Genomic DNA, 72,089 nt, shown 5'->3' with positions numbered 1-72,089 from the left:
ACAACTCCAAATGAAATGGTAAAATGAGGGGTAAAAAACTATTTTTAAGTTACCTTTCATGTAATTTAAGTAGGGAATTGGTTTTATAACTCATTTTTCAAGCACATGTCCTCATTTCTAATGAGTTTGATGGAGCACTTGAACAGGTAGTACGACCATCAAAAGAACCTAGTGTCAACAGTGAATCGAATATCAATGACCATTATCACGAGCAATTTTACACGAATTTCGAGCTCGTTAAAAATTAAACCTAGCAATGAGCATATGTTCCACCAAAGTTTAAGCTCATTATAAAATGAACTCACCTCCAGTAAATAACCATTGAGATCGAATTATTATTAGCTTTTGAGCCTTGGTCTTGTTCTTACCATCACCTCCACTCTGTTTTAGCCGATCATTCGCCTCCTTTTGATTGTTTACCCCTTTTGAGGAACAACTACGACAAGTGATCCTATTAGCCACCTTCTTTACACTGTTGTGATTGAAAAGTTCCAAACCTTACCTGGAACCAGCTGCTATCTGAAAATGTCACTCGTTCCTCAAAAAACGAGTCTCCTTTAAGCTCTTTTCATCTAACTCGTAAAATATGAAAATATTCTCAAGCAATTGGCATCTCTAGCTCGTTAAAATGATTGGAAGTGCTATCCCTCCTCTAGATTTTAAACTTTTTTGGACCTGAGGGATTATTACACAAAAAGATCGAGTGTTTGTCTTGTTCGGCCGTTAAAACTATCGAAAAGTCATCCCTTTCGTATTTTTTTATACTTTTTCGGACTTAAGGGATTATATTATGAAAAAGGAATATTGGAGTTCCCTTTTTGTCTCTTTTCAAACTCTCTAAAATTGGAAAGAAATGACTTATCCTTGTCGTTAAAGTCATTAAAAAAATAGTCACAAACTTGTCCATTCAGACAAGAGTGAGTTTCACTATCGCTAGGCTCGTTAAATTATAGCGACGGGTTTGCCCAAAGGGCAAATTATAGAACAAGCATATGTTATCCTCCTCAAGATTGACAAAAATAAAGAGGTACTGGTCAGAAATGACTGGGGAAAATTGGGAAGAAAACTTGAAGAAACTTTATTGGTAGCAGGTCGCTCCTGAACATGACACTTTCACTCCATCACCATGATTGAGTCGGGTTGGGTTATTCCTTTGACCGGTCATATTACCATTGGTCCACCGTACCATCAACTTTTGGGGTTAACACTACCAAGCCATTTTAGTGTCACTGATATGTTCAAGAGAAGTCACTAAGAGAATTCACCTACCGAACTTGTGTCTCATCCACTGCAATACCTTCACGCTTCATTCTTTCATGACCGCCACCTTGAACCTTGTATCTTCAGATCGTTTTCACCTCCACAAGTTCATTTTCTCCATTCTGTGTCGTAGATGTGGGATTCATTAATGCCCTCCTACAACGGGTCACTTCTTGTCGACATGAGGTCATTATCAAAGAAGCTGACCTAAGGACGACCCTTCCAGTACTTTGAAGCTTGCATGCCTCAATCGCAAGTTTCTCACTTCCAGCAATAGGTTTACATTAATGGCCTTCGACTGAAAGACTTTGTGTGGTGTTTGACATCAACTCATGTATTCACACCATGTGAATTGTACTGTAGTACCTTGAGGGTCATCATCATCATTGGTGACTCCTCTCGCACTTTTTAACATCTTACATCATTGGATGGTAATCAGGCCATGTCTTTCCATGTTCAACATCAGAAAATCTATTCACATGGATCGACTTGTACTTTGGGCGAAGATTGAACGAGTTTTGAAGACCCTGGATCTAGTTTCATCCATCCGTGCTGCGATATATTCAAGAGAATAAAGACATCAAATGTACATCATTGTTGCACAGATAATCATCCAAACTAAGGGATGATGACTCTACCAGAATCATCAGTCTGCACATAGACGGTTGTCTGTCCTATATACATGAAAATGAATTTATCAAAGCTAAGAATGGGAATTCCCGCCTCAGCTAGATCATGAAAAATATTCTGAAGATAGTGTAATGTATTGTATCTTATTACAGGTCACCCACTAGTTCGAAAAGCCTCGGATCCTCATTATAAAGCATTTCACTCGACATCAAAAAGATTTATGACCTCATGCTTTAGGGGGCAACTGTTATAGACATATTTGGGCACTGCAACCCCAATCATACATGTCCATAAAGCAAGGGCTTCTAAGTTCGCAAAAGTTTTGTTTCATACCCTAAAGGAGCAAGGTCAGTTGATTACATCATCTCCTAGAAGTTCTCCATGAAAAAATACTCATAACTAGTCAAAGCACGACCATATAGACTGCCCAGTGCTAAAGGTTCGATGCATCTCACCTGCCACATGAAAAAGGTGTGATGCATACTGGAAAGCCCTTCTATAGGGTGCGATGAATGAGAGCAGACAAATGGCACAAGCAGTTTGCTAGGTGGAAACCCAGAGAATCTTCTAGAAATTGCTCATTTGACACTTGCCTCTCTGAGTTCGCCCAGGGATTAGTAAGAGATCTAAAATATCCATGTGGAACCAAGAACTATGAATGAAATGACACTTATCAAAATCCCAAAAGATGACTCACTCTCCTGTAAACATCTATATATGGATATGTCATCCAAGAGATCCAAAGGCTGGAATTTGGTAATTTGCAAGGAAGTGTTGTTGGTTTCTATTTGAAGAGATTGTTGGGTGATCTTGCTTTGTATGAGGTGAAGAGGGCTTTCAGGCTGGGATGATGGCGCTAGGTCAGACCAAGTGGTTGTAATTCTCTCTTCTACTACTTTTACTAATAAATCTATTTCAGTTTTCCTCCATATTCTTGTGCATCTCTGAATATTGTGTTGATATATGCATTTGTATGGTCAATATATATCCGACCCTATATTGTTTACGGTGAAAGATCTCTATGCTTTGATGGTATTATGCTGCTGTGAATGTACATGTCTTCTTTGAAGCGGGAAAAGTAAGGAAGTAGTGGCGAAATTTTGTCAAAGGGGAAAGGAAACAATCAAGGAACCATGCAGAAGACTGAGGTTGGTACTCTCTACTTCTTTCTCATCTCTCTCTCGTAAAGGAAAAGCAAGTGACTTTAATTTGTTTGTTTCTAAGATAACTATCCGTCTTAGTGGGACTAGCATCTCTGAATAGACACTAGATTTCCCGATAACATGACCATGATTGATATTATAAACCCAAGGGAATAATAAACCCAAGCGATTGATATTATAAACCCAAAGGAATAATAAAACCAAGGGATTAATGCTAAAACCCCAGGGGATTATGATGCAAAGAGAATAATATTAAACCCAAGGGACTAATGTTATAAACCCAACATATACAAACCCTAAGATAAATATTATAAACACTAAAATAAATATTATTGACCATCGTTGATTTTCATATTGAGATAATCATTATCACAATTCCTTGTTGGACCATGGCTGACATCATAATAAACCATGATTGACTCGGGAATAATAAACCCAAGTGATTGATATTATAAACCCAAAGGAACAATAAACCCAAGAGATTAATACTAAAACCCCAACGGATTATGAATGTAAGGGAATAATATTAAACCTAAGGGATTAATATTTTAAACCCAAGGTATAAAATCCCTAACATAAATATTAAAAATACTAAAATAAACATGGTTGAATTAATAAACCCTAAGAATTAATATTTCAATCTCAAGGGATTAATAAACCCTAAGAATTAATATTTTAAACTCAAGGGATTAACAAACCAAAGGGATTATTAATATAATAAACCCATGGAACCGATACACCCAACCATTTAATATTAGAAGAGATTATAAACCCTAAGATTGATATTATAAATTGTATGATTACAATCCTTAAGACTATAAACCCTAAATCCAACATTATAAACCCTATATCCCAAACTAAATATTATAAAAAAATATTAAACCATAGTTTATTCAATGTCGCAATAAGACATTTAATCAATTGCAATGTTATCTATCATTTTGACAATAATTGTCATGTTGCTTGATGCTTGTCACATGACAACCTTGCTTGTCACACTACAATGTTGTTTGTCCCATGGTTGATGATGGTTGATCATGGTTGAACATGGTTGATCGTGTTTGACATTGATTAACCATACTTGACCATGACTAACCATGTCCAACCATGGTTGACCATCTTCAACCAAGGTACACCTTGGAATGTTCTAGGTTTTCTTTGGTTGACCAAGGATGACCATGGTTATGACTATGGTTGACCAAATATGACTACATGATTGTGACCATGGTTGTGACTATGGTTGACCATAGATGACCATGAATGCCCATAGTGGACGAAGGTTTTCCATGGTAAAAAATGATTGGATGTTGTTTGATATATTTGGGCATGTTTGACCATAATTTTCTATGGTAGAATATGGTTGTCCATTTCTACAATGGTTGACCACGTTCAACCATATAGAGTTTGGTTTACCATATTTGACCATTGGGGATGGGTAAAGAAATATGTTTCTTCGGTTAAAAGGGATGAACATGGTTGACTAAGGTTAACCATGGTTGACTATAGCTAACTAAGCTTGTACATCATTGAGCATGGGCGACAATGAGGGATAATGATATTAAAAATGTTAATGTTAATATCATTAATATATTTTTAAATATCATAATCAAAATTTAATAATATAATTGTTCGTATAGAATTTTTATATTTAAATTTTTATGAATTACTTTATTATTTATTTATTAATATTAATATTAAATCTATTTATATCAACAATGTTAATGTGCTTAGTAATATTGATATTGTTAATTAAATATTATTAATATTGATATTATAATTTAAATGTTATTAATAATATTAATGTTATTAAGTTAATAAAATTAAATGCTAACCATTTTAAAAGTTTATTATGATTAATAATATTATTTTTCTAGACAAACAATATTAATGATATGACTAATAATATTATTTTTGTATTCAAGATTCTATGATCCATAACGAATTAAGAAAAGTCTTTTGGTAGAAATCACATAAGGTAAATTTTTGGCCGACACATTTCCAACCAAAATGTAATTGTTTGGATAAGACTCTAGGTTTGGATAATATTGTTTGTTCTAATTTTCTTTCCTCTTATAGTAATAGGGTTGTCAATCTCTCTAGCTTTTCTTTTGATCCCCCTGTCTTTAGTCTTTTGGAGAAAGGTTTAAATTTTACTCTTGCTCCTAGAAAGATCTTAGTCGACGATATCCTCTGTGACATTGATTATGGTATTAGAGTCTTACCGGATGTCACTAAAGATATCATTCGTCAAGACTGTGCAGTGGTCCATAGAAAGGAAAAGCCCCCCAAGATGAACATCAACAAACCTAAGTTTGATGCTCTCAAATAGTTAACCAATAATATTATTATTGTAGTTCTCAAAGCCGACAAAGGTGGTGTTGTTATTATTCTTGATAAAGATGATTACTATCGGAAGATGTTGGACCACCTCCATAATAGCAAGAGCTACAGCAAACTCAACAAGGATCCCTTGGAGAAGATTTCCAAAATTGTGGCTCTTTCTATAAAGGCTAGTAGCTCGATCAACTCGTTTAGTCATAAGCTTATTGAAAGTTGCCCTAGAATCTATGATTTTCCAAAGATTCATAAGGAAGGGGATCCTATGAGACCCATTGTCAACATGATAGGAAGGCCAACTTATCTTTTTGCTAAATATTTATCCTAGAGACTTAAGCCCGTTGTTGGCCATACAAAATCCTTCGCGAAGGACTCTGCATATTTTTTTAATGAGTTAAATAGTTTCAATCTTGATCTAGATGACAAGCTTGTTAGCTTCGATGTTGTCTCCCTCTACACTAATATCCCTAAAAACGAGGCCATCGAAGTCATCAAGCACATCACAAATCCTGGTACGGCGTATTTACTTGGTATTTGTCTTACTTCTACTTTCTTTTCATTCGATGGGGAATTCTATGAGCAAACTTGTGGTTTTGCCATGGCTTCCCCCCTCTCCCATCCAGTAGCTAATCTATTCATGGAGGGTTTTGAATATAAGGCCTTAGCTTCCTCTCGTCTTCTACCGAAGATGTGGAAGAGGTTTGTGGATGACACTTGTGTCATCTTGTCCCATGATAAGGAAAAGTTGGAACTACTTTTCCTCCATCTTAACAATCAATATAGTTCTATAAAGTTCACCATGGAATTTGAATGTACTAGTCTTCTACCCTTCCTTGACGTCCTCCTCTCAAGGAATGATGATGGCTCTTTTCCTCATAAGGTATTTTGTAAGAAACCTCATACGCAACAATATCTTCATGCTAATTCTCATCATTTCCCAGCTTAAAATCTTGGTGTTCTCAACACCTTAGTGACCAGGGCTTTAAGAGTTTCTCATGACAACCATCTCAATGAAGAGAAAGAACATCTCCTAAGTGTTTTCTTTAATAATGGGTATAGTAGACCCCAATGTTATAAGGCTTTCATGAGAGTTGAAAAAGGTCCTAGTACTAAGAAAACTAACAAGGATCAATTTTCTAATGTTCATCCTCCTTTTATCGAAGGGACCACTCACAAGATTGTGAGGATCCTAAGGAGGCATAAGGTGGATTCAACCTTTAGGCCTTTAAATACCATTCAGAGCTCCCTTAGATATGTAAAATACCTAGTGGACCCCAATAATATGAAGGGTATTTGCTTTATCCGACGATCTAATGGGACTCCGTACATTGATGGGACTCGTCGCTCAATTAATCAAAGGATTTGTGAGCATGTTGTTAGGTAAAATTGGCTCGGGGTTTGAGTCAATGTTGACCTAGTTAAACAGTAGTGGTTTTTGGGCACATGGTATAGTGTACCCATGGTATTATGGTTCATGGTATTACATGTAATGGAGCCTATAAAAGACTGGGAATACTTCATCGTAATGTACGCCTGGAGGTAAGAGGTGAACGCTCACTTGGCCATCCTGGCCAGGTTGTTGGCCAAGGATAATGCGATCTCATTGGGTTGGGTTTTTCCCCAGAAATAGGGTTTTCCAAGATAAATTTTTGTGTTTATGTGTTTATGATTGTTGTTGGTTATTGTTCCTCTCTGTAAATCTCAGTAATAAATTTATGTGCTCCACTAAATATTAACAACTGGTATCAGAGCTAAGTTTGGCTTTAGAGGGATTCTTCTATGGCCAAGGGTTTCTATTGGCCTAATGGACGAAGAGACCTGACTGCTATAAAAAGCCATGATGTTTGATCATTTCCTTTACAGTAGATCGATCTGGTTTCAAAGGTTCAATAGATTGAGTTGGTTTCAAAGGTTTTGTGATTGTTGCCCACATGTCGACATGAGTTTTATGTTCTCTGTGTGGATACATTAGATAGTGGATGCAATGGATCAATGAGTTATAGAGTGAAAAAGTGTGCTGATCTGGATGCAATGCGACAAATAGTCAATACGGCCATGATTTGCAACAGGATGTCGCAGGGGCTATAGTCTTACCTTCTTGACGAGGTTCATCTAGAGTTCTAGAATGTGGCCATGGCTAGGCACTGCTGTAGCAGCAAGGTAACAATCGAGCTGGTCCTAGATGTGATGATCATATGCGTGGTGGTTGAAGGATTTAGCGTGTGAGATAGTGGAAGCATGGCACGAGCCTGAGCAACCAGAATAGAGAATTGGGTATAGAATTTTGCAAACTATCGTTGTGAGCTTCGAGAAAGTGTTTCAATCTCCAAGATGGTTCTTGTGTTGTCACGTGAACCCACAAACTTCCCAAGAGGCTTTCCCACAAAGCGTACTTGCCTCTCTAAAAAGAACTTGGCTCATAGTGGCGGCGCTGGAAGAAGGTTGGCTGATAAGGTTTTTGACACAAAAGACAACCAGGAAACTAAGAAATGGGATGCTTTATTCCACAAAATTTTAGCAAAGAAAGCTTTTCGGAATCATGAGAAGCGCCAATGCTTCTCCCTCTGAATTTTCTTCGGATTTCATGTAGTTGGTGAAAAAGGAACAAGCAAAGGAAGTCTTTTCGCTATGTAGGGATGTCTTAGTTGAATGATGGATCTACTGTGATGTTAGACCAATAGTTCGTCAAATATTGAATATCACACTAATGTGTGAGAAATTGGTTCGCAATTCACATCATTTTGGTATGGAAAACTTGGATGCAAGGTGAGTTCTGCAAATTGGCCTGGAAAATTTAAGAGTCTGTGAACTAGACAAATGGCCAAGGGGGAACGTGTTGTTCGAGAAATCTTTTCGTAGGTTGAGAATTGGGTGATGTTAGAGTCCCTATTGTTACAGGAAATGAAAGAAATACATTTTGTTGTAAATGGCCCAAGCAACAGTCAGAAAGCAGACATTGGCTTCATAAAGGAAAATGTTGAGTTTGTCAAGCCAAGAGGACGTATGGTGGCTGGATGCAGTGGTGTATGGAGGCTAATGCAGAGAATTTCTCAAAAAGTAGGATTAGTCACAAGAAAGAGATATCTAAGAAATTCGATGAAATGATGGAGATTAGTGTCAATGGAAATGACAATGATGTCTTGGTCTTACGTTGTTTTATAGTCAGATCTGAGGGAGCATATGCCAAGCCTCATAACTGAGATGATTGAATGTGGATCATGAGAGATGAGAGGATATGTGCACGTGGATTAATTAAGTGATGAACCATGTACCTAAAAAGAACACCTAGATAACTAGCGGTTACAGTGGCTGGTGACCCATGTAATCTAGTAGATGGGTTCTTTTTGTATGGACATTGATGTCATATGTGCAAATACATCAACAAGAGAAAAAAAATATTATGGAGTCAATTTTTTATTGCATGTAAATGGGCATGTTGTTGTAATACCTAGTAAGGCATGCATACCCATAGGTAATTATGGCTAAAGTCTGGGTTAGACCTAGGTGATAGGATGGATGTCGGGTTAACTCATACCACGGGTATTAAACTTTGAGCGAGGTAAGGGCTAGAGTGAGTCGAATTTTCTCACTTAGTAGGTTTTGGATGGGTTTAGTGAAGGACCCCAAGTCAAGTTTAAGGGGGGAATTTTTAGGTAAAATTGGCTTGGGGTTTGAGTCAAGGTTGACCTAGTTAAATAGTAGTGGTTTTGGGCACATGGTATAGTGTACCCATGGTATTATGGTCCGTGGTATTACATGTAATGTAGCCTATAAAAGTCTGGGAATACTTCATTGTAATGTAGGCCTGAAGGTAAGAGGTGAAAGCTCACTTGGCCGTCTTGGCCAGGTTGTCGGTCAAGAATAATGAGATCTCATTGGGTTGGGATTTTCCCCAAATTTAGGGTTTTCCCAGATAAACTTGTGTGTTTATGTGTTTATGATTTTTGTTGGTTATTGTTCCTCTCTGTAAATCTCAGTGATAAATTTATGTGCTCTGGTAAATATTAACACATGCCGCTCACATCAAGCATGGAAGGACCCGCTCCTCTACTTTGGTGGAGCATGAAAATAAATCTAAGAATCACATCTTCATTGAGGAGGCCCAAGTCATTGCTAGGGTTAGTCATTTCCATCATCATAAATCGAGGCAGGCCATAGAAATTGAAAAAGGAGCCAATAATTTGAATAGAGATGATGTTTGGAGTATTAGAAGAAGTTGGGTCCCTCTCGTGTTCTCCTAGATTTTTAGGCCTTTTTTTGGGAATTTTTTTTTTTTTTTTTATGGTTTATCTATGTAGATATTGGCATCCTTTTTATAGTATTTGTTGTTGATTTATTCTTCATTAGAGTTTATCTTCTTGAGCCTCTTTTATTTATTGGTTTATTTTCTTTGGATATATATATATATATATATATATATATATATATATATATATATATATATATATATATATATATATATATATATATATATATATATATATATATATATATTTATTTATTTATTTATTTATTTTTATCTTTTATTTATTTATTTTTATTTTTATTTATTTATTTATATATATATTTCTTTTGACTTGTGTATATATTTGTTTTATTTTATTTATTTTTATATTAATTATAATTAATTCAGTTTATTTTATTTCCATTAATTATTTTGTTTATCAAATGATCTTGTCTCAATTAGGGTCTTGACTCGTTTTTATAATTTTTGAATTCCCTCCTTTAGAGTTTGACTTTTATGTTATTTTAATTTTTTATTTTTATTTTAATATTTTTTATTTTTTTAAATAAATTTAAATATTATTTCACAATAACTAGTTGTTCAATATAGAGGTTACTTATTAATATTTGTTTTTAATAAATTAATAAACTAATATCATTATTTAAATATAACTTATGTTCTTTTTGCTAAAGTAAGCGTATCTCCTTCTATTCCAATTAAAAGAAAAGTTACATAATGTACATAATGAGAAGTTGGCCAAGCAAAAGCCGAGCCTCACAAAGCCTTGGTTCGTGGGTCCACAAACCGAGAGTCGGGCCCAAACCACCTTTCCACATTACAACCGAAGACCCACTGAACAACATGACCATTCGATCAAGCCCTAAAGCTCTAACGGTCCTGGTGTTATATCAGGTTTCCTTCAAGCTCACCCATTAACAACAAAAATGGACCCGAAAAGAAAATTGAACTACTATTAGAAACCATTTTGGATTTGTATGGGAAGATAACCTTCGGGTAGTTTATCCACCCAAAAATCTCCAGATGCATGATATCTTAAAAGGTCTTTCCAACAAGCGCGGAACTTAACTGCACCTTCGAAATTGAAGCCGGATAGAGACATTGCCTTTAATTACATTTCGGGTCCGTTTGGAAGGTTAACCAGATATCTGTTTGCCACGCGGAATATGTTGTATTACTATGATTTCGCTGACCTGCCCATTCTTTAATGAAGCTCTCAGCCCCAAACATTAAAAGGCTACACTTAATGTTTTTCTAATACATTTGAAGACTTGTTCAATAATTAGTTTCCCGCCGAGAAACTTAGGAATGTAGAATTTTGTCTCCAATTTCCTGCCCGATAACCAGAGTAAAACTCTAGATCCTTCATTGACCTTCTACGGATACTTCTTCCTCATTTCGACCAAAAGTTATCTGTTCTTGAAGAACGCCCTGCTCATACTTCATCCTACTTATTTCCTCTATTTTGGAAGATTTCCCTGTCTAAGGTTGCCTGTTTGTGGCACTCATCCTACAATTGACCATGAGGAATCTCTGACCATTCATATATTTTATTGCTTTTGGCATAGAGAATGCCTTCATTAGCCATAATATCCGCTACCCTGTTGGCTGTTCTTCGCACATGAATAAAACTAAGGGTTCTCATGGTGCGTAGGTGGGATTCCATAAGTTGATAGACTTATAGTAATCTCCAGTGTTTCGATACTTTATCTGGCACTGAGCCAGTGCATATTCTCTTGACTGAATTGATTATCAGTTTAGAATTAGCTTCAGTTTTGGTATTATGCAAGTTTGAGTCCCTTAAGATTTCTTGGCATTGCTCAAGGGCCATGATCTCTACCATATTATTAGTGGCTTTACCCAAATGACTATGAAAGATGGCTTTTATTAAACCCTTGTCATCTCTTATTACTCCTCCATAACCAAAAATTTCAGGGTTTCCTTTTGAGTCCCCATCTATATTGCACTTCATAAAACCATGGGGAGGGGTTGCCATAAATACTTCTCAGCTGTTATATGACCTACATTCTTGGCTATTTGCTGGGGGAAGAGCCGCTGAAGGCCCAAATGCAGAAGTATCTGCATATCCTAATCACGAGGTTGGATCTTGGGGGGGTTTTTATAAGGCTTCCTACAGTCTCTTTGAGCTGTCCTATGATCTGATCCATAATACTTTGGATAGAACCAAACCTATTCTTGAAGATTGTATTGTTGCGTTCTTTGCAGACATCCCAAATTGTAAAGCTAGGAACCAACTCCCAAGCTTTGTTGATTATTTCATTTGTAGAGAAATTTCTCCTCCAATTGCTCAATGTGTTCTTGATGCTGCCAACGTCCCTATCAGAGTGTCTGAAGATTGAAGCCACCCAATTCCACAAGGTGGAGGTGAATGGGCAAAGCTTGAGAAGGTGTTCCATAGTTTCTTCTTGTTATTTGCAATGATGGAATCTTGATGGACCAATTACACCTCTCTTCCATAGGTTTTGCAAAGTTAGAATCTTTTATGCTGCACCAACCACATGAACAATTTGATTTTCATCTAGTTTTGAGTCTACCATAGGTCCTTCCATACCTTGTCAGGGTTTGGAAAGTCAAGACCAAGGGCTATTCGCTTGGCCTCTTTAAGGTTAAAGCTACCTTCATTGTTTTTACCCCATCTCAGTTGGAGTGAAGATGTTGAAATTAGAATCTTTCTCTGTTCCAAGATGACTGTGAGAGCTTCTGCCTCGACCTTCAATAGAGAGTCCTCACTGTAAAATAGGTTCTTCCATACTCTCCATTTTTGTTCATTTCTTTCCTGCTCCCAGAAGTAATTTACCCTCTGTAACCCTTTGTCATCGGTATCCTTCTTAAGATTGTAAAAATCTTCTCTCAGGAGTTTTGGTTCCTGTTGTCAATTATGTTCCTAAAACCAAGCAAGTTTTCCATCTCTGATTTCCCAAAAAATGTGTTTTTGAACAATATCTCTATTCTCCCAAAATTCGTTCCAGATGTGGAAGCCTTTCATTATACCAGACATTCTGATGTTCACCCTCTCTTGCCAATTGTTTGCATATTTCTGTTTCCATACCTTGGCCCAAGGGGCATCTAATTCCTTTAGCCATCTCCACCATAGCTTTTCCCCCAAAACTTTGTTTAAGATTTCAGGGTCATCAAGTCCCAAACCTCCATGTATCTTAGTTTTATAGATCTTTTCCTAGGCTAGCAAAGTCCATTTCTTTTTATCTTCCCCTTTGCCCCAAAGAAAATCTCTTTGAATATTTGTAATGTGTTGTATAACTTCTTTAGGAGCTAAGAGTGCTAAAAACATGAAAATAGGAACGGTTTGCAAGATGGCTTTTGTAAGCACTAGTCTTCCTGCCAAATTCAAAGACCTATTTGTGCATTTCTGGATTCTATCCTGGCATCTGTTAATAACGGGCTCCCAAACTATCTTGCCTAGATGTTTGTCAGTTAGAGGAACTCCCAAATATTTTGAGGGTAGATTTTCTCTTTGAAAACCTAGAATTTTGGTGAGGTTTCTCTGTATAGCAATATCAACATTAAAAAATAAAATCTTTGATTTGGTAAGGCTTACCTCAGTACCTGCAACCATAGCAAAGTCTTTCAAAATTTGTTTGAAGGCATGAGATATTTTGACCGTAGGTGTGCCCTATAGCATGGTGTCATCCACAAATAGTTGATGAGTCAAAGCATCCCCATTCAGGGTCAGTTTGAGCCCATGAATTTTGCCTTCTATTTGGTTGCTTTGACCGCATTGCATAGCCATTCCATCATGAGAATAAAGAGGAAGGGTAAGAGTGGATCTCCTTGTTTGAGTCCTCTTGAAGGCTTAAAGGTTTTGGATGGTGAGCCATTCAGAAGTATTGAAAAGATTGAGGTGGTAAAAAGGGCAATTACCCACCTTATCCAGTTATGGTGAAAGCCATATGCTTTTAGAACTTCCCTGATGTATGCCCAACTAAGCTTGTCATAAGCCTTTTCTAGATCAAGTTGTATGATCATACCTTTTTACTTATTGCTCTTCACTGAGTGGACCACTTCACGAGCTTGAATGATATTGTTTAGAATTTGTCTACCTTCCACATATCCAGTTTTCTCCTCAGACACTAGAGTTGGAAGAAGGGGCTTACGCCTATTTGTAATTATTTTTGAAATAATTTTTTACACCACATTACGTAATGATATGGGTCTAAATCTATCTGGTGTCATAGCATTTTCCTTCTTTGGAATCAAGGATATGAAAGAGGTGTTGAGCGCCTTCAAAACAGTTTTTTTTTTTCTTGAGTCCTCCAGCACCTCCAAAATATCTTGCTTGACTATGTTCCAACATGCTTTGGAGAAGTCAACATTGAAATCATCCAGGCCTGGAGCTTTCCCATTTTGCATCTCTTTGGTGACTTCGCTAACGTCCTATTCATTCACTGGCCTCTTAAGATTATAATTATCTTCCCCTGTCATAAGCTTAGGAATGTGCTTAGTGAAGTCATTGATGAATTGTGATTTGTCTATGAGAGGCTCCTCTGCTATGCCTTGGAAATGTTGAACCATAGTAGATTCTATTTCTTTGTGGGTATTAAGCTGTTTTCCTTGTGTATATTTTAGTTTTAAAATCCTGTTATGAGACCCATGATCCATGGTGGACTTGTGAAAAAACCTTGTATTCATGTCTCATTCCTTTAACCATTGAACTCTTTATTTTTGTTTCCAGAAGACTTTCTCTTGCTTACGTAAGCCTTCCTAGTCCTGTTGAGGTGAGTTAGCTTGTTTCTTACCCTCCTTAGTGAATCCCTTTGAGATGAGCTCCTGGTTAATTTCCTGTAACTTCCCCTCAACTACTTTTTTGGCTTAAAAGACATTGCCAAACTCATTCTTATTCCAATATTTAAGCCTGAGTTTGATGTTTTTCAACCTCTATTGCAGAAGGAACAAGTTAGTTCCTTGAACATTCAAATCTTTTGTCCACCATTTTTCAATATTGTTGTTGAAGTTAGGATGGGTAAGGCAAATGTTTTCAAACCTGAAAGGTCTATTTCTTGGCGTTCCTATAAAGGATGGTTCTAATTGAATAGGCCAATGATACAAGCCTCCAAAAGGGAGGATTATAGCTGACAAATCAAAGCCTAAGAGGATAAGGTCCTCAGGGATAATGAATCTATCTAGTTTAGAGGCCACTTAAGAAGCCCCTCCCCTTTTATTATTCCAGGTGTAGATACCATTGTAGGTTTCTGTATCTACTAGCCTCATGTTGGTAATGAAGTTCTGAAAAGATGTGGAATCTCTGCTTAGAGATCTAGTCAAACCTTTTTTTTCCGAGAGAGATTTGATCATATTAAAATCCCCTCCCAAAATCCATGGGATACCTAGATGTCTTTCTCTTAGCTCCTCTAGAGAGCTTAGAATACTGAATTTACCTTCAAGATTTTGTGGACCATAAACATTTGTGATCAGATAAACTTCCTTGACCCCCAAAGTTTCAATGACCATTGATAGGTAGTTCCTGGATGCTTCAACATCTAGGATTCTAAGTTTCTAAGGGTTCCACAGTGTAAGAATTCCTCCTACTGCATTGTCTACTTTAACTTCTATATATTCATACTTAATAAGCCACTTGCTATGTATATCTCTTATTTTGTCTACAGAACATTTTGTTTCCTGGATAAATACCAAATCTGCTTTCTCTTCCTTCATTCTATTGCTGAGATTTTGATGTTTCCTTTTACTTCCTAGACCCCTAATATTCCATGTTGTAAGCTTCATTAAGAAAGATTTGTAAATGAGTAACTAGTTAGGTCTTTCATCTTACCTGAGTTGATCATGATTTTTCCACATTCAATCAGCAACTCATTTTGTCTTTTTCTTCCTCTTTTCCTTCCTGGGTTCTTGGTAGCTTGTTCGTTTGTTGCCTCCATAGTTTTGACCCTCCCCCCATTGTGCTAACTATGATGGTTTATTTTGACCTCAGAACCCTTTGCCTAAGTTCTACAGAGGAAGAGTTGTTGTACTCTGTTAAATTTCTCTTTAGGTAGCGAATCAACTCCTCTGGTAGTTCCTTCCTGCAAGAACTTTTGTAGATCGAGATGCTCCCTTTCTAGTATGTCCTACAGTTCATGCTCATCCATTCCCACTTCGCTTGGGGTCATCTCTTGGTCCCTATCAAGTTCCATTGTGCTGGGTTGAGCCTCCTTTTGTTGGCATTTGTCATGTCTATCCTCCATACTGTCATCCTTTTCCTTCTCTACTGGATCGTCCTTCAATACTTTCTTCTCTCTTTCATCCCCCTCTTCTTCTTCTAATATCTTGAACCTATTATGACTAGGTTGATTTTCCTCATAGATTTCTTTTGGTTCTTTCTCCCTCCTTTTCCTTTGCCTCCCACTTTGGTAAAGCTTTCAGTATCTTTACCTGAGGTTGCTTTGATACCACTCTCCATTTTATTTAAAGGGAAGTCTCTGAAGAGGTGCCCGTGTTCATGGCATTTGCGACATCTAAAGGGTATATGCTCATAGTCCACTGCTTGCGCCCAATCTTCATCAAATACTTCTAGAAATATTTCATCCAGCAAAGCCACAGAGAGGTCCATTTCCATGCATATTCTTCCAAAGGAGGTATATTTTCTGCATAGTGTGGCCTGTGATATTTTTATGAAATTCCCTAGTTTGTTACCTATGGCTTTTAATGATTATGGCAGCCAATAATCTAGAGGTAGGGAATAAATTCTTATCCATACTTGCACTTATGTAAATTTTTCTTACTCTGGGACGAAGTTCATCACCCATGGTCACATATAGAGACCTGTAGCCACATAGAATTAAGGTCCTTCAAACATCATGTCCTTATCCTCTAGGTTTTGTAAACACAACTATGAAGAAACCCTTGGATCCAAGGTGTAGATCTATATCTCCCTTAGATTTCCAATGGTTCTTTATCCATGCATGTAGGGCCTTCTCTGATGGCCATAACCCCATGAATTTGCATATCACAAAATAACTCACAATGTGCGCCCTGTGCACCTGTAGCACTGGATCACTTAGCACCACACAGGGTGTGATTGATGCCCTTGGTTTACATGGTCCTGTCTAAATTCTGGGGTTATCTTTCTGACTGTCTACTCTTGTACTTTCTGTCTTCTAACTTCCTCAGGTGTTTCTGCCAGCCTCTGTGCTCTGCTGTTTTCCTGTTTTTCTCTTTCTGTACACCCAATTTCCACTTCCATGGGTTCTTGAAATGATTAGATACTGCATGACTGTAGGAGGGAGTAGACCTCCCCCCTTCTTGCCCCTCGATGATGCCCAGCATTGAAATCCTGCTACAAACCCTAGTTTTGCACGTTTTTTCTCATCAAGGTCCCTCCGCCAAGTTTCAACTCAATATAAATTATCTATTTAAATATATCTTATGAAAAACAAGTAAGATTTGTTTTAATAAATTAACTTAAATATTATTTTTCAAAAACTAGCACTTTAATATAGCCGTTACCTATTAATATTTTTAATAAATTAATAAAATAATATCATTATTTAAAAATTATTTTTGAAAAACTGACCGTTTATTACTTAATAATATTTGTTTTTAATATATTAATAAATTAATATCGTAATTTAAATATTATTATTCAAATATTGTCATTACTTGAAATTATGTGTCTACATTGCTCTCTATTTAAGTCGTTGCCATGGTTTGCCTCTTCATCTCGTCCTGATGATGAAGCACACTTGTTGATTCGAAAGGCATCAACCAAAAATTTCTCTTATGTGATTTGTATCGAAACACTTTGCTTAACATTAATTTGAAAATAATAATAATAATAGTAATAATTGTTGATGATGATAGATATCAATATTAATGTTTTAAATGATTAATATTAATGTTATATAATAATTTATATTAATATTAATAATATTTAAAGATGATTATGATTGACCATAGTTGACCTAGGCTTGGCATGGTTGAACATTATTCGCCATGGTTTGAAATATTTTAGCATGTTAATCACACTTTTCTATTATGATAGAATATGTTTATACAATTTTACCATGTTTGACAACATTCAACAATAGAAAGCTTCATGACCATGTTCAACCATAGAGAGCTTGTTGGCATTATGATTCTGGTATGGCCTTATGATACATATGTTGTACTTGATGGCAACCCACTCATCTCAGATAATAAATTATAGTGTAAAGAAAAGTTCGCGCACTTATATGCAGAGAAAATTTTATTTCATGTAGAGAAAAGTTCACGCACTTTCATGCAAGGAAAAGCGCGTATATGTTGGAGAACTTACCTTTGGTCCATGGTAGTTAGTCCTTGGTATTTGAACCTATGAGGAAAAGCACGTATATGTTGGAGAACTTACCTTTGGTCCATGGTAGTTAGTCCTTGGTATTTGAACCTATGAGGAAAAGCGTGTATATGTTGGAGAACTTACCTTTGGTCCATGGTAGTTAGTCCTTGGTGTTTGAACCTATGGTTTTGGACCATGGTACTTTGTCAAAAGTGTTGATCTCACGTACTTTCATGGTTGGTTCATGGTATTAGTCCAACAATTTTTTGATCCTATGGTTTTGGCCGGTGGTATTGTGAAAGGCCTAAGCCTATATAAAGCAAAGGAGATCACTTGGCTAATTCATTCTTGCAAATCGAATATCTTAAGATCTGAAATATTGGGTTATTGTTTTAAAAGTTTGATCTATGAAAGGGAAGTTCAAAGCGAATCTATGAAGGGTGATCTCTCGAGCACTGCAGCTACGCAGTGCGGAGGTGCCACAGAAGGCATAGTGCGGAGGCGCCACAGAAGGCGCAGTGAGGAGGCGCCACAGAAGGCGCAGTGCAGAGGCGCCACAGAAGGCGCAGTGTGGAGGCGCCACAGAAGGCGCAGTGCAGAGACGCCACAGAGGCGCCACAGAAGGCGCAGTGCAGAGATGCCACAGAAGGCGCAGTGCAGAGGCACCATAGAAGGCGCAGTGCGGAGACGCCACAGAAGGCGCAGTGTGGAGGCGCCACAGAAGGCGCAGTGCGGAGGCGCCACAGAAGGCACAGTGCGGAGGTGCCACAGAAGGCGCAGTGCAGAGGCGCCATAGAAGGCGCAGTGCGAAGGCGCCACAGAAGGCGCAGTGCAGAGACGCCACAGAAGGCGCAGTGCGGAGATGCCACAGAGGCGCCACAGAAGGCGCAGTGTGGAGGCGCCACAGAAGGCGCAGTGCGGAGGCGCCACAGAAGGCACAGTGCGGAGATGCCACAGAAGGCGCAGTGCGGAGGCGCCACAGAAGGCGCAGTGCGGAGATGCCACAGAAGGCACAGTGCGGAGGCGCCACAGAAGGCGCAGTGCAGAGACGCCACAGAAGGCGCAGTGCGGAGGCGCCACAGAAGGCGCAGTGCGGAGGCGCCACAGAAGGCGCAGTGCGGAGATGCCACAGAAGGCGCAGTGCGGAGGCGCCACAGAAGGCGCAGTGCAGAGACGCCACAGAGGCGCCACAGAAGGCGCAGTGCGGAGGCGCCACAGAAGGCGCAGGTGCGGTGGTCGCAGCGCCATAGAAGGCGCAGGTGCGGAGGTAGTACAGATATCCGCAGATCTATACCAGTGAAGTTGCGATCCCTACTTAAAATTTGTTTTAACTGCCTTTGACTATTCTGCAGGGTTTTGGGTGCATAACTGATGTTTGGTTATTGGTATTGAGTTCAGATAACAGCATGATTAATGACTTATCTTTATGTGCTAGATCTGGTTGATAACTCTCATAATATCATTATATATGTATGGATCTGGTGATTGGGTGATTCAGAAGGTTGTTTGATTATGAGCTTCAATGTTGTTGTTGGGTCCAGTATGAAAATTGGATGAAAAGTGGCCTTTCAGATTATGTGTTGTGCTTCAGTGTATCCAGTCTGAAAATTGATGAAACGTGGTACCTGGAGGAGAGAAGATTGTAGGCCAGTGCCTATGTACTAGTATCTAAGCTAGTACAAAAGCTAAGGGAGATCTTTGGAGCATTATAGCAGGTAGCAGCCTGCATACTAGTAAATGGATCGGCTAGTACAAGAGCAAAGGGGGTTGTAGCTCCCGTACTGGTATAAGACTACACCAGTACAAATATTGTAAAAGGATTTTCTTATTAAGAAAAAGATTGAGATGACTTGCAGCAGGTGGTTTTTCTCCCGCATTGGGTTTCCACCTTATATCATGGTGTTCATGTGTGTGCCTTATGTGTGATGATCTATTCTCTATTACTGCATCTGTTATCTGATAATATGGTTGATAATGTTCTAATGCAGTCATTGAAGATCAATTAACTTAATCATAAGAAGTTGTGGAAGTAGCATATATGAATCTGATTATGGAAATGAAAAAGTTTTATTAATGTGATAATACTGATTCACCCCCACCCTCTCAGTATTATTTCCAACAATTGGTATCAGAGCAGGTCCTTTGATAGAAGCTTGATCGCTTGAAGGAGATCCGTGGAACAATGGGAAAGAAGCTTAAGAAGAAAGCACCTAATAAAAAGATGTCATCTCAGAAGAACTATGACAGTGGGAGAATCGATTTGGGATTAGGTATAAGAAGCTCTTCAGATTCAGAATCAGATTCAGAATCATTATCAGGTATGAATATATTATCCTCTGATGTTCCAGCTATCTTTCCTTTTGGAAGAGATGAAAGTGATAGCGAAACTACTGAATTTGGTCTTATGGGTGAACAAGAAAGATATCAAATAGAGGCATAATTTAAAAGGCTGACAGACAAAATTAGAGATCAACAAGATCTATTGAACAAAAGGGAATGTGATTTCAAAGAAGAAGCTACCAAACTAAAGGCCCAACTAGAAGAAGGAAACAAGGTAAGAAAGCTACTCAAGGACAAGGAAGACCAATGTCAAAAATTGCAGCATGAAGTGACATCATTAAGAAAAGAAGTCAACGAAAGAAGCACAACCATCAAGAAACTCAAAGATAGATCCAGCTACTATGAAAATCTTGAAGCTACAATCCTCTCACTAAAAGGAGATCTTGAAGAATCAAAGAAGCAGAATACAGATCTACTCCAAGCTATTGCAAAACAAGAAAACGAAGTCACCAGCTTAAAATCTCGACTAGAATGTGCCTTCCGAGTTCGTCAAATGCAGCAGGATCTGAATGAAGAATAAGAAAAGGAGATTCTCAAACTAAGGGAACAAATGGAAGAAGGAAGGAAAGATGAAGAAGATTTGAAAAAGCAATCTCTTGAAAAGGAAGAACAACTTCAGGTTGAGGTAAATATCTTGAAAGGTAAACTAGAAGAAAAGGATAAGCTTTTACGATTTCAAGATAGTTCTAAAGTCTTGGATGATATTCTTAGTAGTCAAAGGTCTCCTGCTATAAATACTGGTCTAGGTTTCCATGAATCTGTTGAAGGTGAATCTAGTTCACAAGGTGAGGCCATGAACTCTAAAGAGAAATCTAAAGTGATCAACGAAGAAATGAAAGATCAATCTCATCATCAACCAAGAAAAGAGATTCCTCAAAGAAAATCCTTTACTCCTCCTATGAATAATGTTGAGTGTTATGTATGTCATAATCTTGGACATGTTGCAGCTAGATGTAGAAGAAGAAGGGTTCAAGACCATTATGCAGAAAGATCATGACATTCAAGGTACTTTTATGGGTATTGCTTTGCTTGCAATATGTTTGGTCACAAAGCTGCTGATTGTTACAGGAGGAATATGAAACATGTAAGATGTTATGGATGTAACAAGCTTGGACATATAGCTAAGGAATGCAGGAACAAAGCGTGGGCACCATATCAAAAGGAGAAAATGTCATCATCACGCTTGAAGATATGGAGGAAAAAGGAAGTATAGTCAGAAAAAGGCGGCACTACACAACATACAGACGTACCAGAATCAGAGGGAGCTGAAAGTACAAAACTTCAGTGTCCTGAATCTCATATTCAAACTCCATAAAGGAAAGTTGCATATATACGCGAGACAGTTACTGCACAGTCGCGTATATGATTGTTTGAAGAAAGGCAGTAGGGACAGATTCAAGAGAAGGATCAGTTTTTCTCTAGTTAATAATAATGATGTGTGGATATGATGGTTAGAAGTGTTTTGGTTCTAACTTAATACTGATGATGTCTTGATACTTCTTATTGATATGCATGATCAGATAGATGGCACAGGTTTAGAGGGAGCATATGGACTTAATCCATTATTGGCATTATGGTTAATAGTCCTTGGTGATGATACTTATATGGATAAATGATTCATCTTGCTATGGTTATGAGTTGTTCACATGGTTCTTGGATTAGATTTATGGTTGATTCTCTAATGATGCTTGCATGGGAAGCACTTAGCTTGAATTCACATCTTCTTGATGTTGAGTCACTCATATGCTGCTATCGTCATATGCATAAAGATCATATATTACAGTTATGATTCCTTTCATTCTTGGCACAAATGGATGAGGATTGTTGGCTAGATACAAGGATTATTATTCAAAGTTGCATTGTTGGAGACATGATGATAATGAGCTCTTATCTATATGATGATAGGATTGTTTCATACATATGTTGATTAATGCAGATATTCCCAATTGATGATACTTGATTCATGTAGATCTGGATGGCTATGATGTTTCTCACATAGAATGTGAAATTCTGTTGATGCGGACATACCTTGATGATTCATGCACTAATACAAGTTGCTGGTGTAGTTGCTGTTGACAGATATTATGGAGCAGATCATAAAGTGTTCTTTCTGATGTTCATCTTATTTAGGTGATGTCATATCAAGACTCATGATGTAATAGTGTCATCTCTTCAGGTCATGTAACGACCTATCTTGGTTTCCCCACTATGCCTAGGATGAAGATGTAATGTATTTGGTTTTCATTTTTCTGATATATCCCCACTTGGTTGGGTGATGGATGTATGTATTGAATCTTTTAGGAAGGTCATTTGTGATGTAGAACATCCTTTTGCAGACCTTGCTTACAATCAGGGGGAGCCTGAGCATGAACAGCACTATATAGCAGAGCAGACATTTCAGCTTGTTCTCAGAAAGAGCATGATCAAATTGGTGCACCATGACATATACAAAGGGGGAGCTCATTCAGAAATTTCAACAGGTACTCAGGGGGAGCTTATAATGCATTGTTGGCATTATGGAGGATGTACAGAAGGAGATCTTGGATGCTGGTCTGATTATTGCTGCAATCTATCTCTTTCATGGTCATTTATGGTGTTTAGTGGATTATGGTTCTTCTTTGCAGATCTAGTTCATATTCAGGGGGAGCATGTTCTTAGGGGGAGCATAACCCTTTGCCCTTGATGTCAAAGGGGGGGAATGATGCTGAAGATTTTGAAGTTGCCATCAAGTCCAAAGGGGGAGATTGTTGGCATTATGATTCTGGTATGGCTTTATGATACATATGTTGTACTTGATGGCAACCCACTCATGTTAGATAATAAATTATAGTGTAAAGAAAAGTTCGCGCACTTATATGCAGAGAAAAGTTTATTTCATGTAGAGAAAAGTTCACGCACTTTCATGCAAGGAAAAGCGCGTATATGTTGGAGAACTTAACTTTGGTCCATGGTAGTTAGTCCTTGGTATTTGAACCTATGAGGAAAAGCGCGTATATGTTGGAGAACTTACCTTTGGTCCATGGTAGTTATTCCTTGGTATTTGAACCTATGAGGAAAAGCGCGTATATGTTGGAGAACTTACCTTTGGTCCATGGTAGTTAGTCCTTGGTATTTGAACCTATGAAGAAAAGTGCGTATATGTTGGAGAACTTACCTTTGGTCCATGGTAGTTAGTCCTTGGTATTTGAACCTATGGTTTTGGACCATGGTACTTCGTCAAAAGTGTTGATCTCACGTACTTTCATGGTTGGTTCATGGTATTAGTCCAATAGTTTTTTGATCCTATGGTTTTGGCCCGTGGTATTGTGAAAGGCCTAAGCCTATATAAAGCAAAGGAGATCACTTGGCTAATTCATTCTTGCAAATCGAATATCTTAAGATCTGAAATATTGGGTTATTGTTTTAAAAGTTTGATCGATGAAATGGAAGTTGAAAGCGAATCTGTGAAGGGTGATCTCTCGAGCGCTGCAGCTGCGCAGTGCGGAGGCGCCACAGAAGGTGCAGTGCGGAGGCGCCACAGAAGGCGCAGTGTAGAGGCGCCACATAAGGCGCAGTGCGGAGGCGCCACAGAAGGCACAGTGCAGAGACGCCACAGAAGGCGCAGTGCGGAGACACCACAGAGGCGCCACAGAAGGCACAGTGTGGAGGGGCCATAGAAGGCGCATTGCGGAGACGCCACAAAGGCGCCACAGAAGGCGCAGTGCGGAGGCGCCACAGAAGGCGCAGTGCGGAGGCGCCACAGAAGGCGCAGTGCGGAGGCGCCACAGAAGGCGCAGTACAGAGGTGCCACAGAAGGCGCAGTGTGTAGGCGCCACAAAAGGTGCAGTGCAGAGGTGCCACAGAAGGCGCAGTGTGGAGGCGCCACAGAAGGCACAGTACAGAGACGCCACAGAAGGCACAGTGCGGAGACGCCACAGAGGCGCCATAGAAGGCGCAGTGCGGAGGCGCCACAGAAGGCGCAGTGCGGAGGCGCCACAGAAGGCGCAGTGCGGAGACGCCACAGAAGGTACAGTGCGGAGGCACCACAGAAGGTGCATTGCGGAGATGCCATAGAGGCGCCACAGAAGGCACAGTGCGGAGGCGCCACAGAAGCGGCAGTGCGGAGGCGCCACAGAAGCGGCAGTGCGGAGGCGCCACAGAAGGCGCAGGTGCGGTGGTCGCGGCGCCACAGAAGGCGCAGGTGCGGTGGTCGCGGCGCCACAGAAGGTGCAGGTGCGGTGGTCGCGGCGCCACAGAAGGCGCAGGTGCGGAGGTAGTACAGATATCCGCAGATCTATACCAGTGAAGTTGCGATCCCTACTTAAAATTTGTTTTAATTGCCTTTGACTATTCTGCAGGGTTTTGGGTGCATAACTGATGTTTGGTTAGTGGTATTGAGTTCAGATAACAGCATGATTAATGACTTATCTTTATGTACTAGATCTAGTTGATAACTCTCATAATATCATTGTATATGTATGGATCTAGTGATTGGGTGATTCAGAAGGTTGTTTGATTATGAGCTTCAATGTTGTTGTTGGGTCTAGTATGAAAATTGGATGAAAAGTGGCCTTTCAGATTATGTGTTGTGCTTCAGTGTATCTAGTCTGAAAATTGATGAAACGTGGTACCTGGAGGAGAGAAGATTGTAGGCCAGCGCCTATGTACTAGTATCTAAGCTAGGACAAAAGCTAAGGGAGATCTTTGGAGCATTATAGTAGGTAGCATCCTGCGTACTAGTAAATGGATCGGCTAGTACAAGAGCAAAGGGGGTTGTAGCTCCCGTACTGGTATAAGACTACACCAGTACAAATATTGTAAAAGGATTTTCTTATTAAGAAGAAGATTGAGATGACTTGTAGCAGGTGGTTTTTCTCCCACATTGGGTTTCCACCTTATATCATGGTGTTCATGTGTGTGCCTTATGTGTGATGATCTATTCTCTATTACTGCATATGTTATCTGATAATATGGCTGATAATGTTCTAATGCACTCATTGAAGATCAATTAACTTAATCATAAGAAGTTGTGGAAGTAGCATATATGAATCCGATTATGGAAATGAAAAAGTTTTATTAATGTGATAATACTGATTCACCCCCCCCTCTCAGTATTATTTCCAACAGAGCTTGGTGATGACCATTCTAACCTTGGTTGATCCTAGTTGGACAATATAGTTACGACTAATAATATCACTATTAGTACTTAATTTTTAGATCTAAAATTTTATTAATAATTATTACACAATAAATATTATTTATATTATGTATTAAAACTAATATTAATTCTCCAATGTTAATGTGTTTCATAATATTGATATTATTAATTAAATCATCTTAATATTATTATGTTAATAATATTAACTACTAATAATTTTAAAAAATAAGTAAGATTAATAAGATTAATAATATTATTCTAGAGAAGTTATAAATATTATTATATTAATTATATAAACAATAATATTATTTTTTTATTAATTATATTATATTAACAATATTATTAATAATATTATTTTTTAGGTATTAGGGGGTTTACGTAGTGCATTATAATGGATATCCTTTTGGGATTTAACTGCGTTAAGTAATTCATTCACGTATGACCATTTCCATGAGAGGTAGTTATAACTCACTAATTTATCATGATTTTTGAATAGTTCACTTAGCACTCATTGCATCGGGTGGAGAAGTGGGACTGAAACTAGTGAAAGGAATCACATAGCGTCAATCATCACATCTGGGGCTTGCACCTGGTAACCTGGACTTCCCAGGAGATCAGCCATCCTAGATCAACTCTGGCTCTAGCGAGATTAACTGTGGAGTCTTCCCCATAATCAAGCCCACTTAGCTTGCTACCCCATTTCAAAAACATTAGCAAGTATTGTGCCTCATGAACCATTCAAGTAGAGATCCCTTCACTCTTTATTTTTTTGAATTTATGTATTAGAGGGTTTTCGTAGTGCATTATATTGGATATCAATTTGGGATTTAACTGTGTTAAGTAATTCATTCACGTATGACCATTTCCATGAGAGGCAGTCATAACTGACTAATTTGTCGTGATTTTTGAATAGTTCACTTAGCACTCATTGCATCTCGTGATGCTCACAGGGGTGAAGAAGTGGGATTGAAACTACTGAAATGAATCACATAGCATCAATCATCACTTCCCTAGCTTGCACCCAATAACTGGGACTTCTTAGGAGGTCACCCATACCAGATCGCCTCTAGCTCAAGCACACTTAACTATGGAGATTTCCCCACAATCAAGCCCACTTAGCTTACTACCCCATTTGCAAAACATTAGTAAGTATTGTGCCTCATGAACCATTCAAGTAGAAATCCCTTCACCCTTTTTTGAATTTAAGTATTAGGGGTTTTACGCAGCGCATTATATTGGATATCACTTTGAGACTTAACTGCATTAAGTAAGTCATTCACGTATGACCATTTCCACAAGAGGTAGTCGTAACTCACTAATTTCTCATGATTTTTGAATAGTTCACTTAGCACTCGTTGCATCAGGTGATGCTCAGAGGGGTGAAGAAGTGGGATTGAAACTAATGAAATGAATCACATAGAGTCAATCGTCACTTCCAGCGCTTGCACCCGACAACTAGGACTTCCAAGGAGGTCACCCATCCCATATTGCCTCTAGCTCAAGTGTACTTAATTGTGGAGTTTTCCCCACAGTCAAGCCCAGTTAGCTTGCTACCTCATTTGCAAAACATTAGCAAGTATTGTGCCTCATGAACCATTCAAGTAGAGATCCCTTCACACTTTTTTGAATTTAAGTATTAGGGGTTTTACACAGTGTATTATATTGGATATCGTATTGGGATTTAACTGCATTAAGTAAGTCATTCACGTATGACCATTTCCATGAGAGGTAGTCGTAATTGACTAATTTCTCATGATTTTTGAATAGTTCACTTAGCACTGATTGCATCAGGTGATGCTGACATAGGTGAAAAAGTTTATTGAAACTAGTGGAATGAATCACATAGTGTCAATCATCACTTCCAGGGCTTGCACTCAGTAACCAGAACTTCCCAAGAGGTCACCCATCCCATATCACCTCTGGCTCAAGCCTGCTTAACTATGGAGTTTTCCCCACAATCAAGCCCACTTAGATTGCTACCCCATTTGGAAAAGCTTACCAAGTATTGTGCCTCATGAACCATTCAAGTAGAGATCAATATTATTTTTATTATCAATTATGATGATAATTTTTAATATTAATGTTTTTACTTACTAATATTATATAATAATTAATATTAATAATATTTAATGTTAAAATATTATTAATATTTAAATGTTATATTATGAATTTGAAGAGTTTATAACATTACTATTAACTTTATAAATAAACATCAATATTATTATTAAACTTCAATATTAATTATTAAAAATTAATACTAATATTAATATTAATTTTAATAATATTATTATTATCATCTTAATATTAATATTAATCTTAACATTAAATAATGTTCAGGAATACTAAAAATATAAAACATAACTAAACTAAATTGTAAACCTTAAACCTAAAGCATTAACTTGAAACTAAAACATCCATGCTAAAATGAAAACAAAACCTTAAAAAAAAAAACCCTAAAAAAACTAATACCAAAACATTAAATCTTAAAGAATACTTTAAGCTAAAAGCTTAAAACATAAAAGTTTAAACAAGTAATACATGGTGTCAAATTGGTTCAACGAACCGTGATTCAATTCATTATTGGTTTAAAGTTTGATATGAATGAGCAATTAGTGTTGGATGAGATTTAATATTGGTTGGGTGATTTTTCCTCAAATACAAGTTAGTGACGTTGAGTGTTGGATGAGATTTTATATTGGTTGCGCGAATTTCACTCAAATACATGTTACTAATTTTACATGAGCAAAAATAATAATAGAGACTAAAAACCAAAAGAAAAACCACAAAAGCGAAGAGGATTAAGCATTAAACTATTTATGTTCTCATGATTAAGAAATGAAATTGTTCTCATCATAGGCACTTCATATTATCCTAGCTCATAGCTATTGATTATAGATTTAGAAATTGTTGTCTATGGATTAATGTTTTATAACAATATTAAAAAGGTTGTAAAATGTTTCAATGTTTTTTTAATGAACATTAAGATATATTATCATGAAAATAAAAAATTAAATTAAACTTATAAATCAATTATATAATATAATATTTAGATTTTAAACACTTTTAGAGATGCATTTAGTAGATAAAGTTAATGTTATTATCTATTTAAAATAACCTATTTATAAATTAAAATAAAAATCATTAAAAGTAATATCAATCTACAAAATTATTATAAGAAACTATTACACTAAATTATGACATTTCCAACTCATTCAAACTGAATTTTAAAAATATTTATAAAGCTTGTCTGATCTTGAATTACTATGAGGAACGATGCCATATTGTAACCATGGAAACTCACTACAAATTTTATTCTTTCGTACTCGAGGAGTTGAGAAAAATAGACTTGCATGCATGGACTGCTTCTAACAAGGTACCATGCATAGGCATCCCTTGTTTAAGGGATCTATGTTTAACAGTTGGAGGTTACATGCAAGGAGCAATTCTGAAACCTCCAATCAAGTATCGCTTCCCCTATCGTGCCATGCACATCACAACCTCGATGTTATCAAAACTCATCAACCGGATGCTACGAACCTCATTCCTCACATCAACCTCGTAGTCAGGACATCCCACATCACATCTATGAGCAGTCAGCAAATTTAGCTTAGCTATTTTGGGGCAAGCTTTCTTCCCATGCCTTGTCCTGCATTTCTGTCGCTTTTTTTGTTTTCGCTTGTCGAAGTACTATTTTCCTGATTTATTTGAATGCTTGCTGTCGTTTACATATATAATATCTTGTCCTAGATATGTTTCAGTTTTCCTTGCTATCTCACTATTTTTGCATGCAAGATATTGTTTTGCACAGACGTTCGCCCAACGAGTGAAATTCCTCACCCACATGCATGTTGATCTATTTATTGAATCTTTCATATATGTTTTGCATGCACTATTGAATTACTTCTCCTATCACTTAGTGTTGCCATCCATTCACTGACTTTCTTTCAGTTTCCCATCGGCGAGTCGAGCCAACCTTGGCTCGGACTCTCCCTTCAGCAATGCTCCATTGCGCAATCTGGGGAAGGAAGGCTCACCTTCATGTCCAGGTTTTGGCATCCCTGCCCAGTACTGACCTTCAGGACTATTTTGCACATTTTTGGAGGACAATGGATGCTTGGCCCAAGAAATTGCGCAAATCTCTCACTGGGCCAGCAGTCCTTCGAAGTGGTAATTGCGCATTGCACAATCCCAATAGTCAACAATGAGAATAGACTATGCATTACGTAGTTCTAACAGTGAGTCAGTCCCTCAGTAGCCCAAACTGTGCTTTGTGTAGTCTTGGCAGTCAGTCTCCTCACCTCCCATCCAAAATTGAGCAACCTTCATGATAATTCACCCAGGTGTGTTGCAAGTAAGTTCTCATGTTCATTTTGGTTTGCAACTAAAAAATCGCTTGCCATGAGTGTTTCCATGTCCCTAGGTATTGCAGTTGTTCATCTTCCTCTCAGCAGTATGGGTACAATGGATTCCATGAGAGAGGAGATGAGGACACCGTTCAGAGCACACTTGGGGATGCAGTCGATCAAGTGTCTATGGACTTGGCTACCCGTGAAGACATCAAGTTGTTCATAGACAGGGACATCAAGATATGATAGTAGTAACATCAAAGTGAACAGCATCATGAACAGTAGCTGAGGACAAAAAACCAAATGCAATTAATGCAAGAGGAGAGTTATTGACAACACGGAGGTGAAATAAGGTTGCAAGCTCAAGTAGATCCATTGATGATCAAAGTGACTTTCGATACTCCAGCTATGAGGTGACAGCGTGACATGGAGATTGAGCCAAGATAGAGAATGGAACAAAGAAGGAGTTTCATGTGTTGAAGCAGAAACTCAAGGAAGAACATCAGGCTCCACAGATAGACGCATGAGTTACAACAGGAACAAGAACAGCACTAGGCACAACATACACTGATGGATGAAACTCTACCCATACAATCTAAGGATCCATCCCAGCAGCTGAAACAGAGCAGACATGGTGAGCAATGTTGTTGATTGCATGCAAGGAATTTGGAAGGATCCATGTCATTGAGAACACGCATGAAATCCAACCCATTCAACACACTTTGCAAGGCAAAGTCGAGAAGAAAGTCAAACATGGGCTAAACATGTACTTCAACAAGTTGATGCGCATGACCACCAACACACACTTGAAGATCAGCATTGACAATATGCATCCGTGTGTTCTCGGTTCAATTGTACCCAAGAAGACCATGTGTATGCTAGCAGACAGGTTGGATGAAGGGGTCAAACCAATGCATCGGTTGCAATGGAAGTAGACTTTGCTTCAGAAAGATGTCACCATGAGGTGCATGCACACCATCACGAATGACCAATCTTGGCATAAGGTCACCGCCTTCACCATCAGAAGCATGTCAAAGATTTGGTCTCACTACAACAGACCGAGTGTCAGTGATGTCTTGCAAGGCTTGCTCCAGCCATGTTGTCTCACATGAGTAAATGTGCATTATAATGGTGAGTCATGTCAAGTGTAAGTCAACTGTCAATCATTGGATGTAAGATTCATAGGGTAGGTAAAGAGTCATGAAGATACTTGAAATGTCAAAAAGGCGAATGTCAAGGGTCGCCCCACCCTTTGTTATAAACAGTCCCTCATAACTCATTGTATAGGCTTTTGGTTAGCGAAGCTTCTACAAAGAATATCTTGAAGAAGGCATGGAGAGTATTGTAATGCGCCTTGGCATGTCCACTGCAGGGAGCTAGTACATATCTTTGGAGGGGCAGGTGGATGTGGCTATAATTTTCCACTATTGGGGCTAGCAGGTTTACATGGATGTATTGTACAATTGTGACTTACATTTATTTATATAATAAGAGAGAGCACATTTTCATGCATATGTTGTTATTGTTGTTGTACGACTCTAGTTGCTTCAATGATATATGTTGTTTAACTTACGTACTTGTGTATAATTGATTGACATGTAATTATATGAATCTTGTTGTTAATGTGTTGCATATGTTGCTAATGATGTCACCGTTTCTGTCGACTGCTTTGCCGAAAATTAGACACACCTTTGAATTGAACCTTGCTATAACTACTGTTGCACTCATCTCAAACTGATTTGTGAGTGTTGTATGTGTTATCTTACCTTATATGATGTGACTACTGCATCTGAGTGGACTGCTCCATGGGAAGATATGCATGTCCTTTGTGTTGTGTCTTCTTAGCCATGTTCAGACTGATCCCTTTTAACCTGGAACTCACCTTCACCTGCTTCCCCCTTCGAAGTGTTAGAACCTCTCGTACACCTTCCTTGACTCGCTGGATCAGTCACACCCGTGCTACTGATAGAGTTACCTTACTTGCCTCTATGCGACATCGTAGTCAGGGCATTACGTTACAACCCACTGCTAGGACTCCTACACCAAACAGTCTGAGGTCTGATTGGGACTTCTTACTAGGGAGATCCTCTTAACGTGTTGGCGAGTCCAGCACCGTCAACATTTCTTTCACTAGAAGGAGGGCTTGATAACAAGCTGTCTCATCTCATCTAGTTTTGAACCTTTGCATATCTTCCATGGAGTATTGCACTCTTCTTCCCTCGAGGTGTTTTTTAATCGTGAAGATGTCTCCATAGCGAGGAAGGTTTTTGATCTCTTGTCCACTCACACATATGATGGTGAAGGCGAAGTGGCCTAGCCTGAGCACTTATATAACTTTCTTTGCATGATTTATGAGGAAGATGAGTTTTTTTATGAACAGGCCGGTTTGTTTCTTGCATACACACTTAGCAAATCTCCATTTCGTTGGCTGCTCAGCCTACCGGCTGACACTATGCACTCATTTGAGCACTTCTGTGATCTCATTAAACACATGTTCTGTCATTTTGATCCAAACTATCTTGATCAGAAACTATTACAACAACGAAGGGATCTGCATGAATCTATTATTGATTTTTGGGAGTGCTTTCATGACTTGCATTTTCAAGCTCCGAAGATCCAAATGAAGTTTGCTTATCATTGGGACTGGTTTGATTATTGCGTTAAGAAATATGTCTGTCCCAAGAGGAAGCTTGATATCAAGCATCGCTCAACATTCTTCATTGATGGAACTACACAATCTCATGTGGGAGCGGAACTATCTCAAGTGACAGTCTGCCTCCCTCTCATTCAACTAATCCACCACTACCCAGTGATGTTAAGGATCATGCTCAGACAGCAGTTCATCCTTCACAATCTCCCAACATCACTCCACTTGATTTTCATGCAGATTAGGTTGTGATTCCTTCGAGTTCTCATATTCATTCTTTTCTTCGACCTCCGCATTCACACACAGGTGTTCCTTTCGATGATGTTGTCTTGTGTTCATCCATTCTGGACTCTTCACTTGTTGTGAACGAGTAACAACCCACTAACAAATTCAGTGTTGCACAACCAATATGCATTGTCATTCATGAAGAGTATGAGTGGGAGCTTGAACATCAACACTCGGCGAAGGATGACTCCCTTATGTCCAAGTTCCCTCCGTTCTTTCCTAACCTCTTTGGTGAACCTGCCATCCATGATTTTGGATGTGTATCTTCATCCACAGATGCACCCATTATTGATCACTCACAGGACTCACTGGATGTTATTCCATCATTTGACAATGAAGAGGATGAGTTACTCATTGAAAATCTACTTGATCCTTCATTTGTCTTTTCTGGAAACGCAGAGAATGAGTTTGTTCACTTTTCATCTACCCCTCTGTGTGATTCATCCAACCATGAGGATGCTGACCAAAATCTTGAATTTTTTTTTCTTGGTTGTCATGATCTCTTCACCTAATCATCCGATCACAATTTTGATTCACTCATTGTTAACCTGTCTAAGCCATTCGTCTACGAAGATCCATCTATCAATGAAGTTGAAACCCCACAAACAGTCAAGCCACTTTAGCCTGAGCTTATGGTTATGTCAGGCCCTCGCTGTCTAGAGGTTGGTTTCACTTCTGATCATGAAATTCTTCAAACACTCAAGGCTCCTCAGCACTCATCTATATGCACTCAAGATCAATCCAACACTCAAATTTTACTTCCTCCACTCAAACTACACGATCCCATTGCTCATGCATTGGAGGAGTCTTACATTGCAAGCACACGTGCACGACGCAAGTTATCTTTGTTTCTTTATCTTGCTTGCATGTCACATCCAAGAGTGTTACTATGCTTAAAAGTTGCACGTATTGTCACAAAACACCATGAGAAGTCCACAGATTGCCCGTCATACACTTGCACTCACTTATGTCATGTGGGCACTTTGAAGCATGAATTTTGGTTGTCTTCATTGTTATATCTTTCATGCTTGCTAGTTCGCACCACTGGTTTGCTCGCAGAATAGGAATTCACCAACATGGGTCTACCAATGTGTTGGTGGCTGCATTGGAAGCATCACTTCACATGATCAGGCAGATGCACAATTAGTGTAGAAGTAGGAGTAGTATTTTCTTTCATATTATTTTTTTGCGTGTTTGTTTGCTTGCTTTTTTACTTACTTTCTTTTTTTCACTTTAGCTTCTGCTTTTTCTTTTCTTTGATGTTCGTTACTCTGTTTGTTCCCTTCGTAGGTTAGCCTTGTGTTAAACCATGTATGACTCTTGAACATAGCTAGGTAAAGTATAAGAGGACTTGTACAACTATCACTACTTGGAGGATACGTCGAAGGAAAATGTGTACTATTCGAACTGAACCTTGGTGTAAACACAACTCTTACACACTAACAAGTGTCAGCTTCTCTAGTCGATTCTTTTTAGGTTAACCCTTGTCATCTCAGTCAAGTAGAGTAAGGTAAGGGGGAAAACCTTAATAGGCACGTCAAATACAATAAACTACTTCTCTGCTAGAACAACCTCTTCTGCTCTCAATAGGTCAAGATTCCTCTTCCGCCTCTAAAATGAATACGTGTTATGCACAGTGAAAAATGAAAAGTAAAAAATTCAAAATGAAAAATGAATAAGGTGAAATAATGGAAGGGCTTCTTGCATAGGGAGGTGATGCAAGTAACTATGTCAGGGTACTAACCAAGCTCACTAATAGTAGAGCCATGCTTGTGTTCCTATGTGACTCCATCGGGGTACTGTTCAGGCCTGCTGGTAGTGGAGCAACACCAGAGATAAAACTGAGACTTTGATGACTATACTTCTTGTGCACATATATACACCTCAACCACAATCGAAACAACTGTGTTTCCTTGGCTTGGATGTGTGTCAATTGACAAAGAGTCTAGTAGATGCTACATCTTACATCAAGTTAGTGTCAAGCCAAGACCAACTGAGAGCTAAAAAATACTTCCGGATGTGCTAGACATGTTCTTCACAAATAAGGTCCATTTAGAAAGCTGGAGCTATACCAATGTGTTGTTGTGTTGTAGCGAATACAACCACCCTCCAAATTTTTCCTTAGCCTATTTTGGAGCATCCTTACCAACCTTACACAACACTTTATCTTGCTTCATCAAGTACTCAAGCTTCATGCATTTTCCTTACACAAAGGCATCCCGTCAATCACAGTTGATCCATTCTTCTCACAGGCTGCTCACCCGGACTTGGTCTAGTTGCAGGCTTAGTAGCTTCCCCTCGAAAATTGAACATTTCTGGAGGGTAACCAACCTTCCCTCCAAGAAATGCGCAATCCTCTTTGACAGCCTATTAGGTTCCAAGATTGTGCAATCTTGCCAGCCAACCTTCCAAGAAGTATTTACAAAAATTTTCCAAACACCAAGTTGTTCAACCCAAGATTTGCACAAATTTGGGCAACAGTCAGTTGCTCTGCCCATAAATTGCATAAATATCCTGGGCAACCAGCCCAGCTCCCACCAAAAAATGTGCATTGTTCTCTAGCAATTGAGTAGTCTCTTACATGTGCAGCTGAGTTGACTGGTTCCCTCTAGGACTGAGCAAAATAGGCTTTCATGGTTGGGCTACTTCTCCCAAGGTACCATGCAGAGGCATCCCTTATTTCAGAGGTCTATGTTTAGTAGTTGAAGGTTACATGCAAGGAGCACTTCCGAAACCTCCCACTAAGTGTTGCTTCCCCTAGATTCATGGCATGCGTGTCACAACCTCGATGTTATCAAAACTCATCAACCAGACACTGCGGAGTTCATTCCTCACATCAACCTTGCATATTTGAGATCCCACACCACATCTAGGAGCATTTGCCACATTCAGCTCAGTTTTTTTGGGGTAAGCCCACATCCCATACCTTGTGTTGGAATTCTATCGCTTTTTCTGCTTTCACTTGTGGGAGTATTGTTTGCTTGATTTCTTTGAATGCTTGCTATCATTTGCATATATACTAGCTTTTCCTAGCTTTGTTTCATTTTCCATTGCTATCTCAACTTTGTCGCATGCATGAAACTGTTTTGCATGGATGTTTGTCCAACCGGTGAACTGCCTCACCCACATGCATGTTGATCTGTTTACTGAATCTTTAATTTATGTTTTGCATGAACTATTAGATCACTTCTCCTATCACTTAGTGTCCCCATGCATTCACTGACTTACATGCTTTCAATTGCCCGTCGACTAGTTGGGCCAACCTTGGCCTTAACTCTACCTTCACCAAGGCTGCATTGCACAACCTGGGGAATGAAGGCTCACCTTCGTCTCCAACTTTGTGCATTGCCACCCAGCACTGGCCTCCAAGACTATTTTTCACATTTATTGAGGACAGTGGCTACTTGGCCCAAGAAATTGCTCAAATATGTCACTTGGCTAGTAGTCCTTCCCAACTCGAATTGCACATTTCACAATCCTAACAGTTAGCAATGAGACTGGATTATGCATTGCGTAGTTCCAATAGTCAGTCAGTCTCCCAGCAACCCAAACTATTCCTTGTGTAGTCTTGGTAGTCAGTTACCCAACCTCCCCGCCAAAATTACGCAACCTTCATGATCATTTACCCAAGTGTGTTGCAAGTCATTTCTCATGTTCATTTTCGTTTTCGGATGACATATTTCTTGGCATGAGTGTTTCCATGTCTCCAGGTATTAGAGGTGTTCATCTAGCTCTCAGCAGTATAGGTACAATGGCTTCCAGGAGAGAAGAGATGAGGACATTGTCCAGAACACACTTGGCGATGCAGTCGATCAAGTGTTTATGGACTTGCCTATCTATGAAGACATTAAGTTGTTCATAGACAAGGACATCAAGATATGATAGTAGCAACATCATAGCAAGTAGCATCATGAATAGCAGCTGAAGACAGCATACCAAATAAAATGAATGCAAGAGGAGGGTTTTTGAAATACATAAGCAGAACAAGATTGCAAGCTCAAGTAGATCCATTGATGATGAGAGCGACTTTGGAGACTCTAGCTATGAGGTGACAATGCGACATGAAGATCGTGCAAAGACAAATAATGGAAGGAAGAAGGAGTGACATGTGCTAAAGCGGCAACTCAAGGAAGAACATCAAGCTGCACAGATAGAAGAATCAATTACATTAAGAACAGGAACAGTAGTAGGCGCAACGTTCACTCGCGGATGAAATTGCACCCGTACGAGCTAACGATCCATCCCAACAACTGACACAAATAATACATGGTGAGCAGTGTTGTTGATTGCATTCAAGGAATTCAACAACATGCATGTGATTGAGTGTGTTAGGTTCCTATACCAACAAGTGTCATAATTTATGATTGGTTGATTTTAACTCTGTAATATGTACATACCTTTTCTTTCTGCAAATGTTTTCCATATTATAAAAAACTAAAAAATTTAAAGAGGGTATGTCCTAAAAGAAAAATCAAAGGACAAAAAGAATGTTATGCTCTTAACCTGCAAAATGATACCCAATACAGAATATGCGAAGAAAAGATACCCAGAACACAGAATAGCAATGATTTTATTATTCAGAGAGTAATGTTCACTTGCCTCTTCGAGGGGGCAACCTCCATTAGAGCAGAGCTCAATTACAAAATAACACACGATACTCCTCGCGGGGAGTCTCTATCCTTTACATATGACTCATACATGCAATACCACGGGCCAATACCATCTATCTAATACTACGGTCCATTTGCAACTAACTGTGGTCCCGTCATTAACTGCGGGTTAACCACTTCCAAATATTAATATGGGCTTTATTGACTCTTGACTATGACGTGATCCCATGACATAAATAAGGGGGTTAGGGTGGGACCCTAACATGCCCTCCCCCTTAAGACTAGCCTTGTCCTCATGGCTAAAGCTGCGGAAACCGCTGAAGAATATTGGCTGGTTCCCAAGTTGCATCTTTCGGAGAGGTGTCTTTGCATTTGACGAGGACTTCCTTAATCATGCGGTCGCGCAGCTGTTTGTCTCTTGTGTCTAGAACCTATTCGGGTTGAAGCCAGATTGACCCTTCTTCGTCCAATTCAGGTAGACTGGTTTGAACTCGGCAATTGTTCCCGATCACTTTCTTGAGGCACGATACATGGAAAACTGGATGGATTTTTGCAGTAGGTGGCAAAGCCAACTTGTAAGCCACTTCTCCAATGCGCTGAAGTAATTGGTATGGTCCGTAGAATTTTGGAGATAGCTTCTGACAACCCTTGTCTTTGAGTGATGTTTTCTTATATGGTTGCAGCCTCAAAAAGACCTGATCCCCTTCTTGAAATTGGCACTCTGAGCGATGTTGGTCTACCTGTTGCTTCATGCAGTTCTGAGCTTGATGAAGATTCTCTCTAAGATGGGCGAGCATGGTTGCGCGGTGTTGTAGGAGTTGATCGACTGCTTGTACTTTGGAGCACCCCTTGAGATAAGAAGTAGGGGAAGGCAGAAGTTGACCATATACTGCTTCATAGGGAGTCATTTTGGTGGTGGCATGATAGTTGGTGTTATACCACCATTCAACCAGAGGTAACCACTGTACCAAAAGGTGTTGCTTTTCTGAAGTGAAACACCTAAGGTAGGTTTCAAGACATTTGTTGACGTCTTCAGTTTGACCATCCGTTTGCAGATGATAGGAAGTACTGAGTTTTAGTTGAGTGCCTTGTATCCTGAATAGTTCCTGCCAAAAATTACTGGTGAAGATTGGGTCGCGATCGGACACAATAGAAGTGGGCATGCCAGGCAATTTGAAAATCTGATCCATGAAATATTGAGCGACCAAAGTTGGTGTAAATGGGTGGGGTAGTGCACAGAAATGAGCATACTTCGATAGTCGGTCCACAACCACCATGATCACTGACTTGTTCCCGGACTTTGGAAGACCTGTAATGAAATCCATAGAAACTTCCGTCCAAATGGATGTCGAAATGGGCAATGGTTGTAATGTGCCTGGTGTGTTGACTATTTCCCCTTTATGGCGTTGACAGACATCACATTCTGCTACAAAAGTAAGGATGTCCTTTTTCATGCCTATCCAAAAAAATGATCTTCTGGTGTGAGCATACGTCTTCTGAAAGCCCGAATGTCCTGCAATGGGCGATGAGTGCAATTCTGCCAAAATGCGACCTTTGAGGGTGGATGTTGCGAATATTACGACTCTGTTCCTGTAGCAAAGAATATCATCTTGCCACGAGTAGCCCTTGGTGGAATTTGGATCTTCCTGCAATTGAGAAATGTGTTGGGAGAGCCTGAGGTGTGAAAACCATTCCTTGTGAGCCTCTTCAATCCATTCTGGAATGGGGAGGGAAATTGCTAGCAGAGTACTTTCTTCCTCAAATTGGCGAGATAATGTATCTGCTACACTACTGTCTTTCCCTTTCTTGTAAATGATCTCATAATCATATCCCAACATTTTGGTGAACCATTTATTTTGTTTTGGGGAGGATAGGCGTTGCTCCAAAAAATATTTAAGACTGTGATGATCTGTGCGGATTTGGAAACGTCACCCCAATAAGTAAGGTCGCCAGGTCTCGACGGCATGTAAGATGGCCATCATTTCTTTTTCGTAGGTAGATTGGCACAAATTCCTCCCACTTAGTTGTTTGCTTTTGAAGGCCAAAGGTCGCCCTTCCTGCATTAAGACAGCCCCAATACCGGTCCCCGACGCATCACATTCAATGACAAAGGATTTGGTGAAGTCACGTAGTGCTAAGACTGGAGCGGAACACATGGCGTTTTTGGGAGCGGTAAATGCCTGTTGTGCTTCCTCATTCCAGAGGAAGGAATTTTTCTTTAGGAGTTGAGTGAGGGGCTTCGCTATGCGGCCATAGTTGCGGAAAAATTTACGATAATAGCCTGTGAGACACAAAAATCCTCTCAAGCTCTTCAAAGTCTTAGGTTGAGGCCATTCTTGCATTGCATGGATCTTTTTGGGGTCCACCTTGACACCTTCACGCCCCACAATGTGGCCCAAATACTCAACTTCTTCCATGCCAAACGAACACTTGGACATCTTGAAAAATAATTTATGCTTGCGGAGCAGGTGTAGGAGTAGATCTACATGCTGAAGATGTGCAGCCCAAGTGCCACTATAGATGAGGATGTCATCGAAGAAGACAAGGACAAATTTCCTGAGATATAGTTTGAGAATGTGATTCATAAGGCTCTGAAAAGTAGAGGGGGCATTACAAAGACCAAATGGCATGACCAGGAACTCATAATGGCCTTCATGAGTTCAGAAAGCAGTCTTGGGAATGTCAACTTCCTTCATGCGAATTTGGTGGTAGCCTGAGCGAAGATCCTGCTTAGTGAAGAATTGAGCCCCATTGAGTTTGTCCAGCAAATCGTCAACCACCGGAATGGGAAATTTATCTTTGACTGTCAACTTATTGAGGGCCCTGAAGTCGGGATACATCCGCCACTCCCCATCTTTCTTGAGCACCATGACCACTCGGGATTAATAAGGACTAAGGTTGGGACGAATGACACCTGCTTCTAAAAGTTCCTTGATGATTTTTTCTATTTCATTCTTTTGGGTGAACGGATATTTGTATGGCCGCACATTTGGGGGTTGGGCCCCTGGAACCAAGGTGATGCTATGATCATGTTCCCCTCGCGAGGGTGGAAGCTCATGAGGCTTGTCAAAGGCCGGCAGATGGTTATATAAAATCTGTTACATCTCAGGATGAATTGGTAGAGACTTGGTTTCGACGACCTAGATGGCATTAAATTGAGCTACCACTCCATGATTGCCCTTTCTTAACAATTTTTCCATCCGATGCGAGCTGATGATAGAGGGGGCTCCCGCCTGGAGTCCACGGAGGGTATGTGTGTAGTTTTTCTACTTAAAACTCATATATAACTCCTGAAAATCCATTGTGATTGGCCCAAGCGTGCGGAGCCATTCAGCGTCGAGGACAATGTCGCAACCCCCCATGTGTATGGCAAACATGTGGGTTTTCAACTGATAATCCCCCATTTGAAGTTTGACATTTTCACAGCGGCCTTCACATTTCATTGTGCCCCCATCCGCAATTTGGACTTGGAAGTTAGAAACTGCTCGTACAAAACAATGCACTGCTTCTGCGATTTTTTGATGGATGAAATTATGGGTAATTCCACTATCAATCAAGACTACTACTGGGCGATGTTTAAGAAAACCCCTTATTTTGAGAGTTTGAGGGGAAGAAATCCCTGCCAACGCATGCAGCGAAATAACTGGTTCGTCAGAGACATTCTCCTTTGGGTTGTCTTCTTCTAGCGCCTCATGTTCCTCAAGTGGTCGATCTTCCTCTGTTGAGCTGTAGTCAGTGGCATCTATTTGAAAAAATTTGGGCTCCTTGCATTTATGACCTAGGGAGTATTTTTCATCACAGTAGTAACATAGTCCTTGCTTCCTTCTTTCAGCCATTTCCACAGGTGACACCTTTTGGACCTTAAGTGTTTGAGTCGTGTTGTGAGCCTGTGGGAGACGACCTTTAGTGGGGAAATTTGGGCGACTGTATTGGGCTGCTAATGCACGTTCCACGTTACGGGCTACCTTGCAAGCCTCTGTCCAAGTGGGAGGGTGGTGCAGTAAGACTTCAGCTTTGATGGCTTCTTTAAGACCACTGATAAAACATTCCATATAGAAATCATTTGAGAGACCCCAAGTGCGGAATGCTAAGGCTTCAAAGGCTGTAATATATTCATCCACGGTACCTGTCTGTCAGAGCTTAGTAAGACGACCCAAAAAAGAGTCCTCCTGTTCATAGCGGTCTCGAAGAGCTTTAGTAAAATGGGTCCAAGTCTTAAAAGGTCCATTGCAACGTTGATGCCATTCCCACCATTGCCACCATTCATTGTCCAAGTACATGCTCCCCAACATAAGCTTAGTCACATCATCTAAGATATGATTCAGTTTGAAATACTGCTCCATTTGTGCTATCCATGCGGACGTGTGAGAACCGTCAAATTTATGCATATCCAACTTGGGAGGTCGCTGACTGGGTGATGGGTGGGTGTGCGAGACGTGAGGAGAGTGGCTAGACTCACCCTCATTGTATTCATTGTCATTATACGCCTCCTCGTGGGCTGGCTCCTTGCCCTTCGGGATTAATTGCTGCACCTGGAGAGATAGTCCCGTAAGCTGCTTATTGATGGATTGGACAGATTTTTCAAGTTCGTCCATTCTTTCATTGGCCATTGCTTGAGCTCTAGTTTCTACCATACACCAACCTGATGAAAAATTGGGACCGCCTAAAATTTTTCACTAATAATTGAATGGTACCACCGTGCTCAGCTTGTCGTCCTGATTCTGATGGGCTAGATCACCAATAAGCGCCCGGGAAGATCTCAGACCTTTTTTTTTTTTCTGAAAACTCCTAACGGAGTTTTAATCCTTCCTGATCAATACTGCAGTCGCCAAATCCTCAAAATGTCAATGCGGCCAAAAGTCTGGCGAAAATTATACCTCGGTATAGGAACCCTTCACAACAACTCCGATCTGGTGGATCTGAGAGATCTGAATGGCGGATCGGATAGCTCTGAGCGGCGGAAAAAACTGCTGTTGTGGATCGGCTGGCTCTAATAGATCAGAATGACTGATCTGCGAACTCGAGACTGCGGGACTGATGTCGGCTGCTTCTGCACCCCTTTGCACCAACGGATCTGCAATAGATGATGTGCGATCCCCGATAGAAAAGGGAACTATGGTCTTGACGAGTGTCAGGTGCTACAGATCGCAATATACATAAGGGTCTGGCAGTAGTACTCGGCCCAATGTTTCAGGGCTCTAAATAAGGAGGATCGACCATACCCTTAGCCGTACAACCCGACTACCCTATCGTACAGGCAAGTAATCTCTCCGAGTGCTGTTCTCGGTGTACTGTAGCCACAAGACGGCCGACGGTTTATCTATGGCGAGGTTTCAAGGGAGCCTAGGGGCTTTCGATATACCTAGAGGGTACGTGGAAAACAGTCCGTGCGTAGTTCTGTCTAATGCGCTACTACTCGAAGGGGTACCCACAGGGGTTACAAGGGAGTCCAACAGACATGACCACCTCTTGTATTTCCTACGTGCATGCCTCCCCAAGTCTGCAGGTTTATGCGCTCAACGACAGATCCCGTGGTTTAAAGACGCCGGAACACGTCTCTAGCCAAAAAAAAAAATTTGCTAAGAATTGGCGATCCCACCGACCCTGGAAAGTGCTCTGATACCACTTGTTATGCTCTTAACCTGCAAAATGATACCCAATACAGAATATGCAAAGAAAAAGATACCCAGAACACAGAATAGCAATGATTTTATTATTCAGAGAGTAATGTTCACTTTCCTCTTCGAGGGGGCAACCTCCAATAGAGTAGAGCTCGATTACAAAATAAGACACGATACTCCTTGCAGGGAGTCTCTATCCTTTATATATGACTCATACATGCAATACCACGGGCCAATACCGTGGGTTTTATTAATACCATCTATCTAATACTATGGCCCATTTGCAACTAACTGTTGTCCCGTCATTAATTGCAGGTTAACCACTTACAAATATTAATATGGGCTTTATTGACTCTTGACTATGACGTGATCCCATGACATAAATAAGGGGGTTAGGTTGGGACCCTAACAAAGAATAAAAAAGGTCAAAAAAATAAAAGAATATGAACCCCAAAAACAAGAAGACCATGAATGTGTGCAAGTCAAAATGCCACTACTATTTACTTTTTTGCATAATAATGATTGTGTGCAACTTGTTATCTATGCCACAATTCATGGTAACCAAACAATTTAATCTTGGTTATTCCATGTTTTGAATATTCATGTTTAGAGACGGAGAATAAAATCTGACCAAATTATTTAATCATGGCAGATAAGTAGATAGGTAGAGGAAATAAAAGGACCTCAACAGTTTAATCTGAGCCCTTGGATATAATAAGGATAGATTTAGATAGATTTCTATTGTAACAAAAAAGAAAAGGTTTTAATAAGGGTTTGTCAGCTTAAGTGCACCCTAATAAAGAGTAGAAAAAATGGTGGGATGAGTAGATGGGTAAGTAGTTGAATAGTTACAGAATTATGATGATTGGTTAGTTAAAAAATCATATCATATGCTTCATCATCAAGTTACTAAAGCATGGATGATAATTGAGTAGTTACAGAAAGTCAAATGGTTAATTTCCCCATTCATTTCACCCTTAAGTTACTAATTTCCCACAAGTAAAAGCAAAAGTACCTAAAACATGAAGGTAAAGGGGCTTAGAGCATTTCTCTGACTTCTGGAGGGACCGGACACTCGGCCCAATAACTTATAGGATCTAAGTACTAAAATCCCCTCACCCATGTTCACCCCTTCATAATTCATTCATTTCATTTGGAAAATCCCTTTTCCTAAGGTGGAATCACCATTTACCTAGGGAAAGTTATTTACCCCTATACAAAAACCCCTTTTTCACAAAAACCCATAAAAAGCATTTAGCCTAAGTTATAATGCGCAAGTGCAAACATGAAAAACAAATGTTAAACTCATTATACTTAGCGCAAAAATCACCTTTTTTCTTTCATTTCATATTAACCCCTAATTTTAACTATAGTTATTTAATTCCCGAAAATAACCCTTCCCCATATATTTTAAATAAATCCCATATTGTAAATATCCCACCCCCAAGGTTTGAAATATAAACCTTATTAGTAAAATAATTAAATGGATTAACTAGTTGATTAGCGACTAATTAAGAACCATAACCCTTCGCTAAATAAAAAAGAGTAATTAGTCAATCAATGATTAATTAAATCGGTCCCTACCAATCAAATCACCCCCGCCGTCATTAACCCTCCCTAATCATCATTTAGCTAATCTTTCTGCTTATTAAAACCCCATCGGCCCCCTCCATTAAACATTCGATCAAATCATTCCCTGATCACCGTACGATCTGACCCCTTCAGATCCAACAGTCGACACTCATATCGGGCGGCCTCCAAAAGTCAACCTTTACCCGCCCAATGTGAGTGGTTTTACTATTCACCCTGCTACCATGTGGCACCCGATGAATGGCATCAGTGGTCCTTCCCTAAAAACCACCCACACCTCAGAAGCGATGTGATGGCCCTTCAATACCTCTTCCCCCCCATTTCGATAAACTGCTCGTTCGTTCATTTAATTGACTTTCATGCCATATTTTTAAATTCTTCCAGTTAAACCTTATGACATGAAAACTTGTGTTTTCATGGTTTTCACCCATTCAATTGTGTAAACCTATGAAACCCACCAACGCCTCCCTCAACCTCTAGAACATGATTTCACCATCTGTTTTCCATCCAAAACTCTATTGTGACCCCCTTCCCAATCATCCCTTTGCCAGAGAACCATGAAGCACCCTTCATGAAGACCAGTGTTCTGTTAAATAATATTGAATTTTCTTAGGTTGTCAAACTAAGATCAAATCCTGGATAAACAATTTTGATACTAGTCATAGCACTGGTTTAATCCAAGAATCAACAGAAAACCTCATTCAGAACTTGTGCTTAGAGGATGAACACAATTATACAAGGAAACAAAGAAGAAGACAACTACACAAAGTATTTACAGTCAAAACAGAGAAACCATACAGAGATTACAGTTACAAAACAAGTGAACAAAATATGCATGTACTTAACCTATGTCCACTACCAGATGCTGATATACACAAAAATAAAGGATTTACTGTTGAAATAGACTGTAAAAACCTAAAATATACATTGAAGTTAAAGGGATACAATAAAGAATAGTCAAAGTGTGTCAAAGTTAAAGAGTATCAGATTGAAGACTAATTCAAGTAAATCAAATAGCATGAAGATGAACGGCACGAAAGACAGTTACAAATCATAGCACATAGATTCATGTCAAAGTGAAGATAGATGAAAAAATAGAATGGTAAAAGTAAAACAGTAAAAGTAAACTTGGATGCAGTAAGGGTTAAACATAGATGAAAACACTTTCACCAGAAACAATGAATTTTATCCAAAGTAAAAGTGAAAAACAGTTAAAAGAAATTTAAGGTTAAAAGATGAAATTAGAGCAAAAATGATACATTCTTCATAAATTTCATGTTTAAGTCATAGTTTTACAGAAACTATTGTGGCCAATCCAAGAAGTATTTTGAGAAACTAGATGAGGTTTGTGTTTCTAAAAGGCCAATATAAAAATACCTATCTCACGTTTTACACAAACATTACCAAAGGTGAGATAAGTGCATGTCTTCACAACCTATTTTTCAGTTTGTGCAAAGTCCTATTTTTGACATCGTTTTGTAGAGAATATTGTGAACAGCTGGAGCTGAATTTTGGAAAACTAAGAGAGGTTTATCTCGAAAAAATCCTTACCTACAATAACCCCTTTCACTATTTACATATCTATCATGGATTGAGATATACAAAGGTATAAATGAACCCTAATCTTGTAGAATTGCTGGAGCATAATGCACAATGAAAGGATGTAGTTAGTGACTGGTATGCCTCATCATCAATTAAGAGTTGCTATCAATTTCAAATTTTTCTTCTTTGTCACCATAAATCCATAAAAATAGTGCCAAATAGATTCATTACTTTTGAATGTCCTTTATTTAAGTCCTATTAATGTAAAACTGTTTGAGATATTTGTAAACCAATATTAATATTTTTTCAAGATATTTCAGTTTAGAATTTGTATAAATACTTCTTCATTTGAAGTATTTTGGGTGGATTAAAAAGAATTTCTGTAGAATTTTTGTTTTGAGCTAAAGGAGCTACTGTAATTAAGGCTAGGCTAGTCTACTAGATTAAATAAAGCTGAGGACATTTCACTCGATTCATGTGCACTATGGAAAACGAGTAAGTATCATTTCTCTAAGTTTGATTATTGTTTTCCTTTATCCTATGAAATATCATATGTGTTTCTTATAATTCTTAAAAACAAACAAGGAGTAATATCATCAGAATTAGCTTAAGTGCTCTCTGTTTTAACTATTTACTTATTTAATGTTTTCTACTAAATTTATTAAGTCTAGGAATTCTTAGTTGCTCCCTTACTTCTGTAATTCATTGCTTCTATTGACCCCTAGTATAGGATTCTTAACTGCCCTTGCTATTTTCCAAACCTCCCTTCTTCATCTTAATCCCTGTTAAGGATTCCTCATTGCCCTTGGCCCTGGTTAAGATTTTGATCCATTAAGACCTTCAGATTTGTCCTTGTTGTGCTAGCTTGCCCTGTGAGCTCTTACCTCGGTGATTAATCAAATCCTGTTAAACCTTTCCTACTTGACTCCATAGCCCAATGGCCTGAATGCCTGCTCTGCCCATCTGTTCCCTTAATTCTGCCAAACAAATCAAAAAAAAATCCTTAAGCATTAATAACTAGCCTAATATCATATGAAAACAATGCGAAATTATAAAGAGAGATCCCTCAATGGACTTAGGTTGGCTAGAACCCGAGTCTAAAAGATTGGTTTGTGGTTACCTCGGAGATTTATTTCTTTAACCTGAAAGAAAATTCTGAGTGATAACAGAGTGCACGCATACAATCCAATCCATTCAACACACTCACCAAGGCGAAGACCAGAAGCAAGTCCAACATGGGTTGAACATGTACTTGGGCAAATTGATGTGCATGACCACCAGCACACACTTGAAGATCAGCACGGACACTATGCATCAGTGTGTTTCCAGTTCAACCGTACCCAAGAAGACCATGCACATGTTAGAAGACGGGTTGGATGAATGGGCCAAACCAATCCATTGGCTGCAATAAAGGCATAGTTTGATTCAGCAAGATGTCACGATGAGGTGCATGCACACCATCACGGATGACCAAGATTGGCATCAATTCACCACCTTCACCATCAGAAGCATGTCAAAGAGTTGGTCTCATCATAATAGACCGAGTGTCAGTGATGTATTGCAAGTCTTTCTCAAGCCATGTTGTCTCACATGAGTACATGTGCATTGTAATGTTGAGTCATGTCAATTGTAAGCCAATTGTCAATGGTTCGATGTAACAATCATGAGGGTAGTTGAACTGTCACAAAGGGGAATGTTAAGGGTCACTTGACCCTTTGCTATAAATTGTCCCTCATAATCATTGTATAGGCTTTTGGTCAACCAAGCTTCTACAAAGACTATATTTAAGAAGGCTTGGACAGTATTGTAACGTGCCTTTCCTTTTCCATTACACGGAGCTAGTACATCTCTTTGGAGGAGTAGGCAGATGTAGTGATAGCATTCCACTATTGGGGCTAGCAAGTTTACATGGATGTATTGTACGATTGTGACTTACACATCTTTATATAATAAGAGCCAACACATTTTCATGCATATGTTTTTACTGTAGTTAGACTGCTTTGGTTGCTTCAGTGATATATGTTGTTTAACTTATGTACTTGTGTATGAACTAATTCACATGCAATTACATGAATATTGTTGTTAATGCATTGCATATGTTGTTAATGTTATCAACGTCCATGTCAACTGCTCTGTCAGACATCAGACATACCTTTCACTTGAACCTTGGTATAAACACCGTCACACTCGTCTCGGACTGATCCATGAGAGTTGTACATGTGAATGCCACATCCAAGTGGACTGCTCTGCCAAAAAGTGTGCATGTCCTTTGTGTTGTGCGTTCCTAGCCGAGTTGGGATTGATCCCTTTCAATCTGGAACTCACCTTCATGTCATTCCCCCTTTGAATTGTTAGAACTTCTCGTACAACTTCCTTGACTCTATGCATCTGTCACACCCTTGCTACTAATAGAGTAATCTTACTTGCCTCTGTGCAACATCACGATCAAGGCATTACCTTACGACCCACTGCCGGAACTCCTACACCAAACGTTTTGAGGTCTGATTGGGACTTCTTACCGGGAAGATCCCCTTGACATGTTGGTGGGTCCAGCACTGCCAACACTACCCAAAATGGTATTTGACCGTGATTGCATAATTTTAATACTCCATTTCAAGTAGGGAGAATTTAAAATACATCCTATCAACAGATAATGAATATCCTATCAATAAATCATATCCATTCCAAAGTATCTCATCATTTTCCATCATCACTAATGATATCAATCCATCTACTCTTTCTTTCTTATCTCTTAATTGTCATAATGCATATGTGGAATATTCTCAAATTTAAAAGACGAATAATTTTGACGTTAGAGGGGATTTCAGTCTACCACCCTCTCTCTATTGGGATACTACTCGAAAACATCGGTGGGGAGTTAAATCTACAACCCGCATCGTCATCAAAGAGGATATCATTAGGGAGAACATCATAACCTCAAACCACATCTCGGAGCATATATCAACATGAAATCTCATTGGTGAGCTACTACTATGACCCCATATCAAGCAATAGGATATCCAAACACACATAGGATCACATCTCAACCTTGGAATCACATCAGGGAGCTAATTCTCAACCCAGAATCACATAGTGGAGAAAATCTCAACCCAATCCTATTTCTTATTGATTTGAACATCGATGACTATAGGAATTCATGTGTTAGAACATCTACACCATAATCAACTTGGGTTGTACAACACAAGTACACTCTCAATCCATTGGTGAGATGAAAAACGATATTCCCAACAAGCTATTCTTGTGGGTATGATGCCAACTAGTGTATACTCTACATATAACATATAGGGGAGCAACATCTCCAACCCTAATAATATATAGGAGCAACTCATCCAAACCTATGCGTAACAGATCAGGGTGATACCCTATTTTCCAAAGTTCCCTCAACCCCAGGAGCCCTCTATCTCAATTGAACACCCTCAGAGCTCAGATAGGGGGAAGAGTTGTCTCAATGTCCTCAATCAACGCTACTCTCAACATACTAATATATGATATTAGCTTCATTATCATGAAGCAATAGCAAGATTCTCCTATTAGTGAAGGTCATTAAATAAAATATTATATTAGTACATAAATAATAATATAAATCATAAAAGGATATCATATTAATCGAACTTCTTAAGAATATGTGAATCACAAGTCTACACTTGTATCGTATATCAACATTGTTTCAATATATGAAGGTATCTCAGTCCCAACAATATATGGGATTCTCTGCCAATTGAATCACACTGATTTTCATCACAATGTATCCATGTCATATTCATAACATTCTCAAACATTTCTTATAAACACTTCTTCATATTTTCTTATAGATATACATGCTACCAACATCGTTCTCAACCTCGTTTGTGCGTAAAGCTATGGATCTATTATCCAAATATATCATGGTAGATCTCATAATAAGGAAAGACCCAAATGTGCTCATAAATAATAATTCCAAACAACAACAATACATCCATGCAATCACATATCATAGGAAGAATATATTGGATCAAAAATTGATCATCCCATGCAAATATTTTGAAAGGTTCTCAATGGAAACTCTATGTAAGTGAAGCGACTCAATATAATTCATGCAGGTTCCATCTTCATACTGAATCACAATTGTCAATACTTCAACCATTGTGATAGGAACAATGAGGCTAATAAAAAACCATTATCGGATACCCATATTAGTCACTAAAAGTCACTATTCCCACATGGAATTGTTACGAAGGAAAATCATCAGTTGTCAAATCAAATCATTAGTCATAAGGTGAAATCCTAAATTCACTATCATAGTGATATCTATAGTCTAGAACATATCTCAACATCAAGTAAAATTTCTAAGTCATTATCATACATTGTGTCAAAACCCCAATCACTACTCTTCTATATCAATCATCCAAATCATGTCAAAATCTTCTAGAACAAACTTCAAACATAATGACATATCTATATGCATGTCTCAAGCACCTACAAGCACAATTTCAGTCTATATATTCATATTATAGTAAACATTCAAACTTTTCTACTCATAGATATTTGTGTTATGTACTCCACATCTATAGGTCTGAAATATTTTAGGTGTACTCCTAATTTTATAGACATAACTTCATTGTTATGTCGAACAGACATAGTCGCACCCATACACCTTCCCTGCAAGCAGTTGGGAGATTACAATTGCAACCTTAAATATGTTATGCGAGTGACTCTAGCTACCAAATCGGTCGCTAAAGCACTGTAAGTGAGAGACTCTTGTCGAATCTTCCAAGAACTATCTTAGTGCCTCGGTTTCACCTTTGAGCTTGCTAACGTGTGACTAGGAGGCTACAATCACGCTTGTAGGCTTTCTTCCGTATGAAAAAGGCTTAGAGTAAGAGTAAACTCTCTCTCCTCATATCAGAACTTTTCTGCAGATAAATAATATAATATATTTGTCATATGCATGCTCATAAATCATATTTCAATAGTAAAGAATATAAATAAATGTCGATGGTAATAGGATTAAGGATCTTATGGAGATATTTTCCCTGTTAATGGGAAGCCACCTCAGTCATCTTCATTTAAGTCATCAACATGACTATAATAATGGCATGCACCAGTAGATTTGTTAGATCATAAAGTTAGACGATATCCACATATTCATCATGGACATATATGTTAGCATCAACTACTTCACCATCTCATCATGACATCAATATTTCATCAAGGGTTATTGTCAAATAGATAATAGGAGAATCCTTCAATAATCATGATCAAAACATTACTTCTTTTTTATGCAACTCAATCCATCAATTCAGGGTATTCAATTTTACCATATGCCAGAATTACTAAGCATATCAAAGCATAAACATGGTCAAAAGATCATGAATATAAATCTCGTTGTTACACTTTTATCATCATGGCTATCATGCTTTTCACAAACAAAATATGTACCATCAAGTTATCATCTATTAGAATGAAGGAGCTAGCCTTCTTCATGGGATAAAGATGTCCAAAAATTATATATCTTACCCAAACACAAAATATACCAATATATCACAAATCAATATTTCCAAGTAGATTCATAGAATCAATAAATCCATTATGTAAGATAATTTTTCAATATCAACTGAACCATTGCATCATAAGAACCATGAATCCCAATCACTTTCATATGCATGCATGAGACATTTGTGAAGTGGACATAATCATCATTCCTTAGGGCTTACCTTTCCATCCAATATTATAGATGAAACAAAATATTGAAACAATATAACATTCAGAAGTTGTAGTATTCAAATACCTGTGCACCTTCTTATTTGACATAGGCCACTTGTAGCACCTTGTGATATTTTCATTAGGTTCCTCTTTACCTTTTCCATCTCTAGATTTTATTTTCCGCAAATCAAATGATATTTAAGAGGGATCCTCTTATTACATATCATCAAGGAGGTTAGAAGCATCGAAATAGTCAAATATATGTGCAAGAAGTATAAGTAATAATCAAAACAATAATCAAATCCATAATTCTAAATAAAATTAAAGACAAATAGAGGCATCGTAAATTGAAAGGTGCATATGTTCAATGAGAGGTTATCATCTCCCTCTTGAACCAACCTTCAAGATCAGTCACTGTCCATTTTCCATATAACAATGTTTCCTTCAATATTTCAACCAACTCTATTAAAAACCAAACCTAATAGTGACTATCCCATCTAGGGCTTCATTAATTTTATAATAACCCTCTCTTTCTATATAATCTTTTTAGGTTTTACATTGAAATAATTTTAGATGTGATGGCTAGGAAGCCATGATGATTTTGAACAAAAACGAACAATAATGTTTGATGATGTAATAAAGGAATTTTATTTATGAGAAGGAAATATGGAAATTACATCGAAAAGAAACACTTGAGTTCAGAGATTCTTGCCAAAATTTAGAAACCAATATTGGCGTATAAGATCAAGAAAATCTTCCCTTAAATAACTCCTAAAAATCCCTAGGGGTTAATTAATAATATTTAATATGACGGGAGATAAGATCTATTAAATCACCCATTTTTAGAAAATCACTAAGTAGGGTGAATAAATTTCCACCGGAGAGATAGGATGGCTTTAAAGAAAAAGGAAGAAACAACTTTTTCAGAAAGAAAAAACAAAACAAAAATAAAGAGAGCCTAGGCTAGTGGGTAGAAAAAGCCATGAAAACCAGGATGCAGTTAAGGAAAAATTTAGTAGGGAAGCAAGGTATAAAATAGATTTCCTAGAATCACAAGAGGTTGTTGATTCTCTAGCAAGCACATCTCACCTTGAGTGGAACTGGAGCACTGAGTTCAAGGCTGGCAGGAAAGTGGCCGCCTAAGTGAAACTCCAAGTTATAAATACGTTGTTGATTCTCTAGCAAGCATATCTCACCTTGAGTGGAACTGGAGGACTGAGTTCAAGGCTGGCAGGAAAGTGGATCGCCTAAGTGAAACTCCAAGTTATAAATACAATTGGAAAACATTTGGAGAATTATTAAGTGTTGGTTATATGAAAATATTTTTGAGCGTTGTGTCTATTTTCCAGCCATCAGAGTAGGATTCATAATATGCATTATCTATTCTAATAGATCTATATGTTCTTTATATCGCATTTGTTACCAAAATGACTGTGCATGAAAAAATGAAATGGCTGTGTAATTAAGTTGAATTTCTTATGGATAGAAAATGAATCAGTACAGTGTAAATATATGGATATTTACTTGTTTATGAGTGCGTGCATGATAATGTTTTGAATTTGATGAAATTTGTGTAGATGAAATAAGACAATAAATTTTACTATTACCAAAATCTTATAACTTAGTTTGTTAGTTTGGTAAAATAATTTTGATTCTAATCGATTCAGAATAACTACGTGTGCACAAGTCGAAATGGTGAATAGGCCAATATACACAATTTTCCCTTTGACAGAGTAGGATACACTAAGCAAACAGAGCGATCATTCATTTTCGTAAACAATGATTCTTTAATTAGGATTAAAAATGTAGGAATTCATAAAATTTAAAAGACGATATTAAATTAACCTTCGGTACTTAGGGGATTTATGAAGGTATCTTATCATATACGAATGATACATTTAATATCCAGACTCATGAAAACCAAGTCAGAAACTCACAAAGAAAGATACTGTGCAAAAACTTGATTTCAAATTTCGAGTTATTGAGTGACATTAAGCTTTGAAGCTTTGGGGAATTATTGAGTCTGTACGTTACGAAGATTATTTCTAACAGCATATTTTCAGATGCTCGCTAGAGAGGAATAAGTTTATTAAATTACAAGTATTGGTACACTTACCCAATGAACATAACAATGTAAAGGGGGAATTGGTAAAAAATAGCTAAACATAAAAAGTATTAAACCTAGGAATAAAATTTGATGAGAAAGAAAAATACAATAGTGGTTATAGAGTTATAAGTTCTTTAAGGTAGATATAAATGACTTGGAAGAGGAACATTTTCCCTCAAGTATCTGACAGAGATCAAGAAGTCACCGGGGTTACTACACACTCGATTAGTATAGTCTTTGTGAAAATTTCTCCAAGATTACGAAAGGTAGACAATAGTTAAGGTGGCGATTTTAGGAAATAAAATTTCCATGATTGATATAAAGTTTCGCATGAGGCACATAAAGTATCTCACTACCAGTGTTGGCGCTAATACCAAACGAATTTATAAATGGTTGAACTATAAGTTCGAACACAAAAAGAGACTCTGCATAAAAAATTTTAACACAAAAGAAACCATAGATAAAAAAGCCTCCTAGCTAGAGAATTGTCATAGTAGATATATAAATATAAACTTTTAGAATAATTATAAAAGGCTGGGGATGAGACCAGGGAAAATTTTAGGGGCTAATATTTTCAGGTGGGCTAATATTTCATACTTTTTCCAAAAAAAAGGTTCGCCAATTTCCATTTTTCTAAAAGTGAATTCGCCCAAATTTTATAGTATCAAATTATTTTACCTTAAAAATTATCAATATTATATATTGTATAGTATAAAATAATTATAAATATAAACATTTTTACAGAATTATCATCAAACATTCTAAAATTTGGATATTAGGAACTACCAAGATTCACCAAGATTGCTAAACTTTAATATAAACTTCCATCCTTAAATTTTTCCAAAGACAGACTATACACACTTAATACTCAACATAGATAAATTGGTATGTGATACTTAATCTACATTACATGTATATATTTGAAGGAATAAAAGGGTGAATTTAGTAATATCAATAGTAAAAGTAATTTCAAGGTAAAATTCAAAATCTACAAAAATCTCACGCAAAACCCATCACAATAAATATTATCTAAATAGAGTTAGACAAGAGTGGGAAATTTGTAACCACATGATAGGCTTTGCATAGGAAAAAATATCTTATAAGACATGGAATTGAAGAAATATATCTATATCACGACAGTAAGGAAAAAAACTTTGAATACATCTTCTTGAAGGAAAGAAATCGATTGAGACTTCCGAGAGGGAAGACTAGATTCAAGCTTTAGTGGGACGTGAAAAACTCTATTAAATATATGTACACATTTAATAAATGAAAACGAACTTCATAACAATAAATGTTTTCAGTTACTAAGCTTGTGGTCAGATTCGAATGAATAACAAGAAACCAGTAATGACCCTTAGCGAGGGAGAATTACACCGAACATAAAAAACAATATGATTATCTCTTTATGCGTGAACCACTCCTTCAATAGGCATATATTATATGCGGACACCAACATGGGCATGATTAGGAGCAGTTATCCACTGGATGAAAATATTCTAATCATTATTGGAACCTTAAAGGAAAAACCCTTGAACCTACAGTTGTTTGAGTTACCTGGAGTAGTGGAATTAAGAATTAGTGCTAACCCTGGTGGGGAAATCAACTAACATAATTGAGTAGAAAATAGTTCAATACCTACAAATCAATTTGGCTACCTCGTGAAGGGAAGCTTTTTGTTGAAAATATATTATCATCCCTAGAATGTGCAAAATAGAGAGGAAATATTAATATTCAATGATAATTCCTATCTAACATCGGAGGATACCAAGAATCTATACATGAAATTAGAAGAATAAACGTAATAAAAAAATTGAGTATCGGTGCCATGCTGAGCCAACATAATGAAATGCTCTCCAAGAGGATCACCCATTTCTTTCATAACAAAAACATGTTTAGAGAGGTCGAAACTTGGGAAGACAAAAAATTATAATTTGCATCCATTTAAAAAAAAAAATCCTTAACAAAACACTATAGGAATACATGCAAGAAGAGCCATGAGAATTAAGGGCTTCACCGAGATAGAACCAAGAAATGGGATCAATAAAAGTTGCGTTGAATTATAAATCGAGAGAGAAAATCCATTTAGTTTCGTGTCTGGTCATAGAAAATGTAGAAACCCTAGTGAGTATCTCGACGTAGCACAAACGAGTCATTTTAATGAATTTGAAAAATTAGCTATGTTGAAACAACTTACCTACATTATTGAAATGTCTTAGCGTAGATGCCTTGGTGGATACCACCCCCAACTTGAAGGGAAACCCAATTATTAATGTTCCTTCTCCTACCAGAACGATGTTATAGGAGCTTGACATCGGGGAGTTAAGGTTGGAAACTTCTCGAATGCAACAAGAAATATGACTTATTGCTAGCTTAAAATATGAGGATTCATACCTGTCTTTGGATCAAATAAAGAACAAATCTGATCGTAGATGAGTGGAGGGTACAAGAGGCCATGTGAAATTCACATGTGCCTCGCATATGTGGCATAAAACAATTTGGGCACAAAGGCCAATGTCAAATCTACAAATGTTCAAATAGCTATCTAGGTAGAAGAAATAATTTTTTGAGCGATAGTAATGAAAAAGGGGTTCACATCTAAATTTGGTTATACATCAATAACATTTAATGATTTTTTTTTTTTAAACTTATTGCAAATATGACCATGCTCTCTATCAAATAAAAATTTAAATACCAAGATGGAAAGCAACAACATCACTATGTATTCCAATGTCATAGGTATTAACACATCACTATGTATTCCAATGTCATAGGTATTAACACTAGCAAATGAGACCTTTCCCTCAACCTAGAAAAGGAAATGACATGTCTTGTAGATCATACTTCTTCCCAACCCTATGTTTAGGATATCACATGATAAATAATATGATCAAAAGTTATCAATACCATTTTTATATATAACTAACCAAAGTGGATGATAACGTATTCATGTAAATTAAGGAAGTGATTTAATGTTGTCGTGAGAGGGAAACCAACCAGGGAAGAAATGGTAGGATTTGAGAAAACATTAGAAGGGAATTGGGAACCTTGTTTATATAAGAGTAGTATAAGATCTATATGTGTGTGTGGATGTAGGACTATTAAAAATGGTATCAGAGCCTCATTTTTTAACAATGGGCCTTGAAGGGACCATTGTATTAAAATGAAATATGGGTAGAAGTGTAAACATGAAATACTCATCACAAGTTGTATTATTTATAAGGTACCTGAGTGAAGTAGGCCACAACATAATGACCAACAATTCCCCACCATCCATCATAGTTAGTGAAGAATTATACATTGAGTTCAGAAATGAAAGTATCCCACAAACCTCTTGGTTTATGGATGTTATCAAAAACCTACAACAAGAGTTGGCTCATCTCAAGAGTGGTAATGAATGCCTACAAAAAGATAGTGAAGAGAAGGAAAGATTGACAAGATAACTCATAGAAAACTCTAGTCACAAAATAATGTAACTTGAGGTAGCAAGAAAAACAAATCTTGAGATGGATTCAAATAAGTCTGAAAGCTGAGGTGATTTCAATAGAACTTACCCAAAAGCGGAAAAGAGAAAGAGCATGATGGACGTGCAAGCAGAATTTCAGAAGATAACACGACCTACTCTTGATGGGGAATAGTAGGAGGATGAAAAGGCTTGCCTCTTAAACATGACTAAGTATTTTCAATTTTGTGAGAATGATAGTAATCTGACAGCTAGATTGGCTATTTATAAGCTGCAAAGCAGAGTTGATCTTTGCTAGGAAGAGGCCAAAACTATGCATACTTTGGAGGAAAAGAAAGTTTCTTGGTAGGAATTCTAGAAATAGTTCAAGTTTCGATATTTGAAAGAATTATACTACAATGATCATGCCAGGTAATTTAATGAGTTAAGGTTGGGGAAATTAACAGTGGATGATTTTTTGGAAAAAATTACAAATTTATGATGTGATGCCCCTTATATTAAAGATAAAAAATACAAGGTACAATGATTTTTCAAGTTCTTACCAGCCCCTTACGAAGAAATAATCGAGTTCGATAATCCCAAGATCATGGATGAGGCAATAAGAAAAACAAGATTGTGCTATCAACATTTCAAGAATAGAGGAAACGGTTTAATTATTTTTTCAAACTAAAGATAGAAATAAGACTGGAATGAGCATAAAAAGACATAAACCCTCTTATGAAAATAATTTTAGGAAGGACCATCAATGAAAGAAATTCAGCAGCGAAAATTTAAATTGGCCGACACACTGTCACACTAGGTAAAAATCCATGGAATTGAACAACGAAAAGAGAAGAAAAGTAACTAATACCAATAGAAAGGTAACCAATCAAGTAAGATAGTGCCTCATTAACTTAAATGGTATTCCACAGAAGTAAATCTAAACATTCTTCCTTTAGGATCCTATGATGTGTTAATAGGCATGGAATGTTTAGAGAAGCAAGGAGCATTTATAAATTGTTTGGAGAAAACAATAAGTTCTGTTAGTAAATATGGAATAACCGAGTTGATTAAAGGAATACCAAAGGAAATACCCATTATACAAATATAAAGCCTACAGTTGAAAAGAAGTGCAAGGAAAGGATGTCACATATATATGGTGCATGCGGAAAGAAATAAACATACAAAATAAAAATAAAAGAAATTAGAGACCCTTTGAGTTATTAGTGCATTCCAAGATTTTTTTCCAGAGGAAATCCCAAGTTTACTGCCCCATAGAGACACAGATTTCTCCATCGATATAGTACCTAATGCCACCTGAGTTTCTAGATCTCCTTATAGAATGAGTACACCTGAATTATTAGAACCGAAGATGTGGTTACAAGAACTATTAGATAAGGGTTACATTAGACTCAATGTCTCATCTTGGGGTGCGCCCCATACTATTTTTCAAGAAAAAAATTGGCACATTTAGATTTTGCATCAATTATTGCTAATTAAATAAGTTAACTATCAAAAACAAATATTCCTTTCTCCTTATCGATGATTGTTTTGATAAAGTGAGATGAGAAACAATATTCAAAGATTGATTTAAGGGCCGATTATCATCAGCTACCCATAAAAGATGTAGATATTCACAAGAGAACTCTTAGAACCAGATATGGTCACTATGAGTTCATAGTGTTACCCTTTTCTCTTACTAATTCACCAAAAACTTTTATGTTTTTAATGGACAATTTACTTCATAAATACCTTGATAAATGTGTACTAGTGTTGATAGATGATATCTTAGTGTATTCCAAGAATGAAGAAGTGCACAAAGACCATCTGAAATTAGTATCACAAACTTTAAGAGAAAATTAGTTGTATGCCAAACTTAGCAAGTGTAAGTTTTATAAAGATAGAATATACTATTTGTGTCACATCATTTCAGAAGAGGGAGAGTCTATTCATCCTGACAAGGATAGGGCTATGTTAAATTGGCCCATACCTAATGATGTGTCAATTGTCTGGTCCTTTATGGGAATCATAGGATATTATCAAAGATTTGTAGAAGGTTTCGCTAAGTTGGCTTACCCTATCACCTCTTTACAAAAAAAGGGAATATAGTTTAAGTGGACATCGAAATGTCAAGAAAACTTTGAAAAAATAAAATAGTTACTAACATAAGCTCCTATAATGAAAATTCTAGAGCCAAACAAGGAAATCATTTTTTGCACTTATGGTTGTTTGGAAGGCCCTGGCGGAGTTTTGATACAAGAGAATGTTGTAGTAGCCTATGAGTCTAGGAAATTGAAACCACACAAAAAGAATTATGTTGTGTATGATTTAGAGTTGGCTGTAGTAATACATGTCTTAAAGATGTGGAGATAATACATGTTAGGAATAAAAAATACTCTGGTAATAGATCATATCAGCTTGAAATAATTTTTCATCCAACCAGATTTGAATGTTAGACAATAAAGGTGGCTTGGTTTCCTAACTGAGTTTGAATTTTATATTAAGCACATAAAAATCAAAGAAAATAAAAGAGTAGATTCCTTAAGTAGGAATGCACATGCTTTAATGGGAATATTTGTTAGCAATATTAGTAGATATTTTATGGAACAAATAAGAAACTCAAAACAACAAGATCATAGACACGTGGAAATTCCATGGAAATTGTAGCAAACAGAATTGCAGCATATGCTGAAAATTTTGAAAAATTGCTAACTTATAGAAATATATTGTATGTTCCCAACATGCATACATAAAAAAAATGATATTGGATGAGTCTCACAAGAAACCATGCACAGGTCTTCTTCAATTTCAAAAGTTGTTAATGTCCTCAAGGAAAAATTTATTTTTATCAGGCATGAAGAAGGAGGTGGCGGAATATTTAGCCAAATGTATCGAATGTCAACAGGTAAAGGTGGAACACTAACACCCTGCTAGATTTTTAAACTCACTGCCCATTCACGAATGGAATGTGAAGTGATTTTATTGGATTTCATTACATGATTACCAAGGGGAAAACAAGAGCATGACTCCATCATCGGGGTGGTTGAAACTATGAGTAAATAAAGACATTTCATAATAATGCAGTCTACTGATGGAACAACACAGATTGCTAATATTTTCATGAGGGAAATCTTCTGAATGCATGGAGTTCTGAAGATAGTAGTGTCAAAAAAGGATGCTAAGTTTACCTCCAAGTTTTGGAAACATTTGCTTGTGGGCGTGGGAATATTTCCAAGATAATTTTTATGTAATTGATTGGAATTTGATACAGGTGGCATCTAAAGGATATTTCCTTCCCAAGCCACTCTGCATCTTAGATCGGAAAGATATGTTGCTGTGTAATCGAGTCATTGCTCAAGTTAAGGTGCACTAGAGGCACCTTAGACCTGAGGAGGCAACTTGTGAGTGAGGGGATAAAATGAACGAAAATTACCCATGATTTTTCAAGAATGAAGCAAAAGAACAATAGACACTAAGGATGGTTAAATAAGAAAGGGGGGAAGATGTAATACCCCTCTATTTCTATGTAGTTTTTTTATGCTTTAGTTTTAAATATTTTTAGACGTGATGGCTAGGAAGCCATGATGGTTTTGAAATAAAAGGAATAATAAATTTTGTTGATCTAATAAATTAATTTTATTAATGAGAAGGAAATATGGAAATTACTTGAGAAACAAACATTTGAGTTAAGAGATTATTGCCAAAATATGGAAACCAGTATTGGTGGATAAGTTCAAGATAACATTCCCTTAAATAACCGCTAAAAATATATTAAATCACTTAGTTGTAGAAAAAAAGCAAGCGTTGATAAAGCATTGTGGGAAAGAATGACAAGCTTTAAACCAAAAAAAGGAAACACCTTTTTTGAAAAAAACCAAAACATGAAAAAATAAACCATAGATCAGTGGGTTGGAAAACCCATGAAAAGCGGGACGTCGCTAACTAAAAATCTGGTAGGGAAGTAAAGATTGAAATACATTACTTGTAATCACAAGAAGTATTTGATTATGTGGCAAGCATATGCCACTCTGGGGGAAGTGGAGGACTAAGTTCAAGGCTGGGAGGAAACGGAATGCCCAAGTGTAGCTCTAGCCTATAAATATGGTTAGAAAAATTATGTACAATGTTGGAGATCTGATGGACAGCTAACAATAAAACATATACACAGCAAAAATTCAAGCACATAAAGACACAGGAATTAACGTGGTTCACCCAACCAATCTGGGCTACGTCCACACAACATAGGCATCGGCAATCTATTATTAATCAAACATGAGATTACATAAACTCTCACACTACTCCTAGCTATACGTATGACTACCTATTTTATAGCAAGGAGAATCTAACTGCCTCTCACATCAAATTTAGGATGCATTAATTTTCTCCCGACAACCTGGAGCTAATCCAGCAACAGATTTTCTATTGTTGTCACACACTGGGATTTTTTCCTATTTCGTCTAAAACAGAAAAATCTCAACAATCTCCACCTTGACAACAATTAGCCTGATGCCCTGTTTGTTTATTATTTTTATCTTTTCTGCAAGCCAAGAGAAGCCAAACACCAACGTAGCTTCTCTAACAAAACTGGTTTCATGAACATGTCTGCACAGTTTTCCTTTGTATGCACCTTTTCAAGAGAAACGCCCCTTTCAGTGATAACCTGTCTTACAAAATGGTACTTAATTGGAATATGCTTTGATTTAGAATGGTAGGCCGGATTCTTAGCCAAATGTATTGCACTTTGACTATCACAAAGTAACCTGATGTTGTCTTGTAACCTACCAAACTCACCAAGCAAACCTTTCAACCAAACCGCCTCTTTGCAAGCATGCGAAGCAGGATGTATTCTGCTTCAGTAGTGGATAAAGCAATAATGTTTTGTAGCTTTGACATCCAACTTATATCTCCACCTGCAAGAGTAAAGACATACCCTGAAGTTGACCTTCTCTTATCCAAATCACCTGCAAAATCAGAATCAACATATCCGCAAACAGATTCACTACTCTTATTGTAAGTAATACAATAACTACTTGTGCCTTTCAAATACCGAAGCACCCATTTCACTGCTGACCAGTGTTCTTTACCCGGATTTGCCATATACCTGCTGACAACCCCAACTGCATGTGAAATATCTGGTCGCGTACACACCATCGCATACATCAAACATCCTACTACATTGGCATACGGAATTCGAGACATATAATCCTTTTCTTCATCTGTATTAGGACATAAACTGGAAGAAAGTTTGAAATGGGAAGCTAAAGGGACTGACACAGGCTTCACATTATTCATACCAAACCTCAAAAGTATTTTCGCAACATACTTCTGTTGTGATAGCCACAGCTTACCATTACTCCTGTCTCTGAAAATCTCCATGCCCAAAATCTGTCTTGCTGCTCCTAGATCTTTCATATCAAACGTCCTTGCCATCTGAGTCTTCAACCTATTGATTTCTTCAATGCTTTTGCTTGCTAAAAGCATATCATCAACATACAACACTAAGATAATGAACATGCCATTATTTAACTGCTTAAAGTAAACACAATGATCATATTCACTTCTTACATATTTCTGACTCAACATGAAAGAATCAAACTTCTTATACCACTGCCGAGGCGACTGCTTCAGGCCATATAATGACTTCTTGAGCCTGCAGACAAATTTCTCATTGCGATGCTGAACAAACCCTTCCAGTTGTTCCATATAAATTTCCTCATCTAAATCACCATGTAAAAAAGCAGTCTTAACATCTAGTTGTTGTAATTCTAAATCAAGCAAAGCCACGAATGCTAACACAATTCTAATTGAAACAATTTTAACCACTGGTGAAAATATCTCATGAAAGTCTATGCCAGCTTTCTGAGAAAACCCTTTTGCAACCAGCCTCGCTTTGTACCTGTCTTCCGTATCATTCACACCCCGTTTCACCTTGAACACCCACTTACATCCCACAATTTCCTGCCTTTGGGAAGTTCAACCAGATCCCATGTGCCATTCTTAGCTAACGCCATCATTTCTTCCTTCATACCTGCTTTCCATTTGTCACTTTTTGAACCTTCTACAGCTTCCTGATAACACAAAGGTTCATCATCATTAGCGGTCAAAGCAACTGAAGTAACATAATCATCATACCTTCTCGGAGGACGTTTGATCCTTGTAGACCTCCTTAAGGATGTTTCTGGTGCTTCTACAATTGGCTATCTATCATCTGTAGGAACTTCTTCATGATCGCCATGTGAGACCTGTTCATGACCTCCATCTGAACCCTGTTCATAATCTGATTCTGAAACCTGTTCATGACTAGAATCTGAACTATGGTCATCATGACTATCATTAGAAATGTTGTCAAACTGAATGTGCTGGAAATCAGATACATCATCCTGTTTCAATCTACTATCTACATCTAACTGTACAAGAGTGGATTCATTAAACTTTACATCTCTGTTGATGATGATTTTGCGGGTAGTAGGATCCCACAATCTATATCCCTTTGTTCCATCACCATACCCAACAAAGACATACCTTTTCGATTTCGGATCTAATTTAGTTCGCTGATGTTTAGGCACTAGAGCATATGCATCACAACCAAACACTCTGAGTTTAGAATAATCACAAGGGTGTCCTTTCCATACCTCTTGACGATTCTTGCAACCTATCGCTGTCGATGGCAACCGATTTATCACATAACAAGCTGTAGCCACCGCTTCTGTCCACAACTCCTTCTGCAAACCAGCATTACTCAGCATACTCCTTGCTCTCTCCAAAAGAGTCATGTTCATGCGTTCAACAACTCCATTTTGCTGAGGAGTATAAACCGTGGTCTTATGTCTCTCGATCCCTGCATCCTTGCAATAGTTGTCAAACTCCTTGGAAGTAAACTCACCACCATTGTCAGTTCTTAAACATTTTATTGTTCTACGAGTGTTGTTTTCTACCAATGCTCTAAACTGCTTGAAAACAGTAAAAACATCAGACTTCCTTTTCAACATGTAGACCCATACTTTCCTAGAAAAGTCATCAATAAACGATACAAAATATGACGAGCCACCATACGAAGTTGTAGGTGCTGGACCCCAAACATCTGAATGGATATAATCAAGTATTCCTTTACTAGTATGTTTGCATGTTTTAAACTTTTGCTTACTTTGTTTACCAAACAGACAATGTTTACAGAAATCTAACTTTCCATATCTTAGATTAGAAAGTAACTTGCGGTCAGCCAAAATTTTCAATCCTCGTTCACTCATATGGCCCAACCTTTGATGCCATAGGTGAATGGAACTACTGTCCTGTTCAGACACCGACACATGATCTGACCTAGTTCTACCTTCTAATTGAAAAAGATTTCCTACCTTCTTAGCCTTCATCACTAGTAAGATACCTTTATAGATTTTCATAACTCCACCTTGAACTACAGTTTTATATCCATTCGTATCCAGTGCTCCTAATGAAATTAGATTTTTTCTTAGATCTGGTACATGTCTCACATCAGTTAACAATTTGGTTGTGCCATCTAACATTTGCAGTTGTATACTTCCTATTCCAACAATACTGCAAGTGACATCATTACCTATGTACACGACTCCATCATCAACTGATCTATATGTCTTAAACCAATCTTTATGAATACACATGTGGTTAGATGCCTCGGAATCTAACAACCAATGTTGATCATGTTTTGATACATTAACAGACAATACCTCATCACTCATACCTGAACCAGATACCGAACCTGTATCTGTGGTGTTGGCTTCCTTCTTTTCTGTCGAAGAGCCTTCTTTAGCAGCGTGCTTTCGCTTCCAGCAATCCTTTTTCAGATGTCCAGCCTTGCCACAATGCCATCACTTCACCTTTGTCTTCTTTCCTTTGGACTTTGAACGAGAGTCACTATGCTTTCCCCCGGAGTGTCTCTCTCTTGAGCGACCTCTGGCCATCATTACCTCTGATGTAGAGGTGTCTGCATTTGACCTCTTCCTCGTCTCCTCAGACAACAAGGCTCCAACAACATCGTCAAACTCAAGGATGTCTGTTGTACTAAAGCTTATGGAAGTAACAAAGTGATCCCAGGATTCGGGCAATGAACACAATAGAGTTATTGCCTTATCCTCTGAATCAAATTTCACATCTAGACTATCTAATTGCACTAGTAAGGTATTAAAAACATTCAGGTGATCAGTAATCGAGGTACCTTCTTTCATCTGCAAACCGTAAAGCTGCCGTTTCAGGAGAATCCGATTTGTCAAAGATTTCGTCATATACAGCTTCTCCAACTTCGTCCACAAACCAGCGGGAGTCTTCTCTGACACGATGCTAAATAAAACATCATCAGCCAAACATAACCGAATTCCGCTCAAAGCTCTTCCATCCAATTCAGTCCACTCATCATCTGTCACGGGGGAAGGCAGTTTGGACCTGCCCAACAACGCCTTTGCCACGCACTGCTGTACCAGCAGATCATGCATCTTTACCTTCCAGATCTCGAAATTATTTTTGCCATTAAATTTCTCGATTCTGAGTTTTCGCCATCTCGTCTTAAAACAAAGAATCTCCAATTCCAATTTTAAAACAAAAAATTAATCTCAATAAATCCCTATGCCTCAGTTTACATTTAATCTCAATAAAAACGTGTAAATAAAATTGGCGCTTGCTGATCAACACAAGAACCGCGCCACTTAAAAAACCGCTCTAATTCATGCCAAAATGGCGAGAGTATACCTTGAAAATACGCGCTGATTAGCAAATAAGCGCATTGGCGCACTTAATTCATTCGTTTTCGCGCTATGTCAATTGGTTGGCGCGACTTCCTTCCAATTACCCGCGCCAATCTGGAAACTTACAGCAAATGACAAAACACACTCACCAATTCACCAGCGCTCCACGCAGCACTCCAGGCAGCACCAAGCAACGCACCGGCAGCACCACATAATGAACACGCAGGTGTGGTCTGTTTGTCTCCCACGCAGCAGTATACTATCCATGCACCAGCAACCAATCGGATACCACGCACCACGCAGCAGCAATAAATGAATACCAACACACCAGCACAGCACTAATTGAATACCACCAGCGATCAGCACCAGCGATTAACAATGAATGCGCACAGCAATATGGTTCAACACCAATCCGTACCGATGGCAATGCGCAAACTACCACCATGTTGTGCACTGTCGTATTGTAATAAAACACCAGAATGTCACCGGCCCTGAATTTATTTACATCATGTGCTCTTTAAGTCTACACATAACTCGCTGCGCAATTTATATCCTGCGAAATAAATAAAAAATCTCCACGCAGGTTATAACATATCCACGCTGGTCAAGCTGCTCCGTTATGGGGTGTTACTTCATGTTTAACGCTTCCACAGCAAAAGTTTTTATATATCTATGTCACGTGGTCATTAACATACAGCCAGCGTAATTTAAAAAACAATAAAATATAATCCCACCACTCGCAGTTTAAATCCTCAGCGCGGAGGTAAAGGGACATGTGCCATTTTCAGATTACGCCACGCCTCCAACATGTTTTGATACCACTTGTTGGAGATGTGATGGACAGCTAACAATAAAACATATACACAGCGAAAATTCAACCACATAAAGACATCGGCAATCGGTAATATATTATTAATCAAATAGGAGATTACATAAACTCTCACACTACTCCCAGCTATCCGTATGACTACCTATTTTATAGCAAGGAGAATCTAAATGCCTCTCACATTAGGATGCATTAATTTTCTCCCGACAACCTGGAGGTAATCCAGCAACAGATTTTCTATTGTTGTCACACACTGGAATTTTGTCTAAAACAGAAAAATCTCAACATACAAATATTAAATGATGGTTATATAAAAATAATTTTGAGCATGTTGTTTATTTTCTAAGCGTGAGAGTAGGATTGATAATATTCGTTATTTCTACTAATAGATCTATATTTATTCAATATAGAATTGGTTAGTAGAATGAATGTGCATGAAAAAAGGAAATGGTTGTGTAATTAAGTGTAATTTTTCGTGGATAAAAGATGAATTAGTATAAAATAAATCTATGGATATTTCCTTTTTTATGAGGGCATGTATGAGCTTGTTTTAAATCTAATGAAATGTGAGTATATGAAACATTGTAAGAGGGTAAATTTTACTACTACCAGAAGCTCATATATTAGTTTGTACGTTTGTTGAAGTAATTTTGATTCTAATGGTTTAGTGGAAAGAATCAATTTCCGATTTCGAATTGCTAAGTGAGAGTAATCTCTCAAACGTGGCGGAATTATTGAGTTTGTACATTCCAAAGGTTATTTCTAAAAACACCGTTTGGGATAATTGCGAGAATGGAATAAATTTATTAAATTTCCAGTATTGGTATACTCAACCAAATCAAACTAAAAATGGATAGTAAGAGGGAAGTGGAAAAAAATTAGCTAAACATAAAAGTATTAAACTTGGGAATATAATTCGATGAGAAAGAAAAATGCAATAGTGGTTACAGAGTCATAAGTACTTTAAGGTAGATATAAACAACATTGAAGAGGATGGTTTTCCTTCAAGTATCTGATAGAGATCAAGAAGTTACGGGGGGTTGCTACACACTCGACTGGTGTAGTCTTTCTCAAATTTTCTCAAAGATGACGAAAGCTAGGAAGTAGTTAAGGTGGTGATTTTAGGAACGGAAATTTCCAAGATTCATATAAAGGTCCATGCAAGGCAGAAAAATTATCTCACTGCCAGCTTTGGTGCCAGTACCAAAAGAGGTTATAGATGAATGAACCATAGATTCAAACAAAAAAAGAGACTTTGTATTAAATTTCTAAAAAAAAAATAGATAAAGAACTTGCCTGGAAAGACAATTTCTGTAGTATATACACAAATATAAACTCTTCAACTAATTAAAAAATAATGGGGACGATACTGTACAAATTTAATACTCATCATAGATAAGTAGTCTATGAGACTTAATGTTCATTACATTCACACATTTAAAGGAAGAAAAGGGTATATTTAGTAATATTGACAGTAAAAACCATTTCTAGGTTAAATTCAAAATATACAAGAATCTCACCCACAAACCACCACAGTAAATATTATCTAAATAGAATTGGAAAAGAGTAGGAAATTTGTAGTTACATGATACACTTTGCATAGGAAAAGATATCTCATAACACATGGAATTTAGGAAATATATCTATATAACCACAGTAAGAAAAAAATATGTGAATACATCTCCTTGAACGAATTGAATCAACTGAGATTTCTTAGAGGGAAGACTAGAATTAAGCTCAAGTCGGAGGTGCAAACCTCTCTTAAATATATGTACACATTTAATAAATGAAAACAAACTCAATAACAATAACTGCTTTCAGTTCCTAACAATAAATGCTTTCAGTTCCTAAGCCCTTGGGCAGACTCAGGAAGAATACAAAACCAGTAACGACCCATAGCAAGGGAGAATTACATACAACATGAAAAATAACACCATTATCTCTTTATGCATGAACCACTCTTTCGATAAGCATAGATTATACGAGAAAATTTACCGAAGCATGAGTAGTATTGGTTATCAAGTAGAAGACAACATTCTAGCCATTGTTGGAACATTAGAGGAAAAACCCCTGAACTTGTAGGTGTTGGAGTTACCGCATTAGTTGAACCCACAGTAGTGGAACCCATAATTAGTGCTAACTGTGATGGGGAAATACAGTAAGGTAATCAAGTAGAAAATTGTTCAAAACCTTCAAATATGTTTGGTTGCCTGCTGAAGTGAAATTTTTTGTTGAAAACAAATTATCTTCCCTCGAATGTGCAGCATAAAGAGGAAATATTAATATTTGATGATAAATGATCTATAATGCCGAAGGATACCAATAATGTATATATGAAATTATATGAATACACTTAATAAAAAACTGAGTATCACTTCCATGTCGAACCAACATAAGGAAACAGGCTTGAGGAGCATCACCCATTTTCTGCATAACGTAAACAGGGTTAGAGATGTCAAACTTGAGAAGACGACGTGTGTGTATATATATATATATATATATATATATATATAACAAATGACTATAGGAATTCCTGTAAGAACATCCACGAAAACTAAGGGCTTTACAGAGATAGAAATGAGAAATGGGGTCAAGCAAATATGGGTTAAATTGAAAATCAAGAGAGAAAATGCATTTGGTTCCCTTTCTCGGCATATACAATGTGGAAACCCTAGTGAGTATCTCGACGCATCACAAACTAGTCATTTTAAGAAATTTAGAAAACTAGTTGTGGTCAAACAACTTACCTCCATGAGTGAGAGGTGAAAGCACAAACACCATGGTGGATGCCACCACAGCTTGTAGGGAAACCCTGTTATTAGTTTTCCTTCTCCTATAATAACGGTGTTATAGGAGCTTGACACCGCAAAGGAAATTTTGAAAACTTCTCGAATGTAGAAAGTTACACACCTTATCGTGAGGGTAAAATATGAGGAATCATACTTAATGTTGACTTGAATACGAACCAAATCCAAATGTAGATGAATCGATGGTACAAAAATCCATGTGAAATCCACATGGGCCTTACATATGTGGCATAAAACAATTCAGGCGCAAATGCCAAGGTCAAATATACAAACGTTTGAGTAGGTCGCTAGTTTGAAGAAATAAATTTTTGAGTCCTAGTTATTAAAAGATGGTCCACATCTAAATTTGGTTATACATCAATAACATTTAACGAAAATTTATTTTAAAATATTAGCACACATATGAACATGCTCTCTCATAAATCACAATTAAAATACTAAGGTGGAAAGCAACGAAATGCGTCTAAGGAAATATGAAAAATTGTTTTGATGTTCATACATCACTATATAGGCCAATGTCATACGTATTAATATTAGAAGATGGGACCTTTCCCTCAACATAGAGAAGGAAATGACATGTCTTGTAGACCATACTTATTCCTAACACTATGTTTAGTGTATCAAACAATAAATAATATGACGAAAAGTTACCAATACCAGCATTGTATATAACAAACCAAAGTCGACCATAATGTATTCTTGTAAATTCATGAAGTGATTTAATGTTTCCATGAGAGGGAAACCAACAAGGAAATAAATGGTAGGATTTGGTAAAACATAACAAGGGAATTGGAAACCTTGTTTATAGAAGAGTAGTATAATTTTTTATTTAATTATTTTTATATTTATGTAGGACACTTACAATTTCTGACAAAAGTGCTTGAAGATCTTCACTTTTGACATGCTATATTACATATCTCATATATTTTCCATAATTGAGAGATTCTTTCAAACCCTGACCTCATATCATGAAACCCTAATACACAAATTCCTTAAGGTTTCCTTCAAACCCTAAAATTATTTTAGGTCTCCACCGCCCTCTTGTTTCTTCCATCAATGGTGTCATCATAAGGGTGATCTCCATGAAATTTCTTCAGCCCAACTCTGATACCATGTTAATTTTTCATAGCGATATATTATTCTTTTCTTTGATAATTTCATTTCTTCATTAACACATTATGTTCACCCCATAACATCATGACATTATTCAGATTTACATCATTATTCATGAGTGTATGCAACTCTGTATAATGAAAAATATGATCATCATCAATGTAGCAGAACATAAAGGAATAATAGAAGAAAAACATTCACACATAGAGACACGACGAATGGTGGGACCATGGTAAAACCCACTATGGGGAAATCCTTTCAAATTCTTCTTCTAATAGTTTTTCATCAAATGATTTAGCAAAAGGGAGTATGATGATCCATACCTTCAGCTATGTAATTAACGAGAAAGAACAACTACAACATCCATATATGAACTAAACAATCATATACTCAAAAATCTGATTCTGAAGTCTCTAATGAACTCCCACTTTCTACAGTCATCTACCAAACCCTACGGTCACTGAGAAAAATATTTGGAAGATTGAGATTTCATATTTTAGGTCCTCATTGCACAAAAGAGCTGTCATGCAAGCAACGATAGTTTCTGAGTCCTTCCCTTAATCCTGACATGCGAGCAACTTAGGTCAGATCTTGACTGTGGAAAACCTTACTCCTGGTCGCATGGATGGAGATTTGTTCATGAGACTTGAAGGCTCTAGTCACACATCTCATCTTTTTTGCGAGAGACTATAGTCAAATACTCCATGTGTTACTCCTCGAGCTTCATACCTTGTAATTTCAACTTAGATTGAACCTCATCCTCCATGGACAAGCCTCAAACCTATAGGAGACAAATACAAATATAGAAAGAGTGTGTCATCATTGTGTCTAAAGGAGGTAGAGGGCACCTGTATTTATAGCCTTTCAAGGTGGTCCACTTTCCTTTAGAGCCAAACTTATCAAATATCCACATGTTGGTGTTTCTTCATAAGTACACTCTCCCTTATCTGATTTGAGTGATATTTAGATCAATTTTGGTACTTTCGAAAAGAGGAATTCAATGCAATAATTTTCTCCATCAAGTGAGTTTTCCAAAGTGGAATTTGACAGTAGTTTCATAATTTTAACATGTAAACAATGGACATTTCGACAAGATTTTGAGAAAATCCCGCATAATTTCCTTGAAATATTGGTTACAACTATCAAGATTCAAAATTTTGGGTGCCCTTCGCCTCATTAATGGTTCTAAATCAATTTACACCATACAAAAAATGATTTAAACAATCCCATGGTTGAATTTCTTGAGAATTTTATCACCGAATTCTAAATGTAATTTTTCTATCCAACTTAAGTTGCATCTTCGTTAGAGAATAAACCTTCCATGAACAAGCATCGATGTGAA

This window comes from Pinus tabuliformis, chromosome 3_2, assembly GCF_031772625.1.
Source record: "Pinus tabuliformis cultivar Carrire ecotype Pingquan chromosome 3_2, CPIR1, whole genome shotgun sequence".
Lineage (NCBI taxonomy): Eukaryota > Viridiplantae > Streptophyta > Pinopsida > Pinales > Pinaceae > Pinus > Pinus tabuliformis.
This window is presented reverse-complemented; position numbering follows the sequence as displayed.